Here is a 72,089-nt window from a genome sequence, read left to right on the forward strand (position 1 = left end):
ACTTGAATTTCAGAGCATTTTAATGACTTACACAAGATATAAATTAAATCAGCAGATTGAAAGTGCTGTTTTAATTTGTATGATAAGTCATACTGAAATTACCTGAACTATTGGCCTACTCCTGAATATATTTCCAAACTAAAAAATAAAAAGCCACAATTGAAATAGATTCACATGTGGGTGTTCAGAAGAGACTGAAGAAAATGTCATCAAATCACATTTTACAGTAAATGCTGCTGCAGCAGGAACAAAATTTGAGATTGAAGTTGTTCATCTTCATAGTTCAGACCTTTTGTTGAGGATTGGAGACTTTGAAAGAAGGATCCTTTAAAGTAACCAAAGACCAGCATGTGGAGGAATTCTTTGTGAGAAAGCAGAGATTCAAAGTACACAAAACTAGTTCCATAATCCGTTGTTAGCGGAGGAGAGGAAACATGTTTGAGTAGCCTGGTTAATGGTGATCAGGCTGCCCTACAGATTGGACATCCTGCCCCAGCAATCCTGTGTCCAAGTGAAGAGAAGAAAGCAAACTAAAATCCCAGAATCAGAAAAGTCTGTATGAGGAATTGAGAATACAGGCTAGTCATGGACGCTTAGTGATAGAATATGGTATTTATAATGTGTAACCAATGTAGAGTGGACCGGTGTTTTTCACATTGGAAGAGGCAGCTGTGGAACAAGTTGTTGTTCAGAAGAAAAGAAGAGAAGCCTAAACACACCAGAAGGGCATCAGGAGAGGTCCTTAGAGTCCTGGACTGGAAGTCACAACTGTCTTCACCATCAGGATCGCAAATCGAGAGTCCAGGGCCAATGAAGAGCACGTTCCAAGATGGAGGAGAAATAGTAGATACCTCATGGCAGACAGGATGGCTGCATTTAGGATCACAAATAAAATGGGAGCTTTTTAAAAAACAAATTAGAGGCATTTTCAGGGGATTGAAGTTTCTACAATTCAGTAGGTGAGAGATGAACCAAATTCTATTTATTTATTTATTTTTCTTTATTGATTAAGGTATTACAAATGTGTCCTTATCCCCCTATTGCCCCCAACCCTCACTCATGCCCTTACCCCCCTGGTGTCTGTGTCCATTGGTTATGCTTATATGCATGAATACAAGTCCTTTGGTTGATCTCTCCCCATTATCCCTACCCTCTCCTACCTTCCCTCTGAGGTTTAACGGTCTGATTGATGCTTCTCTGTCTCTGGATCTGTTTTTGTTCATTAGTTTATGTTCATTATATTCCACAAATAAGTGAGATCATGTGATATTTATCTTTCTTTGACTGGCTTATTTCGCTTAGCATAATACTCTCCAGTTCCATCCATGCTGTTGCAAATGGTAAGAATTTCTTCTTTTTTACTGCAGCATAGTATTCCATTGTGTAGATGTACCACAGATTTTTAATCCACTCATCTGCTGATGGGCACTTAGGCTGTTTCCAAATCTTAGCTATGATAAATTGTGGGGCTATGAACATAGGGGTGCATATATCACCCCAAAATCATTTAAATTTTATCACTATAATTCAAATTTTTCCCATAGACTGTGGATACACAAATTATTTTTTATATTAATTTATTGAGCAAAACTGTGCTAGGCACTTTGAATAGAACAGGGAATAAAATAATTATAGTTATTGTTCTCAAGGGCTTATAGATTTGTGGAGGAATGTAAAATACATGAGGGCAAGTACTTTATATATATTATTCACTTTCATACTCTACAATTAAAAAGGAGTGCCTGGGATGGAAGAGACAATTATCAAACACTTATCAAACTAATTTGTAAATGATTTCAGTTAAATAAGAATTTTTAAATGTGATATATATATTGTACTTCTAGAAATATACCCAAGAGAATTGAAAGCATATGTACAAACAAAAACTTGTATTCAAATGTTCATAGCAGCATTATTCATGATAGTATGAAAAGTATGAAAAACCCAAGTGTTCATTAATTGAATGGATAAATAAAATGTAGTATATCTATACAATGGAATATTATTCAACCGTAAAAGGAATGAAGTACTGATTCATGCTACAACATGAATGAACCTTGAAAACATGCTAAGTGAAAGAAGCTGGTCACAAAGGACTGCATATTGTACGATTCCATTTACATGAAACGTCTAGATTTTGCAAATCCACAGAAACAGAATGTGGATTAGTGATTGCCAGGGGCTGGGATGGGGGGAATGGGAAGTGACTACTAATAGGTATGGGGTTTCTTTTGGGGATGATGGAAATGCTCCAAAATTTATTGTGGTAATGGTTGCACAACTCTGTGAATATATCAGAAATCATTGAATTGTGCATTTTTTAACAAATGAATTTCATGCTATGTGAATTATGACATATATAAATGTCATATATAAGAAGAGAGATAAAAGGAATATTCAAAATATATGCAGTTTACTGCAGGCACATGAAATGTACCATCACAAGCCAATGTGAAAGTAAATTACTCATAATTTTAACCTTTATTCATACTTCCACCTAGAGAATGTTTGAAATGCTGCTCTTATAGAGGTTTGCTACAGATGCTAAATGAAAGAAAAACTTTATTCAAAAAACACTGTTTTCTCAAATGTTCCTTCCTCACATCTAAGGTCATGTATCCTCTATCTGTAGATTCAATCCTGTCCCAGGATCTAAAATCAGTCTTGATCTTGATCAGCCACAGATTGATGGAAGGCAAATAACCAAGCATAGGCATCACCACAGTCCAACAATGCTACAGGGCATGGCAAGAAGGACTAAGTGAGGATCAACATCTGGGAAGTCTGTCCAGGACCCAATCACCGTTGTACCTGCTGCCCTCCTCTCAAAGTCCTTAGTCCCACAGCAGAGGTTCCAGATCATCCTAGTGACACCACTCCTGGTACAACTAACTTCTTTTAAATCTAGATATATTATCAGAATAAAGTTGGTTTGACAAAAATTTATACTTTTTTCTTTTTAATATACAGGCAGTCCTCGTGTTATGTCAGACTCAGTGTACTTCGTTTCATGGTTACGTCACCATCTCCCATTTATTTACATATAGAAAAAAAGTTCTGTCATTTTGACGTATGTACATATGTGCTTTATGTTTTTTATTGTTTGTTTACCACAAGTAAAGGTCAGGAATTGTTATCTTTCTTTTAATTTTTTTTTTTTTTTACTGTTTCACTTCATTACTGCTGTGTGTGTGCTCCATGTGAGTGGTGTAGGTGCTTATGTAGGTGGGTTCCGACTCACGGCGAAAATCGCGGTACGTTGCGCCGTAGGAACAGATCTCCGACGTAACCCGAGGACCTACTGTATTTTTATTGATTTCAGAAAGGAGGAGAGAGGGAGAGAAAGATAAGAACATCAGTGATAAGAAAGAATCATTGATCAGCTGTCCCCCATATACCCCCCCCCAATGGAGATCAAGCCCGCAACTGGGAATTGAACTAGAAGCTCCTGATTCCTAGGTCGATGCTCAACCACTACACCAGCCAGGAAAAAATGTATGCTTTTTTATTCAATTTCTCCTTTCTTAGAGATTCAACAGCTATACATGTATTAAGTCAACATTGAGGGCTTACTATATGAGAAGCATTGTCATAGGTGCTAGGTATACAAAGCTAAAAAGTAACGCTCCTACTTGAAATGATAATGGTAATAGTAGTAATAACTAATATATTTGAATGTTCACTAAGTGCAGTTGCCAGCCTAAGTGATAGAGTGTCATTAACTTATTTATTTTTTCACAACAACTTTACATTGTAGATTTCTAATATCTGCATTTTAAAGATGATAAAAATGAGACCCAGTGTTCAGGATTCAAATATTATACTATCTAATCCTTCATACCAGCTCTTAATCAGCATATTGTACTGTTCAGAGGACCTAGATTCTAATAAGAATCCCAAATACTGTCATCAGATATCACAAAGCATTTAAGACAGAATTCCGTCTTAAAATGTCTGTTGAAAGAACTATGAACAAGGTTCCGAATCCCATTTTTAAAGTGATTCATTGTGGATCAGGACTAGAGTTTCACAAGATACTGGCAGAGACCAGAGGTCAAGTTTAAGGTGTTATTAAGGCAGGGAAGGACAGGTGTGTCCTAGATATCTAAAGAGGCTCACAGGTGCCCACTGAGTTTAGGTTCAAAAATATAAATGAGGACTCCAGAGGCTAAATTATTCCAGAGGCCAGTCTAATCTACAGTCTTTATCTCTCCCAGACAGACCTGGAGAGCCCAGGCTAAAAATGAGCATGATGGCGATCCAGTAGCTCTGCAATGTGAAGAACCCTTCAGAACTATTTCCCAGACTGAATTCTGATCACAGTGAAGAAAGCCACAGGTACAGACAAGCAAGCCACCTGATTGGAGTGGGGAAGTGAAAGGAGCAATTATTTCTAGCAAACTGTGTATATGCTACAATTTAATAACACCGCCTCACATGGAGACACTTATATCCGAAACCAGCAAATTGGATTGCACTGTGATCCTTTTAGACTTAACCAATAAAAGGAAGAAAAATAAACATCCAAAGGACTAGAAAAATCATCAACATGAGCTAAAACAACATTAGGAATATCATAGAATATTCAAGAACAGAAATAGTAGGCAGTCTTGAAATTCATGCTGAGCAGTGTTTCACCATTTTCGGCACATTGTCTTTTCCAAAAGATGGCTACAACAATGTTTTCATACGTGTTCTTCTGGAGCCTTGCTGCTCCTTTATCATGAGTTGGGGTCGAAGTTCCCTCCCTTGAGCGTGAGTGAGCTTGTTACTTCCTTTAGCCAGTAGATTGTGTCAGAAGTCATGTGTGATTCAGGAGGTTAGGTTACAAAGGGCAAGGTGGATTTTATCTTGTTAGCTAGAACACTCACTTTTTAGAGTCTCGAGAGGTAAGAATGCAACTGTCATGAGACTGCCATTCTGGAGAACTACATGTAGACATTCTGGTCAACAGTCCAGCTAAGCTCTAGACAGGAGTCTGTTTTAACTGCCAGCCCAGTGAGTGCACCACCTGGGACAACCAGGCCAGGTCAGCCATAACCAACACTTAAATTCCATTTCATGAGAGACCCTAAGTAAGAGCTTACAAATTCCTGGCTCACAAAATTGTAAGCAAAATCATAGTCATTTTAAGTTGCTAAATTTGGGGGTGAATTGTTATGTAGCAACAATAATGAGAACAACTCAGAAGAGAGACAATCACTGAATTTCCAAGATCCATTCCAAGATCCATCTGTGTCATTACAACCCCAAGGATGACGGCGGAAACATGGCTGAAGGACACCAGTGCGGGGAGTTAGAGCCTGGGTCTCCCAGGAGGTTAGTTCAGCATCAACAGTAAGATAATCTGTCTGTAAAAGTTTCATTATCTATTCATGCCATGATTAAACTTTGTGAGAACGCCACAATGATTGATTAAAATGTTTTTTCTGAAGCTCAATTTTTTAATCTAAACAAATATTTACTCCCTGACTTCAGTTTCAGAAGGTAAATAAACCTCCAAGATAGTAGCATGGAATTTGCCATAGTGATATGATCAGTGAGTCAGGTGGAATATATGTATTTGTGTATTCATTCTCAACTCCATAGCCACATGTCAGTGGAGACTGCAGAAATGAATGGTAAAAAGAAACCCTCTATTCTTTCTGCTGTGGTTTTAAGTCTACTAGTTATAAAAATACATGTTTAAAGTAATTGTTTTAAAATATAGGTAGTTATTCAGCAAGCTATAAATCAAGATCGTTAATTCTATTACCCCTTACCTTTTACCTATCCTCATTATTAAATTTTTTGCAAATGATGCACCTTGTTTCTGCCTCAATTTCTCTTCCAACTGCTGATATTTATTTTTCACAACAACCTTACATTGTAACATAACATGTTACCTACAAAATTCTCAGGAGTAAAAAAGGTGATTTTTTTCCCTGGAATGTTTAAAAACTACGTTAAACTGTGCTTTTAGCCTTTCCTAGGACTCTTCGGTCTCATAGAAAACTGTGAGGAAAAGTACTGAGAGGGAAAAAAAAAGGGGACATCTGTAATACATGTCACCTACAAAATTCTCAGGAGTAAAAAAGGTGATTTCAGCCATTACCTCCTCACCTACTTAGCACACCCTCAGCCAGCAACCTTATTCTACTTCTGGCATTTGGAGGGTTCTGGTGTATCCCTTGCCCTCAAAAATGCTATCAACATGATAAAAGTTGAGATGAAAATTAATCATTTAGGGAGCTTCCTCCTGCACCTATTTTGAAACTTTCTAGGGGGGTGGAAATCTGTGGAACCTTGAAAATCTGTATAGGGATTCACATTGGCTGTACTGCACTGGGAAATCTGAGAAAATCCATGACTAGTTACTGGAGAGAAATGAGATGACATCATTCCCCAGCATTTGAGATCAAAAACCTCAAATTGAAACAGATATTCTGTCTCTAATTTACCATATCGTTCTGCACATACCACTATCTTCCTACTTACCACCATATGTTTATAGTCTCTAGTTGGGCATTTCCCCCTACTTCTTATATGTCTTTGTATCCTTAGTGCCTAGACCTGGCTCAGGATATAATAAGAACTTAACAGGCCTTTGATAAATTAACACCATTGCAACTTAGTTTTAAAAAGTCATGAATCTAATGATGCTTGAGAAGCATCTACCTTGGGCAGGGGGAGAGGGATGTCCACAGAGAGGCCCAGTGATTTTACAACAAGGTTTGGCTTCTTGACCTTGCAATCGATGTGGACATGTCATCAAATCTTCTCACAAATAAGAGACGGGATAATAATAATGGTACCTGATATTTTTATAGCACTTTTGTGTTTATCATATTGATTTTTATGGCAATCTTTTAAGACACTATTTGGCAAACCCAATTATTGTCATTTTAAAGATTAAAAAACTGAAATTTAAGAAGGTAAAATTATTTGCCTAGTACACAGACATAAAATGACAGGAACAGGAGAAAAATCTAAAGAATCTAGGCCTGCTGTCCTAACCCAGTGCTCTTGCCACTACAGCCCACTGTAAAATTCTGGAAAGAGTGGAAATCATTGTTTACACTAAAAAAAAAAGTCATTTTGGATACTGATCAAACTTTGATGTTGTGGGTTTCTGAAATCCACCTTAGCTGAGAGGGAGTCATTTTTTATTTGGGGGCCAGCACTTTAGTAGTTGAAAGCAGTCTGTGCATTAATTTGGAATGAAGGATGAGAAGTTCCCTGAAAAGGTTTGAAGTCTTAATTCAATTGATATTGGCACAATAAACTCTAGGATGCATCCAAATCCATTACTGAGACTTCTCATGCCAGTAGGTTTGCAAAACTAGATGTGGAATTGCATCAAGTTTTTTTTTCCTCTATATGTTTTTAAAGTAAAATGATACAAATCTCATTTTTTTTTCACATGAAAACCAGAGTGTTTATTCAATGATGGTCTCCCTCTCTGAATGATACCATAGGAAAGGCAAAAATAAAATATCAACTCTTGCTTACTGTACATAACAAAGCTTCCTAATTCTCTGTGCTAGAATGGGCTATACACATATGGGTCTGGCAGTGAGCAATGGGGACTGGAAGATTCCATCAGTCCATATTCCCATGGTCCTTCCACATTCTCATGGCCTTTGACTAGGAATTATAAACATCAGGAGAAAAAAATGGAAATTTTATTGCTTTCTAAAGCCAGCCTTTTGGAATTTATGGCAACCTTTTAAACTAAATATTTTGATCACAACTCCTTTTGCTACACTTATGCAAATATAACCTAATTCTGACTCTGTTATTACTTTTTAAAAGCTGTATCTTTATTGTTGAAAGTATTACAGATGTCCCCTTTTTTTTTCCCTCTCAGTACTTTTTCTCACAGTTTTCTATGAGACCGAAGAGTCTTAGGAAAGGCTAAAAGCACAGTTTAAAGTAGTTTTTAAACATTCCAGAAAAAAATGTGGAATAATTTTTTTATCAGGATGATTATAGCTTCATGTAACAGAAACCTTGATTCAACTTTTACTTAAACAACAAGAATATTAATTACCGCCTATAGTAGGAAGTCCAGAGATTAGGCGTGGTACAGTCTGGGCCCAGCAATGAACTCTTGTGTGCCTTGAATTCTCCCGTGGCTGGCTCTTATCAGGATTCACAATTGTACTAGGTCTAGGTGACGTATCCAGAAATAAAAATGACCAGGAGCAGATAAATGGGAGTACCTTTTCCAGGTACTGCTTTCAGAAGGAAAAAACATTCCCCAGCAGATGTTTGACTCATTTGCCAGACATATGTCACATAGCCATGCTAAAGTAATCATTGGCAAAAGCACCGGAATCATCATGTTTGCCTCAGATCAATTGGGACCCACCCCTTGAGACTGGATTGAAGTCAGTTTCCTTCAAGTGTACAACTACAAAGAAAGGTAGATATCTGAAGGAAGAAAGAAGTTGGTGTAGTGGAAATTGGAGAAATGAACTGAATAGTGTTTTGGGAAAAGGTTTCTACAGCATATTGATATTTTCTTATTCTTACAAATTCCAGCTTTAATTATTGAGTGTTTAGTATGAATTGTACTAGGACCTGAGGATATTAAGATTTTAAAAGGTAATATCTATGCCCTAGAAGAAAACATAGTTTTTTCCATACATCCTAGAAAAGGAGATTTTGTTTAAATAGGAAACTGAAAATGTCTACCTTCCAAAATGAAAAAAAAAAAAAAAAATGTAAGGACCTGCTGTTCCATAAATTAACAAAGGTAAATTGCAACGCTTCTATACAAAATAATAAGGAAACAAGAGACTAAAAGTTTTATATTTTCATAAGCAAATCATTTAGTATAAAGGCAAATGGATAGGGCGAGGAAAAGTTAACAATAACATTCCACTGGCCCCATATGAGGCCTATGGTATTATAGAACTAAAGAGAGCTGAGCTTTTTAATTGAAAACAAGATAATTCTTATTCTAAGATGATAATAATTAGAGTGGATCCCCACTCCTGGGTCAATACTCCCAACTTACAACCTGATAGAACTCCCCAGCTTAATGTTAACAGAATAAATAGAACAATATGTATATTCCCAAGTCTGTGGGAAAGGCAAGAAGACAATGGGGGATCTTACTTCTATAATTGCTGCCTTCGGAGGATGGCAACTACAGGTAATTTTAATAAGAGATCCCACTATTGGAACCTATAACCCCTTGAGTATCTTTAAGAAAGAAGAAAAGGCCGAAACTGGTTTGGCTCAGTGGATAGAGCGTCGGCCTGCGGACTCAAGGGTCCCAGGTTCGATTCCGGTCAAGGGCATGTACATTGGTTGCAGGCACATCCCCTGTAGGGGGTGTGCAGGAGGCAGCTGGTCGATGCTTCTCTCTCATCGATGTTTCTAGCTCTCTATCCCTCTCCCTTCCTCTCTGTAAAAAATCAATTAAATAAATAAAAAAAAAAAACAAAATATTAAAAAAAAAAAAGAAAGAAGAAAAGGCCTCATTAGTGGCTCCTTCAATTCCCATATATTGAAATTTGCAGATTCAAAATGATGACAATAATTCTCTATGCAAGTAATCTGGAAGAAACACAATATTTAAAACAGAAATCCCAAACGCTAAAATATGAAAACAACTACTGAGAATACAGAACAACACAAAGGACCAAGATAAAAGATAAATAAAAGAAGTTGATCATCAAAATGCTCATCAAAGTCATAAAGTTAAGAGTATGTTATCTGAAAGATTAGTCAGGATTTTGTATTTTCATTGTTGATAAAGAGCAATGTTTAAAGGAAAGAGCTCAGTCTTTCTACAGGGAAGTATTGTGTTTGCATTCATGGATTGAGATGGTTACACTATCTAGCATAAAGCATTGATAATAACTTGATCCTTTATCATACCCACATACCATGAGAAACTGAACACTCATTTTGAGGAAGATCATAAGCAGGAGGCAAATTTAATTTTAAGAGCCAGAATGGATATGTAATTATAACAGTTAAACTTTAAGTCTCATAGGACAATGGGGAAGGAAGATTTTAAATGTCATGTAATTTAATTCGCAAATCCTTAGGCAGTGAAGACAGTGAGAAATTTTACAATGGCATGTCACCTAGTTTATAGTGACTTGTTCTCTATTTGTAAATCTCCCTGTGAAAGCTACTGCAAGATTCTAAGTGACAAAAGAAAGAAGAAATAAAATAATAAATTGCCTCTGATGACACAATTTGGTATCATTTAATTTTGCCTTGGTTTGGATTAACACAGAGTTAGCAGGGATGGTTGAGCCTTTAAACCTCATGCAAAGAAATTTTGAAGCATCCACTGAATCAAATATATATATTTTTCTCTCTTTAAAAAATAAGTGCTTTAACATCAGGATCAGGAAGCTTATTGAATCTTGTTAAAAGCACCAATTCTAATTCCATTTTTATTACCCTTCCAATTTTATATAAAAGGTATACTTTCCTTAGAGGAATTAGGCACCTAATTCTTTTGGAAAGATGCAGCTGTCACTGAGTAACATGATCTTTTCCTGCCCTCCTCACCCAGGCTGGCAGTGACTAGACTCCAGTTCAGAGTGGCTTTCATTTGCAGGGATGCTTCGGGCTGCAGTTACAGCTGACAGGAGAACAGCTAAGGTGTCAAGCCATCCCTTCCCCAATTCCATTAGCTTTGGGAATGTGCTAACTTGAAATTCCATAAGGGTCATTTAAGAACAAGTATTAGTAGATAGTATAGGTTTCTATTCCTCTACCTAGTCCACTTAAGGGGGAATTTTTTAAAAAAAATTTAAGACCATTAAATGATCTATACTAATAATAGCCGAGGTGGCGTCACACCCTCATATCATCAAAAGAAGACTGTCACAAGATGGCTGTCACAAGATGGCTATCACAAGATAGCCATGTGCACAGCGGAGGCAAGGTCTGGCGGCCGCTCCACACAATGAAACCTGGGCGTCCCACAGCTGTGTGCGGCACAGAGGAGGCCAGTCCTGGTGTCTCTGCCACCTCGCGCAGAGGAGGCGGGTCCTGGCAGAGGAGGTAGGTCACGTCAGGGGAGGGCAGTTGTGGGCGACTAGGCCAGCAGGAGATGGCAGTTGTGGGCAATCAGGCCGGTAGGAGAGCAGTTAGGGGGCAATCAGGGAGGCAGGCAGGCAAGTGGTTAGAAGCTAGTGGTTCCGGATTGTGAAAGGGATGTCTCAGATTAGAGAGGGTGCAGGTCGGGCTGAGGGACACCCACACCCTGTGCACGAATTTCATGCACCAGGCCTCTAGTTTTATTATAATTGAGACAAAATAGCTTGGGAAAATATTCCAGTGCATATATGATCTTGATGTTCAAGCAACCAAGAGAGCTAAGTCAATTTACAAATGTTTTCAACCCTATACCTAAGTGACAATATATAATTTTTTTACAGTAAAAGATCACAAAATATTAGTTTGCTGTCAGAATAACACAAAATAGATTCAATTTCCAGTATAGGTAGGATGCTGTTTTCTATGGTACCCTCAACAATAACAACAAAATATTTACTGACTAACATTTCCTTTAGATCTTATCTGATAATATGCATAGGAAGGGTTGGGTAAAACCCACAAATCAACAATATGCAAAGCACAATTGAAATTGGGTAATCACTGTGGGGAATCTTTCAAAGATCCTCCTAATTTATTGGAAAGATAATTATATGTAAGTGTCATGTCATGAAATATTACCCCAATAGATAATAAGTTTTACCCAAATAAAATGATAATCTTGATATTTCAGAGACACAGTATGACTTATTAGAATGAGTGCTTGCCTTTGGAGTCAAATGTCTCTGTCTACACACTGACATTTGTTAGCCATTTATTTCTCTATATTCACTTTCTTATGTATAAGATTGAACTGCATTATTTCCAAGTTCAAATATTCCCCAATTTATGATATCTTAAGAATATGTGCTTTACAATGAAGCTAACAGGTAAAATTAGTAAATTATTAAAAATATTACCCAAAGATTCCAAAATAGTAGTGGAGTAAGTGGAAGCTACATTGACACTCTCCCAGGACCAAACTGAAAATACAGCTAAAATACAGAAAAAACATCTTAAAAAATCAACTGAAGACTAGATGGAGAGAACCCTGATAACCAAGGATGAAAAGTAGAGACCACATAGAGACTGATAGGAAGTGCAGAGATGTGAAAGGGATGGCCAGGCTCCCAAAGACAGCAGTTAAAAGTTTGGAGGAATACCCACTGAAAACTCAGGGGTCTAAACCCCAAGCTGGACTCCCCAACCAAAATCACCAGAACTGAGAAAGGTTCCCACAAAACACCTAGCTGTGAAAAGCAGCAGGGTTGCTGTCTGTCAGCAAGAGATGGCTGGAAATGCAGGCACCCTATTAAAGGGCCAATGGATAAAATTTTGTGTGCATCCACTCACTTTGGGCTCGAGGGCAGCGTGGCCTGGAGCAGTGTGAGGAGAGTGCAGGGTTGGGAGCTCTGGGGTTGGAGCTCAGAGGGCAGCCACCCTGGTTTCCTGTGCTGAGTCATTCCATCACCCTGCAGAGGACTTCTTTCTGACAGACCTGTGTTATACAGGTGGTTTTGGCCTGGGGGAAAGGCAGTTGCCACACCCTATTGGAAAAACCCCAGTCTCTACTCTGAGGTCAATAGCCTAAGGCTAATCAAGACTGATAACAATCAGACTACAGGCAGAGGTGGACCTCTGGAGGCTTTCAGTTTCTGCCTGATCTCCTTCTAGGCCCATGGCTAAGAAAAGCAGACATTGGGCACATCTTGGTCCTTTCCAAAGGTACCCAGTCCCAGCAGAGAGTGTCAAAAGCCGTGAGTTGCTGATAACCCCAAATAGGTGCTCAGGGTCAGTCAGAAACAGCATCTGATATTGTCCTGCACTAGAGATTAGGAGTCACAGCAGACTTACCTAATACATAGACACAAACAGGCAGCCAAAGGGGGAGACCAAAAATAAATAAATAAATAAATAAATAAATAAATAAATAAATAAATAATCCCCAAATGGAAGAACAAGAGAATTCTCCATTAGAAGAGATAAATGAAATGGAGATAAGAAATTTATCAGAAATAAAGATCAGAATAATGATGGCAAAGATAGTTAAAAGCATGAGAACAGACATAGTAACTATGAAAAAAGACCAGTCAGAAATAATGACATAGCAATACTAAGGAACATATTGAGAGGAATACTAAGCAGATTAGGGAAAGTGAGTATCAGGGTAGAAAAATCACTCAATGAGAGAACCAAAAAGAAAAAAAAAATTAAAAACAGCAGGACAGTTTAAGGGAGATGCAGGACAACAAGAACTGTAGCAGTATTCACAAAATTGGGGTGCCAGAGGGAGAAGGAAGTGAGGAAGGGATAGAGAATGTGTTTGAAGAAATAATGGCAGAAAACTTTCCTAACTTGCTGAAAGAAAAGGTCACACAAGTGCAGGAGGCACAGAGAGTCCCAAGCAAAAAGGACCCAAACAGGCCCACGCCCAGACACATCATAATTAAAATACCAAAACTTAAAGACAAAGGGAGAATCTTAAAGGCAGCAAGAGAAAAGCAAATTGTTAACTACAAAGGAGTCCCCATAAGTTTGTCCACTGATATTTCATCAGAAACTCTAAAGGCCAGAAGGGAATGGCATGAAGTATTCAAGGCAATGAAAAGCCAGGCTCTGACACCAATATGACTATATCCAGGAAGGCTATCATTCAAAATAGGTGAAATAAAGAGCTTCCCAGACAAGAAAAGGCTAAAGGAGTTTATCACCAACAAATCAGCATGGTGAAAAATGCTAAAGGGACTACTGTAATGAGAACAAGAAACAGAGAGAGAAACACAGGCATACAAAATTAAAATGGCAACAAATACGTATCTATCAATAATAGCCTTAAATGTAAATGGCTTAAGTGGTCCAATAAAAAGAAAAAGTGTAATTGAATAAATATAAACATACTAGAGACCCGGTGCACGAAATTTGTGCATGGGGGGGGGGTGTCCCTCAGCCCAGTCTGCACCCTCTCCAATCTGGGGCCCCTCAAGGGATATCTGACTACTAATTTAGGCCCCATCCCGGTGGATAGGCCTAAACGGGCAGTCAGACATCCCTCTCACAATCCAGGACTGCTGGCTCCCAACCACTTACCTGCCTGCCTTCCTGATTGCCCCTAACTGATTCTGTCTGCCAGCATGATCACCCCCTAACCACTCCCCTGCCAGCATGATTGACGCCTAACTGCTCCCCTGCAGGCCTGGTCGCCCCCAACTGCCCTCCTCTGCTAGCCTAGTCATCCCTAACTGCCGTCCTTTGCCAGCCTGGTCACCCCCAACTGCCCTCTCCTGCAGGCCTGGTCGCACCCAACTGCCCTCCTCTGCTGGCCCGGTCACCCCTAACTGCCCTCCCATGCTGGCCCGATTGCCCCTAACTGCCCTCCCCTGCCAGCCTGATCACCCTCAACTGCCCTCCCCTGCAGGCCTGGTTTTCCCAACTGCTCTCCCCTGCAGGCCTGCTGGCCCCCAATTGCCCTCCCCTGCAGGCCTTGTTCCCCCCAACTGCTCTCCCCTGCAGGCCTGGTCGCCCCAACTGCCCTCCCCTGCTGGCCCAGTCACCCCTAACTGCCCTCCCATGCTGGCTGAATTGCCCCCAACTGTCCTCCCCTGCAGGCCTGGTTTCCCCAACTGCCTTCCCCTGCCAGCCTGGTCCCTCCCAACTGCCCTCTCTTGCTGGCCTGATGGCCCACAACTGCCCTCCCCTGTTGGTCATCTTGTGGAGGCCATCTTGTGTCCACATGGGGGCAGCCATCTTTGATCACATGAGGGTGGCCATCTTGTGTGTTGGAGTGATGGTCAATTTGCATATCACCTCTTTATTATATAGGACTAGTGGCCCAATGCATGAATGAAGATTCGTACAAGAACAGGCCTTTGTTCCACTGATTGCCAGCACTGCCTTTGCTCTGGCCAGAGCTGCCTTTTCCTTCCAGTCCGGAGCCGCCTTTCTGCCTTCCCACGCTGCCCAGAGGCTCGGAGCTGCTGGGGTGGTGCAGAACGCCTGCGTCGTTGCCATGGTGATGACACAAGCGTCTCATCCTGTCCCCAGCTGCTCAGTGCCTGCGTATGCAAATTAACCCACCATCTTTGTTGGCTTAATTTGCATACTCACTCCTGATTTGCTGGTGGGCATCGCGAAGGTATGGTCAGCTAGCATGTTACTCTTTTATTAGGTAGATAACTCAATTATATGCTGTCTCCAGGAAACCCACCTCAGAAAAAAAGACTTGCACAAATGAGAGTGAAGGGATGGAAAAAATTTACTATGCAAATGGAAATGAAAAATATCTGGCATAGCAATACTCATGTCTGACAAAATAGACTTCAAAATGAAGGCCATCACAAGAGACAATAAAGGTCACTACATAATACTAAAGGGATCAATCCAACAAGAGGATATAACCCTGGTAAACATATATGCAACCAATATGAAAGTACCTAAATATGTAAAAAATCTTCTAGAGGACATTAAGGGAGACATTAACATCAATACAGCCATAGTGGGGGACTTTAACACCCTGCTGACTTCACTGGATAGATCTTCTAGACAAAAAATTAACAAGGAACAGAGATTCTAAATGACATACTGGATCACATGGATTTAATTGACATTTATAGAACAATTCACCCCAAAGCTGCAGAATATACATTCTTCTCAAGTACACATGGATCATTCACAAAGATAGTACACATATTAGGACACAAAACAAGTCTCTACAAGTTCAAGAAGATTGAAATCATATCAAGCAAGTTCTCAGATCACAGTGGAATGAAATTAGAAATCAACTACAGTAAAAACACCCCAAAACATTCAAACACATGGAGGCTATACAAAGGATTGTTAGAAAATACTATGAACAACCATTTGCAAACAAGCTGGACAATGTGGATGAAATGGACAAATTCCTAGAAAAATACAATTTGCCAAAAATGAATCATGAAGAATCAGAAAACTTGAGTGAGTCGATAACAACAAATGAAATAGAGCAGTAATAAAAAAAACTTCCAGCAAACAAAAGCTCTGGTCCAGATGGCTTCACAGGGGAGTTTTATCAAACATTCAAGAAAGAACTAACACTTATCCTCCTCAAACTATTTCAAAAAAACCAAGAGGAAGGAACACTTCCAAGCTCTTTTTATGAGGTGAGCATTATCCTAATTCAAAAAAAAAATATATGAAGAAAGAGAATTACAGGCCAATATCCCTGATGAATATAGATGCTAAAATCCTCAACAAAATATTAGCAAATCAGATCCAGCAATGCATTAAAAACATCATACACCATGATCAAGTGGGATTTACTACAGGGATGGAAGGCTGGTACAATATTCACTAATCAATAAATGTGATACATCACATAAACAAATTGAAAGACAAAAATCACATAATCATATCAATAGACACAGAAAAAGCAGTTGACAAAATCCACCACCCATTTTTGATAAAACTTTCAGCAAAGTGGGAATAGAGGGATCATATCTCGACATGATAAAGGCCATATATGACAAACGTACAGCCAACATCATACCCAATGGGCAAAAACTAAAACCATTTTCCCTAAGAACAGGAATGAGACAGGGATGTCTGCTTTCACCACTTTTATTCAACATAGAACTGGAAGTCCTAATCACAGCGATCAGACAAAAAGAAAAAATAAAAGGCATCCAAGTAGGAAAGGAGGAAGTAAAACTCTCATTATTCATAGATGACATGATATTGTACATGGAAAAGCCTAAAGACTTCATAAAAAATTGCTAGATTTAATAAATGAATTTGGCAATGGAGCAGGATACAAATTTAACACCCAGAAATTGATGGTATTTTTATACACCAATAATGAATTCTCAGAAAGATAAACTAATTCTCAGAAAGAAACCAATTTCAGAGGGAAGGCAGGGGAGGGTGGGTGGGTGGGAAGTGATCAACCAAAAACCTTGTATGCATACATGCATAACTCATGGACATAGACAATAGGGTGGTGAAGGCCTGGTGCTGGGGGTAGAGGTGGGTTAGAAGAGGTCAGTGGGGGAAAAGAAGGGGCAATAAAGATTTCTATTTAAATAACATAAAGAAACATCCACCTATGTGTGACCCAGCTGGCATGGCTCAATGTCCACCTCTGATCTGAGAGGTTAAGGTTTGATACTTGGTCAGGGCACCTGCCCATGTTGCGGGCTCCATCCCCAGTGTGAGGTGTGCAGGAGGCAGCAGATCACTGATTTTCTCTCACTATTGATATTTCTCTCCCCCCTCGATACTTCTCTCTCTCTCCCTCTCTGAAATCAATAAAAATATATTTAAAAAAAACACAAAAAAATAAAACATAAGCAAAAAAGTAAATATTAGCCAGGATTTGAATGAATTTTGGTTAACAGGTGTTTCATATTCTAAAAAATGTTTTAACAATGATTTGAAATATAGAATACCTTTACTATGTGTTTTCTCATTGATGCAATTAGGACATTTATAAATGAGCATATTTTTATTATGTTTTTAAAAATCAAACTAAATTTCTTCTATATGGTGTCACTATTTATATGTGAAGGTGTTTACTTCTATGGTTTATCCTATTGTTTTCTGCCATCCCTTAAATGGTTTTAACTGAAGGCAAGTTTATCACATGTGAAGGTGTTTGCTTTTTTTGGTTTATTCTAGTTTTTTTCTGCCAATATCCCAAATGGTTTAACTGAAGTCAGGGTTATCTTACCATCCTTGATTTGGGGCAATCAGCCATCACCAAACAATTCCTGGTAATAAACATTGGAAGGAAAGGCTTGCAAACATCTCCAGAATAATAAATTTAGATATAGCTTTCCAAATAGGAAACAGGAGTGTGGGGAGCGGGATGTAAGCTGACACGGTCCTTGCACCTGTAGGGGCTAGCAAGGCTGGCACCTACCCGCACAGATTTCCCAGGCCTGTTTTGGATGGCAACTAATCAGTATAACGAGAGCATACTGGGTTTGTTTATATGACTGCTATCAGTAGGATAAGAGCTACTTTCATGGCTTACCAAGAAATATGTATCCATCTAGTGAGATTTATTGTAACAAGAAACCTGTCCTTCAACTTATCCCTCCAGTAGTGATTTTAGAGAAACAAAGAATGTTTTCCTTGTGATTGATTCCCTGCTTAGTGTCTTATGTATAAAAAGCACTGTATTTCTAAAAAAAGCCGCCAGAGCTTCTCGAGAGCTGTGGACCTCCCGAATCCCGCGGTCCTGTCTTTCTTTTCTCAAATCCCACCTCCCTACCTCAGCCCGGTTCAATCGTCAGGCTGGACCTGACACAGGAGGAGGTTAATTTAAAATAAACCACTATGAGACTTCTGAGAGAGTTATCATCACCTGCCTTTCAAAATAAGAGTAATTGGTACATGTGCGGGCAGTTGTTCATCAGAAGTTCTTTACTTGGCTGATTGTTCTCCCCAGGTATAATGCATTTCAATAGATCAATCAGCAGTTTTAATCAGTTTTGGAGACTATTTAACGGGATCATTTGGTCAAATGGCACATGTTATATAAATTGCCCTCCCTTTGCTTTCCCCATCATAGACCCACACACTCAAATCCTATGCAGTCCTGTCATCCCATTGTGGCTCTCCCACTGTCTAGAAAGTTGGGAAAATTACTTCAAAATTTTTGAGTCTCATCTATGTAATAATACCTATTCACTAACTTAATCTGAGGGCAAAGTATTAATGTGAGTGACAAACCTAGTATTGTGACCAGAACATCACAGGCACCAAATAAATGGTGGTGCTATTGTGCTAACCTACAAGAAGACTCAGGGCCCTAAGTATGTTGAAAATACAATGATGAACCCTGTTTGCATATCTATGTATGTGTGTGTGTGTTTTTAAGAATAAATCTATATGCCTTTATATATAAAATACATGCATTCCAGAAAAGTGAGAAGCAAATAATATTCCCTCTGCATAAAAATCTATATTTTATTACTTAGTGTTTTATTTTTTTTAAATCTTTATTGTTCAGATTATTACAGATGTTCCTCTTTTTCCCCCCATAGCTCCCCTCCACCTGATTCCCACCCCCCATGCCCTTACCCCCCGCCACTGTCCTCATCTATAGGTGTAAGATTTTTGTCCAATCTCTTCCCGCACCCCTCATACCTCCTTCCCCCTGATAATTGTCAGTCCACTCCCTTTTTATGCCCCTGATTCTATTATATTCACCAGTTTATTCTGTTCATCAGATTTTTTTATTGACTTGATTTTTAGATTCACTTATTGATAGATATGTATTTGTTGTCACTTTGTTGTTCATAATTTTTATCTTTGCCTTTTCCTTCTTCTTCCTCTTCTTAAAGAATACCCTTCAGAATTTCATATAATCCTGGTTTGGTGGTCATGAACTCCTTTAGCTTTTTCTTGTCTGTGAAGCTCTTTATCTGTCCTTCAATTCTGAATGATAGCTTTGCTGGGTAGAGTAATCTTGGTTGTAGGTTCTTGCTGTTCATCACTTTGAATATTTCTTGCCACTCCCTTCTGGCCTGCATAGTTTCTGTTGAGAAATCAGCTGACAGTCGTATGGGTACTCCTGTGTAGGTAACTAACTGTTTTTCTCTTGCTGCTTTCAAGATTCTCTCTTTGTCTTTTGCCCTTGGCATTTTAATTATGATGTGTCTTGGTATGGTCCTCTTTGGATTACTTTTGTTTGGGGTTCTCTGTGCTTCCTGGACTTGTAAGTCTATTTCTTTCACCAGGTAGGGAAAGTTTTCTGTCATTATTTCTTCAAATAGGTTTTCAATATCTTGATCTCTCTCTTCTTCTGGCACCCCCATAATTCTGATGTTGGTACACTTGAAGTTTTCCCAGAGGCTCCTTACACTATCTTCATATTTTTTTATTCTTTTTTCTTTTTCTGGTTGGGTGTTTTTTGCTTCCTCATATTTCAAATCTTTGATTCTTGGGGTCCTCTAGTCTACTGTTGGATTTCTGTATATTATTCTTTATTTCAGACAGTGTATGCTTAATTTCTGACTGGTCCTTTTCCATTTTTTTGGCATTCTCATTAAGATCCTAAAGGTCTCACTAAGTTCCTCAGAGGTCTCACTAAGTTTCTTGGCAGTTTCTAGAAGATTCTTGAGTAACCTTATAACTGTGGTTTTGAACTCTATATCCAGTTGTTTGCTTTCCTCCATTTCTTTCATTCATGACATGTTTCTTTGGCTGCTTCCCTGTGTTGATGGAGTGGCTTTGTGTGGTAGTTGACCTATTGGGCCCAGTGGCTCAGCCTCCCCAATCACTTGAGGTGGACACTCTTGGTGCACACCTTTGTGGGCTGGGTGCACAGTCTTGTTGTAGTTAAGCCTTGATTGCTGTTGGTACACTGGGAGGAATTGACCTCCAGGCCAATTGGCTGTGAGGACCCGCTGTGTCTATAATGGAAGAACTGCTGTGCTGGAGACACCCTTATGGGGCAGGACTTGCTTCAGTGGGGCTTTGGTGCTCACTGAGTCTGCCTCTTGAGTGTGTCGCTTATGGATGTGAAGAGTTGAAATCTGGTGTCATCTCACACTGACCACTAGGTACACTGGCTCCTGGATCTTCAAGGAGGTGCAAGTCAGCTACTGTCTGAGGCCACCCAGCAGGAGCTACAGCAAGATCTGCAGATTTCTCTTCTTTGCTTGGGGTTTGGAAGTTTTGGAGCTGACCCAGCTGCAGTTTGTTAGGTTAAGCTGCAATAGGGCAGGCCATTCATATGCAAAAGCTGCTGCGCACAGTTTGGGTGTGTTTGTAAATTGGGTGGGGTGGGGTCTCAGGGAATCACTAGGGCATGGCAAACAGCGATGGCTGCCAGTCAGCCCTCTCTGCATCTCTGCGTTTCCATGTCCCCAAGTCCCCTGCCCCAGAGCAGTAAACAATGATTCCTGTGCGCACCTCTGCGAAAAAGCCACCCTCACTTTCCAACCCGATGCCAGACAGTCCAGTTTCTCCCCATAAGAGTCTGGGTCCCCAGAGTCTCGCCGGAAACTGGAGTTCAGAGCAGTCGGGAGCTTGTGTCTCCCTCCCACTTGAAAAAGACAACTGCGTCCTCAGTTTCCAGCCCTTTCTGCGTGCGCGCCTCTGTACCTCTGCTTTTCTGCGGCTCTGCACCTCCTACACAGTCTCAATGTGCTTTTTTCTTTCCTTCTAGTTATAGAACTTCCACTCAGCCAGCTTTCCCGTGGTTCTGGGTGATAGTTGTTTTGTCTTTTAGTTGTAGTTTTGGTGTGGTTGTGAGAGGCAGCACGTACAGGTGTATACCTTATGCCGCCATGTTGGTTTCCCCATTACTTAGTGTTTTAGTAAGCTCAGGCAACTATAACAAAAATATCATAGGCTGGATGGCTTATAAACAACAGAAATTTATTTCTTACAGTTCTGAAGGCTGGAAAGTCCAACATCAAGGTGCCAGCAGATTTGGTGTCTGGTCAGAGCACACCTTCTGGTTTATAAATGGCTGTCTTTTCAGGGTCCTCACATGGCAGAAGGAGCCAGTGAGCTACCAGTGTCTCCTTTAGAAGGGTCCTAATCTCATTCATGAGGGATCTACTCTTCTGACCTAATCAGCTCCCACAACCCCCCTAATACAACTTCCTATTACAATCACATTAGGGGTTAGGATTTCAACATATGAATGGGGGGGGGGCATAAACATTCAGTCTAATACAGTTAGTTATATTATAAAATGGGAAAAGTATTTTGCTTGGGTGAGGAGGGAATCAGCTCTAACTTTGACTCATTACCACCCTGGTAGCTCACTCCTGTGACATTTGGTTGAGTTATTTGTTGATCTCATTGGATAAAATAAAGAAAAAAGATGGACTGGTGGGAGTTGTAGCAGAGAAGAAACAGGAGAGAGCAAACAAGTAACAGGAACTGGATTCTTTTGGAGGCCAGCAAATAAAGTTCACTAGGGCTAGTGTAGACAAGGCATAAAACCTGGAACATGGTTGCTCAAGAGACGAAAAATGGAAAAAAAAAAACAAAAAACAGGAGGATATCATGAGTTATTTTACATAGGCAGAGTTGAGACATTTTAGACAGGGTGCCCAGTTGTCTGATTTTTCCAGGATGGTGGAATTTTCCAGGATATGTGACATTTAGTTAAAAAACTGGGGCAGGTCCAGGAATCTAGCTCAGGCCCATCTATATATATAAAAGCCTATGACATGCACTGACCACCAGGGGGCAGACACTCAATGCAGGAGCTGCCCCCTGGTGGTCAGTGCGCTCCCACAGTGGAAGCACTGCTCAGCTGACCAATGGGTACCAATGGGCTCACGATTGGTGAACGCCCTGCAGCAGCCTCTCCCAGGATCACTCCCATTGCCCGCATGTCCCCCATCCTGACCGGGACAGGGATCAGGACTGACTGGTGCGAGCCCATGGCAGGCCAGGTGCAGTGAGGCCAGGATGAGTGGGAGCAGCACCAGGCCCAGGCTCAGGCTCCTCCCTGGCTGCCTGCTGCGGCCCGATCCCTGCAGGTCACACCGAGGGACCCCACCAGTGCATGAATCCATGCACTGTGCCTCTAGTTGATAATAAAGAGCAAAGGAGATAGTGGTTCTGGCACTGTATGATAAAGCAAGTAAAAAATTCACAACTGCTGAATTGCTTGCAATATAATACCAAACTGAAATTTATTTTCAAGATATCGAGATTAGATATTATATACATATTTAAAAAATTTTAAATGTATTCTATCTATAGCATTTGTTAGCTGACTTTATTTATTTATTTTAAATCTAGATCATGAGGAAGACAATGGAAATCCTATATAATAAAGAGGTAATATGCAAATTGACCATCACTCCAACACACAAGATGGACGCCCCCATGTGGACACAAGATGGCCACCACAAGATGGACAGCAGGGGAGGGCAGTTGTGGGCAATCAGGCCTGTAGGGGAGCACAGTTAGGAGTGACCAGGCCGGCAGAAGAGGGCAGTTGGGGGCAACCAGGCCTGACGGGGAGGGCAGTTGTGGGGGACAAGGCCTGCAAGGGAGGGCAGTTAGGGGTGACCAGGCCAGCAAGGGAGGGCAGTTAGGGGCAATCAGGCCAGCAGGGGAGCAGTTAGGCATCAATCAGGCTGGCAGGGGAGTGGTTAGGGGATGATCAGCCTGGCAGGCAGAAGCAGTTAGGAGCAATTAGGCAGGCAGGCAGGCAAAGGTTGGGAGCCAGCAGTCCTAGATTGTGAAAGGGATGTCTGACTGCCCATTTAGGCCCGATCCCGGTGGTGGGATCAGGCCTAAATGGGCAGTCGGATATTCCTCGAGGGATCCCAGATTGAAGAGGGTGCAGGCTGGACTGAGAGACACACCGCCCCGTGCACAAATTTTGTGCACTGGGCCTCTAGTATTGTTAATAACAAGTAACAAAAATATTGATAAATAACAATAAAACTGGTTTCCACCTAATACCTTAATGTCATCACTTAAAATAAAATGGTTTTTGAATGCTCATAACTTATATGTGTGTTAGCATCTCTCAAATTTCACACATTTTTTGCTTTTATCTTTTAAAATGAAAAATGTCTGACTTTTTTAATGAACAAAATATTGACTTTAATTTTCAGAAGAGAAAATATATTTCACTATATAAAATATACTCAACTATATAAAAATATTCAAACTATATTTAATTTTATAAAAATATTCAACATTAATTACAAATTTATTTACACTTTTAAAAAACCAGTATTTATTCTGGAATGTGTATGCTATCAAGTCTCTGTTGAACAAAACAATGAAACAGCTAATTAATAATGAGTTTTTAGCATGGTAAGTATTTATGTCAAATTTTAAATTGTGGAATTTTATTAGACATTACTCTGCATTTTATTGTTAGAGAAAATAGCATCATATATGTTGGGGCTGACCAGCAAACCCTGAATGACAGATGAATGATTACTCTGACACAACGTTTGCTGTGAAAGACAGGGCTAAGGGACTGCTTGGCTAAAGGAACCAGACAGCCTCAATCGCCTGCCTCTTTAGGCTTTTATTGTAACAGCAGTTTGAGATAAAGTTTATCTTTTAGATACAATCAGTAGGGTAAGTAATCTTGGGAGGATACATGTGCCTGCAGTGTCCTTTAAGCAAGACACCTAAAGATTAAGCATAAAGATTCTGGTAAGCACCCTAGGGTCTTCATGTACACAGACTTGTTTGCAAAGGTCAAGGAACAATTAGGGGCAGCCACCTTCTGCCCGAATCCCCTAAGTTGGAATTCTGATAAACAGGGCAGGCCGCCTTCAGTCCAATCCTTTTTCAGAATTTCCTCCTTACAGACTTTCCAACCAAGTCTCCTGTGCTTCCCTACACACATATACATGTTTTTTCAAGATGTGAAAGACACACAGATGCTTTAAAAAGAAATACTTGGCCCTGGACTGTGTGGCTCAGTTGGTTGAGCATCATCCCAGACAGGCTCAATCCCCGGTAGGGGGTGTGCAGGAAGTAGCTGATAGATGTTTTTTTTTCACAGCAATGATTTTCTCTCCCTTCCCTTCCTCCCTCTCTAAAGTCAATAAAAACATATTTAGAAAAAATAAATTTGGACAATAAGTTATTAAGGTGAAAAGAAAAACACCCCAAAATCTGGCATTGCCAAATATCCCATTCAATGGAACTAACATCAGTCTGTGGTGAGTCCTGAGTAGTATCAGAAAGATGCAGAATAAGTCAGAGAATAAATACTCAGCACTTAGCCAGCCTGCAGAGTAAACTCAATAAATATTAGTAGCATTGATAATTTAACAACTCTTCTCAATGGATCTTTTAGCAAATGAATTAGAAATGTAAAGAGTAGAAGGGAGAGAAGGAAAAACTAAAAATCTGTAAATTTTATTAATTACTAGAGGCTTGGTGGATGAAATCTGTACACCAGTGGGGTCCGTAGGGCAGGCTGGCGATCAGGGCCTATTGGGGCCATCTCGCCCAGTCCCATTGGGGCCAGGCCGGCCAGGTCCTGCCAGCTGCTGGCCGGGGCCTGGAGGCCTGTCGGCTGCCAGCCACAGCCTGCCAGCACCTGCCGGCCGGGGCCTGCCGGCTCTGCAGGATGCGGGGAGGGAGGAGAAGGTTGGCTGGCTGTGGGATGTTGGCTGTGGGAGTGCACTGACCACCAGGGGGCAGCTCCTGCATTAAGCATATGCCCCCTGGTGGTCAGTGTGCATCATAGCGAATGGTCAACAGGTTGTTCTGGTCATTCTGGTCATTCGGGCCTAATGGTCACTTAGGCTTTTATATATATAGATTGGAAATTTGTAAAGGTAGAGAAGAACTAGGGTGACCCGAGTGCTTAAAATAATAACTAAAATGACTTTTTAAATGAACAAAACATTGATTTCCAGAGGAAAAAATATATTTCACTACATAAAATATACTCAATTGTATAAAAATATTCAAAATATATTTAATTACATAAAAATATTCAACATTAATTACACATGTATTTGTACTTTTTTTTAAAAAAAGCTTTTTCATATGAACTTCTCAATGCCCTTCTTTATTCCTTTAGAACTTTTTAATTAAGAACTGACTTCAGTGACATTTTTTTATGTTAAGAAATGTTGAGAAAAGTAAAAGGTGTATGTGGTTTTCTGCTTCACTTGGCTGTCAAGAGACTTGCACTAAAATAATCATTTAAAATTGAGAAATGGAACAGTAGTCCCTACTCTGAAGAACATAGTACTTTCAATGTTTCATAAATGTTATGAGTCACAGGAACAGCTACCCAAGGGGCTTCTATCTTGAAGACTGAAAAATTATGGGTAATAGGAAATCCTATAAAATAAAAGGCTAATATGCAAATTGTCCCCATGGGCGGGAGTTCAACTGACCAGAAGTTAGATGTGCGCTAACCACCAGGGGGCAGCGCAGAACATGGTGGGTGTCGGCGATGCGGCGCTGGCAGCGGGCAGCAGTGGAGATGCTGCCGGCCCCAATGGGCCCTGACGAGAGTGGGACTGTGGCAGGATGGTGGAGCAGGTGAGCAGGCAGTGCCAGGCCAAGGCAGGTGCAAAGGGATGCCCCAGCCGGCAGCCAGCAGCCACTAGGGACCCTATCCATGAATTTTGTGCACTGGGCCTCTAGTAGAAAATAAAAGGGCTAGGGTCTTCTATCTCTGATAATGGCCAGCCTTTAGACTCCCTTAAACAGCCTTGTTCTAACATTCTAAGTCAGTGCTTCTCAAACTTTAATGTGCATATAAATGGAGATCATGTTAAATGAACCTGTTGATTCTGTAAACCTGGATTGTAGCCTGAGAGTCTGCATTTTTAACAAGCTTGTAAGTAATGCTGCTAGTCCAAGGACTACACTTGGAGTAGCAGGCTTCAATATTACTTCCATTTTAATGTTCCTTATGCCTATGGTGACTGTACATTTGTACTTTTCAGGACAGCCTCAGTTTTATTGACAGTTCATTATTTTCAGAAAAGTCAATTAGCTAAATTAATTTAACTTTTATACTTTGAGTAAGTTGTTCATAGAAAAGATTTGTCTTATTAGAAAATATCATGTCACAGTGTGGTGATTGCAGGGGTGTGTGGGGGAGGAGGGAGTTGGAAGAGGGCATAGAGAGGATAAATAGTGATGGAAAAAATAAAATAACTAAAGCCCTGACTGGTTTGGCTCAGTGGATAGAGCATAGGCCCTCAGACTGAAGGGTAGCAGGTTCAATTATGGTCAAGGGCACATATTTCGGTTGCAGGTTCAATCCCTGGCCAGTTGGGGCACCTGTGGGAGGCAACCAATAGATGTGTCTCTTTCACATCAATGTTTCTCTCACCCTCCCGTTCAATTTTTCTAAAAATCAAATGATGATAACTCCTTAAAATTGCAATAATATGTTTCTATTTAGAATGAAATCTTAGGCCAAATGCTTCTTTTGGAACTTAACTTAGTACTTTTGACCTCAAAGTTTATCTCAACAATGAGAATGATGACTAAATTCTCCTTTTTCAAATTCTAAGTCACTGAGATAGGAATATAAAAATAAAATAATATTCACCACCTCATTAAAAGAGGGGAATAGTGCCTGGCCAGCATGGCTCAGTGGTTGAGTGTCAACCTATGAACCAGGAGGTCATGGTTCGATTTCTGGTCAGGGCATATGCCCAGGTTGTGGGCTTGATCCCCAGTGTGGGGCATGCAGGAGGCAGCCGATCAATGATTCTCATCATTGATGTTTTTTTCTCTCTCTCCTGTCCTCTCTGAAATAAATAAAAATATATTAAAATTAAAAAAATAAAAGAGGGGAATAGAAATTACATGGGCATATATGTTAGTTTGGTAACTTAACTGCTAAATGAATGAATGGATGAAATCATGGACAAGTTCTATAAAGCTTATAACAGAATTAAAAGAGAGCCTTTGTATCAAAGAAACAGAATTTGTCTCCAGCATTTGAATACATTTGAATTTATAGATATATTTTTAAGTGACAGTATACCTAAGTTTTAGAAAAATTCAAATTCTGGGCAGGAGCACAATACATTATTATGAAAAAGGTAAAAATTAAAAATTTACAAACTATCTGTAGAAAGCATTTTCATAAAAGTTTACTTAAAGTGTATGTTGAAGAGAAGAAATATTGATCTGAAACACCCAGTGAACAACAAAAATACCTTAACTCTATTATAATTCTCAAATAACACCACTCAGGTAGACAATCACAGTTCTACACAAATGTAGCATTGTCCCTTCTTGTTCCCTAGCAAATTCATGGATTCAGGCTGATGATTTCAGGGCCTAATCATTTAAAAATAAGTGTACTAATATAAGGACCATTGTTGTGGGTCTCCCAGAGCACGATGGATCTCTGTGTGTTTGATTTTAGGTCAATGATTTCATTCCAGGTAGCAATTAAAAGCTGTTTTAATTTTGAAGTTTTTAAATGCAAAGAAATGAAACTTGCTTGATCATCCTGTTACCTTTGCTAACACTGGTTTCCAGAGGAGAATTGTTAAAATGTGTTGCTTTCAAAAGTCCTACTTAGAGAACTATGCTTAATGGCTGCCTCTACAAACATCAAGCAATATCTGATAAGGAATTAAGGAAGATATGTAAGCTTTGAAATTGGTGTCTTTATGTGGAAAGATCTTTCAATCAAGTAACCCTGCCTTTATTCTATATTTGAAAAGAAGTTTCCCAACCAAAATCTCATGGCTTGTGCTCAATGGACTGTCTACTAATTTTTCACTCTGTCATGTATCAACTATGCTCTTTCACCCACAAGCTCACTTCCTAGTTAAGAAAGATAATATTCTATGTTAAAAGAATATGGAGATATTTGTCTTGGGTAGAATTTTTTGTAGACTATTCAAGGGAGAATAAATGGATTCTACCAATATTAACTTTAGCTTTAATTTTTTTAGTCATTTAGTTTTCTAAATCATGGTGTGCAGCAATCTTTTTCATACAATGTCACACATTTAATAAAACAACATTATTATATAGAAGGAATCCATGAAGATAATTTAATTATCCTTTTACTGTCCATGAATTATTGATAGAAACATTATTTTCCTCATTGCATTTCTAATGAGTGGAGACTCACAATCTTTTCTGACCACCAATTCTAATAACTCAGAATCATGATGAAACAAGAATTTTAAATATTTCCTATGCTTAAGAACTGCTCTTTCAAAAAGACTGCCACATTGAAGAAGTTCAAGTTGATTGTAAATGCTCCTGTGGACCCTTTAAGAAAAAAAAATCTAAGAAATATAATAAATCACCTGAAATTTTTGTTTGTTTTACCATGCATTATTTTCTTGCTATGGCAAACTTTCTGCTACTCAGTATTCTGTTGTTAAACTTTTTGTTAACCAAAACTTATCTTATCCACTCATCTTCACACAATGTTCATAATGTTATCATACAATATTCAATAACAGCCCTAAAATAAAAATAAGGACTTAAAAATTCCAAATAACTTTCTGAAATATCAAGAGATTAACTGATAGATTATCTGCCTTACTTAGATTAATTATCAGTTGGCTATAATATTTGAGAAAACATAATTTAAATTTTAATCATTCTAATAAAATTTACTCTGCATATAGCTGATACCTAAAAATATGAGGAAAATTCACAGAATTATAGAAAAGACACCTAAAATCAAGTGATAAGATAATAAAAATATTAGTGGGTCTCTCAGGCCTATAAACAGTATTTATTAATTTTGATAACTATAGATTGCTTAATGTTTGAGAGTTAGGAGACTTAAAAGCTAAAGCCTACATATAGAAGGAATTTAGAGAATGAGTCAGATACCCTCATTTTTCAGATGTGAAAACCAAAGGCCCTCCTCTACTAGCCTGGGACCAATCTCTAACTTTGATTTCTCAATGTATTTTTCATAAGAGAACATAAAAAATATACTAAATGTAGGTTAAGGGTTGGGGAGGAGAAAGTACATATAAGGATAGGCTCAGGTGGAGGCTACTAGCAGTTAAAGAACACCTTACTAAGTGCCAAACATTGTTTGAGACATTTTTATGTGTTTATTGCATTAGCTCTCATAGCACCCTTATGAGGAGGGCGCTGTGCTTGGAGTAGAGATTAAAAACCTGAAGCCCAGAGAGATCAATCATCCTGACCCAAAGTTCTATGCATGTCCACTCTGGTTGCCCAGAAACAGAATGATCCTATTTCCCTGGCCATTGGTGGACTTCTAACAGGTTGATTAGTGCACATGCCCATTCAACAAATGTATAAAACCCCTCCTGGGAGTTGAGTTTGCAATGATGAACAAAAGAGGCTTGAGCCCTGCCCTCAGAAAGCTCAGCTCCACTGTTTCCTAACCCAACAATGTCTCTTTCACGCATACTGGTAGCTAGGGCTGATAATCCCTACTTCACCACTTTTTGGAAACTGATAATGATCAGATCCTCATTAATATCACATGAAAGCTCAATATTAGCCTTTCATATTCCATTTCTCCTCTGAAAGGTTATTAATAATCTCTAGGCAATCACATTTTGGTTTTCCACAGTATGAAAACAACAAATTTCAAAATTGCTTCAGGGTTAGCTATGTTCTGGTAACTTTACATTTTCATAAGATCCATTATTCAAATATACTGGAATTTAAATATAGGGCAATATTTTTTATTTTTTATAAATCTTTATTGTTGAAAGTATTACATATGTCCCCTTTTATCCCCAATTGACTCCCTTCTGACCACCCCACACCCAACCCAGGCCTTCACCTCCCCATTGCCTGTGTCTATGTGTTAAGCATAGTATATCCATAAAAGGTCTTTGGTTGATTACCTCCCACCGACCCACCCTCCCTCAACTTCCCTCCAAGATTCTTCACTCTGTTCCATGATTCTATGTCTCTGGATCCATTCCATTCATCAGTTTATTTTGTTAATTATATTCCAAACCAGAGGCCCGGTGCACAAAATTCGTGCATGGGGTGGGGGTCCCTCAGCCCGACCTGCATCCTCTCCAATCCGGGAGCCCTCAGGGGATGCCCAACTGCCAGTTGGACACCCCTCTTGCAATCTGGGACCTCTGGCTCCTAACCACTCACCTGCCTGCCTGATCACCCCTAACCACTTGCCTGCTTGCCTGATAAGCCCTAATCACGTGCTTGTCTGCCTGATCAGCCCTAACCACTCGCCTGCCTGCCTGATCAGGCCTAATCGCTTGCCTGCCTGCCTGATTGCCCCTAAGTGCTCACCTTGCCTGCCTGATCACCTCTAACTGCTTGCTTGCCTGCCTGATCACCCTTAAGCACTCACCTGCCTGCCTGATTAGCCCTAAATGCTCACCTGCCTGCCTGATCGCCCCTAACCGCCTCTGCCTGCCTGCCTGATTGGCTGTAACCATGTACCTGCCTGCCTGATCACCCCTAACCACTCCCCTGCCTGCCTGATCACCTCTAACTGCTTGCCTGCCTGCCTGATTGCACCTAACCACTCTGCCTTGGCCCCCGCTGCTGCAGCTTCATCCAGAAGGAATTCTGGAAGGTCGTTCAGCTGTCTGGTCTAATTAGCATATTATTATTATAGATAAGTACATGTTTGTAGCCATTTTTATTCTTTATGCCTGTGTTCCTTCTTCCCTTTCTATTTCTTCTTTTTACAGCACGCCCTTTAGCATTTCTTGCATTGCTGACTTGGTGGTGATAAACTTCCTTAGCCTTTTTTTGTCTGCGAAGCTCCTAATTTCAGCATCAATTTTGAATTATAGCTTTGCTGAATAGATTATTCCTAGATTGAGTCCCTTGCTTTGTATCATTTTGTATACTTCATTCCATTCCCTTCTGGCCTGATGTGTTTCTGGGGATAAATCATTTGATAGTCTAATGAGAAATCCCTTGTAGGTAACTTTCTGTCTTTCTTGCAGCCCTTAAGCTTTGTTCTTTGTCATTAACATGTATCATTGTAATTATGACCTGTCTTGGTGTGGTTCTTTTTGGGTTCATCATGTATGGGACTCTCTGTGATTGTGTGACTTTTTTCTTCCCCAAGTCAGGAAAATTTTGTCATTATTTCTTCAAATAAGTTTTCTATTCCTTGTTCCTCTTCTTGTCCTTCTGGCACCCCTATTCTGTGGATGTTGCTTCATTTCATGTTGTCCCAAAGGTCCCTATACTCTCCTCCTGCTTTTTAATTTTTATTTCTAATTGCTGTTCAGCTTGGGTGTTTTCTACCCTGTCTTCTTACTTGCTGATTTGGTACTCTGATTCTTCTAGTCTAGTATTGAAACTTTCCATTATGTTATTTATTGCTGCTATATCATTCATCATTTACTCTTGATTCTAACATATGTTGGTGAAGTTCTGATCCATACGTTTGAACATCTTTTTAACCATTACTCTGAATTCTTTCTCTCTTATATTACTTACCTCCATTTTGTTTACTTCCTTTTCTGGTGATTCCTCCTTTTCTTTCCTTTGGGGATTGGTTTTTTGTCTCCAGATTTTTGCTGTTTCTTTCTGGCCCTGGGCACCCTTTTTGGGGTTTGAGTGGTTGAAGCCCCTATGGTCCAGTGGTCCAGGACTCATTACCTAGGATGCTGAGTCTGCCTTGAGTCTCATGCCTTTATTGACTCTACTCTGAGTTTGTAACCTACTCTCCCACAGATCTGGCCCCTCTTTTGTCTGTTTCAGATGTTCAGTGTCAGTGGGGATGCATACACAGTTCCTCTTGTGTGCAACTCCTTGTGAGGCCCCAGTGCTCTCTGGCCTTCAATTCGCTTTGTGGCCCTGGTACCCATGGTAGGGGGGTGCTCTTGGGCCCTCTGGCAGTGTTCTTGAGGCATGGTCCTGTGACCATTGGCTGGGTGTACCAGGTTGCACTGGCAGCATGGTCCTTGGACCTGGGACTGGTCATGCACCAGGTTGCTCCGGGTCACAACAGCAGGACTGACCTAGGGCCAGGGTAGGGGTGGTCACCAGGCGGCTCCCAGTTACTATGGCAGCATTGTCTTGGGGCCAGTTGCCAGGAACTTTCCAGTTGCTACGGTAACACTGACCTGGGGCTGGGGTGGGCCAGTCCATGGGGAATCTGAATTGCTAAGACAGCACTGACCTTGGCCCGGAGTTGGGGCAGGTGGCCGTGTGGCTCCGCAGCATGAGGGAATGAGTCAGCACAGGAAACTGGGCTTTCGTGCCTTCTGCGCTCTAACCCCAAAGCCCCCAACCCTGGCTTCTGCTCTCACAGCTCCAGTTCACTCTGCCCTCCCTCTGCCAGAGTGGCTGTACAGGGAATTTTGTACATTTTCCCTTTAAGAGGGTGCCTGCATTTCCAGCTGTCTCTTCCTGGCAGAGTAACTCTGTTTCTTTTCACAGCCAGATGTTATGTGGGTACCCTTCTCAGTTCTGGTGCTCTCTGCTAGGCAGCCCAGCTTGGGGATTAGTCCCCAGTGTTCTCAGTGGCAACCTCCCTCAGCTGAGATATCTCTTCGGAACTTCAGTTGCTTTCTGGTGGCACTCGGCCAGCGCTTTTGTGCCTCCATCTCTCCTACCAGTCTCACTGTGGTCTCCACGTTCCAACCCTGGTTATCAGGATTCTCTTTAGCGAGTCTTCAGTTGATTATTTAAGAAATTTTTGTGTATTTTAGTTGTAATTGCAGTTTGGTCTTGGGAGCATCTTGTGCAACATCTAATTACTCTGCCACCATTTTTAATCCTGTCAGGACAATATTTTTTTAAGTTGGGTTATTTTTTGGACTCTATTAAACTGAGATCAATTAAGAAAAAAAGTGATTGTAAAGCACAGACCATAGGAATCATGTTACATCAAAGTAATAGTATAATGCCTGAAACACCAATTCTGAAAATGGAAACAATTTCTACATTGTATGTAGTATACATTCTGTGAATAAAATAAGAGTGTGCTCAAAGAAATGATTTTGTCTGGGCATTTTTACATATTCACTGTCAAACTCACATACATAATTTGGTTTTGTGACTAAAACAGTGCTAATCATTCTATCACCAATCAGACATGTATATGTGCAGCTCAGATAAGAATGATGCATGTCAGAAAGGCCTGTCTACACTTCCTCGATGAGATTTGCCCTTGATTTGCAGCCACAGCTGCTAATGGCCAAGCACAGAGCTATTTTCAACCACTCCACTTAGATTCACATTCTTCTCTGCTCTGGTGCTTTAAAAAGCACCAGGATGCTTGCCTGCCTCCACTGTGTCCTGGCAGGCCATCATTCTACAGATTGATTTTAATTTGAGCTTAGGCATGTCATCACAAGTTTGTGGGAGAGTCATCTAAAATCTTCAGAGACATGATGACTTGTTCTTGAAGCACACATGTGGGGTGTCATGTGAAAGATTACAGATCACTTTGAAGAATTAGCACTGTGTTCCCAAGTGCAAGAGGATGTATACCTCCACATAACAACAGCTCTTCATGGTATTACAGAAATAAAACGTGCCTCCCATCAGCACTTTGTCCCATGATGTGCTGATAAGGAAGCACATTGATATCTCAATTCACAAATCCTCAGGGGAAAAAATATGCTTTGGGGAAAGCTGGCCTGGGTTAGGGAAAGTTTCTCACTTTTCAGTGTTTTCATGGTAGTTGAGCCAGCTCAAGCATTTCTTCTATAAAGCCTTCCTTGATACCCTGAGAAGAGGTGATCTCTTCCTCCTGGTATCTTTACAAGCCCTTAGACATGCCCCTATTATCACACAAATTTATGTTCTGCTGTACTAGACTCTTAATTGTTTGAAGGTGGGAATCTGTTTCTTTGAATTGCTAGCACATTGTATAGTTCCTGGAATACAGTTTTTGTTGATTGAACATGGATGGGTTGGCAGATGGCTGGGTGGATGGCTGGGGAGAAGGAAATAAGACTCACACTGAAGTGCAGTCTTGGCTGGACCTGGGCCTGCTGAACTAGAGACAACTTACCCACTGCTCCTATAGTTGAGTCAACTTGGAGAGTAAAAAGGAGGGAAGTAATGTCTGAGCGACAGTCATATGACATCTAGGCCACTTGATGGGAGGATCTACCACGAGGAGAAGAAGCGTCCTCTTTATTAGCCAAGACTTGTGAGGATCAACTCCTCCTGTGGTATAAGGAGAAAGAGGAGATTATTACTGTCAAAATTCAATGAGGTAGCTAAACAGGAAAATTCTAGAAAAGAATAAGAACTTTGAAATTTGATGCACTTGGGGACAACCAGAATTTAGTCAATCATTAATTAGTTGGATAATTTTAGACAAGTTGTTTGCTCTCACTGAATCTCTGACTCTTTACCTATAAATTAAAAATCAAAATATCAACCTTTCAGGATGGTTGCAAAGGTTCAAAAGACAATATATAGAGTGCCTGCCACATAGAGGAACTCAATAAATATTTTTACTTATAATCATTATGCTCATGAGTATATTTTTGGTTGTATAATAAAGTCTTTGATTTTAATGTTATTGGAAAGTATTCTCTTGGTTAATTGAGATTTACCTGTAGGAAAAAAATTCTGTTTAAGTAAGATAGTTATCTATTTAGCATCTACTGTCAGGAACAGTACTGTGTGAAGAGTATAAAACTTTATGCTCTTTACATAAAAACGTAATTATCTTTGGAAATTGTAGGTAGAGTTAGATGGCCACAAAAAGGCCAATACTGGAGGATGAAGCCATGCAAGCTCCAAATAAGAAAGCTATACTGAAAAGTAGGGGACTAGGCATTTAATGAATACATATATACATATATACATACTAGTACATATGAAGGAACTCATGTTTGCTGTGGGTTTAAGAATAATATTTTACGTGGTCATAAAAATGATGGAAATCTTACCTTTTGTGACATCATGGATGGACCTGGAGATTATTATGCTAAGTGAAATAAGCCAGTCAGAGAAAATCAAATACCATAAGATCTCACTTATATGTGAAATCTAATGAACAAAATCAACTGACAAACAAAATAGAAACAGAGGCATGGCTACATGGAACAGGCTGACAGATGTTAGAGGGGAGGGTATAGTGGGGGGAGCTGGATGAAAGAAGGTATTTTGATTAAATGAATTCTCTACAATCATAAAAGACCAAATATAGACTTAGAATGTCTCTGAATTGGTTACCACCTTGTAAGTGCTAGCATGAGGTCCATACAATGTTAATCTTTTCTTTATTCAGAACTAGTAAAATTGTCCTCAAGAATAAACAAATGCTCTAAGAGAAGCATGCTGATGAGTCACTCTGAATGTTGCTGAATAATTCACAGGCTATTACAATTACCAGGACCCCATGTCCCAAACTCAACCATTTGACTTGGACACTCTCCCTCCTTCCTGCCTTGCCTTCAGATGGCCCTCATACTAGATGATGACAGTTGCAGCAGAGAGACCCCTAAGTGTTATATCATAGAAGTACCAGGATGCTTGCATTCCCCCAAAGTGGCCTGTTTTCTACAATCACCTTATTATCTCCATGTTCTGTTTTCATAACTTTTCCAGAACCTCATTCTCAGCCAGGCATTAGAATATTTGATGATTAAAAATAAGATAAATTTATATGATTTCAGGCAGTCTATTTATTTATGTAAAAGCTTAATTGTCTAAATAAGACCTAAGCATTTTTGTCTCAGGGTCTTTCCCAATGCACCATTTCCTGGCATGGAAGAAGAACAAGGGCCACCAGCTTGTCTGCCTATTACAGACCTGCATTAAGATGAGTTTAGAAACAAGTGAACTTGTTGGATGCCAGGAAGAAACGGTATAAGAGAATAAAATCTAATGAAGTTAAGGTTTTTGCTAGTGAGAAAATTATCTTTGAAAAGACTATACAAAGCTCAATTCTTAATTAATTGATTTGTCATTCTTAAGTGAGAATAATTAAGCTAAATTATGAAATTAGTTGTCTCAAATAGTTTTTTGATCAGAGTATTTAAATAACATAAGATGATAGAGTATACAGCATGCAGTTTGATAAGCATTGGTTAGGGTGGATTGTACAGTCCCTCCCACACGTGGTTTTGCACTGAAATCTGATGGTAAAAAGAAATTGTCTTTGAAGGAATCCTCAAAAGAAATGGCAACTTGTTTCTACAAAAGGACTATACCTGTGGTTCCAAAGAAGAGTGCTTTGGGTGATTTCTGGTAATTTTTGGAAGAAAACGAAACAGGGAATATAATCTTAAAACCAATGGGCTAGAACAGAGGATTGAAGTAAAGGGTAGAAAAGTATACCTTTCAAAAATAATTATTTAAAAATCCACAAGCTATAAATAAATAAATAAATAAATAAATAAATAAATAAATAAATAAATAAAATGAAATCCACAAGCTAAGGGGAGACACTTTTGAGAATATTTGAAATACAAAGAACAGAATATAAATGCTATAATTACAGGAGCATATCATGGCCAACTGGGCACATTAAGGATACAGAAGTTATTTTGACAACCATCTCAGAGATTAAGTAGAGAAGGGAGAGATTTGAACTTTTCATATAGATGCTGAAAGTCTCACCATCTGAGAATAGCAACAAAAAGTTCTATTGACTTTCAAGCTGAGTCTATTTATTCAGTGAATGTCTACTTCATGCATACTATGCCTCGGGAGCTGGAAATGTAAAAATAAATCTTTGAAAAGCTTCTGAAATAAAAATTAACACAAAATATTGTTGTAAGTGAACACATAGAGTATGCAACAAATGGCATAAGAGAGCTCTGCAAGGTGGAGTCTATGAAAGAGGCCACAGGAATGACATCACAGAAGAAGGGACAGATAGGTTGGGACCTGAAAGACAGCTCAAAGGTGAAAGTGTGAAGGAAGCCCTAGCTGGTTTGGCTCAGTGAATTGAGCATTGACCTGCGGACTAAAGGGTTCAAGGTTCAATTCCGGTCAAGGGTACATGCCCAGGTTGCGGGCTTGATCCAAGTGGGGAGCATGAAGGAGGCAGCTAATCAGTTATTCTATCTCATAATTGATATTTCTATCTCTCTTTCCCTAGTCTTTCCTCTCTGAAATTAATAATATACATATATATATATAGATATATATAGAGATATAGATATATATATAATACTAGAGGCTCGGTGCACAAAATTCATGCATGGGGGTTGTGTCCCTCAGCTCAGCCTGTACCCTCTCCAATCTGGAACCCCTCAAGGGATCTCCGATCCCCTACTGGGATCAGGCCTAAACGGGCAGTTGGACATCCCTCTCACAATCCAGGACTGCTGGCTCCCAACTGCTTGCCTGCCTGCCTTCCTGATTGCCCCTAACCGCTTCTGCCTGCCAGCCTGATCACCCCCTAAACACTCCCCTGCCAGCCTGATTGCCCCTAACTGCCCTCTCCTACAGGCCTGGTCACCCTTAACTGCCCTCCATGCAGGCCTAGTCACCCCTAACTGTCCTCCCCTGCAGGCCTGGTCCCCCCCAACTGCCCTCCCCTGCTGGTCATCTTGTGTCCACATGGGGGCAGCCATCTTGTGTGTTAGAGTGATGGACAGTTTGCATATTGCTCTTTTATTAGATAGGATAGAGGCCTGGTGCATGGGTGGGGGCCAGCTGGTTTGCACTGAAGGGTGTCCTGGATCAGGGTGGGGCTTCCCTTGGGGCATGGGGTTGCCTGGGCGAGGGGCCTGTGGTGGTTTGCAGGCTGGCCACTCCCCCCGGAGTGACCCAAGCGGAGGCTCTGTTATCTGGGATTTATTTATCTTCTATAATTGAAACTTTGTAGCCTTGAGCGGAGGCCAGGGCTGGCCAGGGCAGGTGGAAAGCTTGGCTTCCTCCATCACCGGGGAAGCCCAAGCCTCCTGCTCTCTCCAGCTCTGTGGTTGCCGCCATTTTTGTTGGTATTTATTTATCTTCTATAAATGAAACTTTGTAGCCTTGAGCGGAGGCCAGGGCAGGCGGAAAGCTTGGCTTCCTCCATCGCCAGGGGAAACCCAAGCCTCCTGCTCTCTCCAGCTTTGTGGCTGCTGCCGTGTTTGTTGGGATTTATTTATCTTCTATAATTGAAACTTTTTAGCCTTGAGTGGAGTCCAGGGCCGGCCAGGGTGTGTGGGAAGCTTGGCTTCCTCCATTGCCAGGGAAACCCAAGCCTCCTGTTCGCACTGTGGCAGCAGCCATCTTGGTTGGGTTAATTTGCATACTAGCTCCTGATTGGCTGGTGGGCGTGGCTTGTGAGTGTAGCGGAGGTATGGTCAATTTGTATATCACTCTTTTATTAGATAGGCTATATACATACTAGAGGCCCGGTGCATGAAATTCGTGCATGGGGTGTGTGTCCCTCAGCCCAGCCTGCACCCTTTCTAATCTGGGACCCCTCGAGGATGTCCGACTGCCCGTTTAGGCCCCATCCCGGTGGATCGGGCCTAAACGGGCAGTTGGACATCCTTCTCATAATCCAGGACTGCTGGCTCCCAACTGCTTGCCTGCCTGCCTTCCTGATTGCCCCTAACTGCTTCTGCCTGCCAGCCTGATCACCCCCTTGCCACTCCCCTGCCAGCCTGATTGATGCCTAACTGCTCCCCTGCCAGACTGATTGCCCCTAACTGCCCTCCCCTGCAGGCCTGGTCACCCCCAACTGCCCTCCCTTGCTGGCCTGATCACCCACAACTGCCCTCCTTTGCAGGCCTGGTCCTCCCAGCTGCCCTCCCCTGCTGGCCATCTTGTGGCGGTCATCTTGTGTCCACATGGAGGCAGCCACCTTGTGTGTTGGAGTGACAGTCAATTTGCATATTACTCTTTTATTAGATAGAATAGAGGCCTGGTGCAAGAATGGGGGCCAGGTGGTTTCCCCTGAAGGGTGTCCTGGATCAGGGTGGGGGTTCCCTTGGGGCGTGGAGTGGCCTGGGTGAGGGGCCAATGGAGTGTTGCAGGCTGGCTATGCCCCCCGGCGACCCAAGTGGAGGCCCTGGTATCTGGGATTTATTTATCTTCTACAATTGAAACTTCGTAGCCTTGAGCAGAGGCCAGGGCAGGCCAGGGCTGTGGGAAGCTTGGCTTCCTCCATCACCGGGGGCAACTCAAGCCTCCTGCTCTCTCCAGCTCCATGGCTGCCACCATTTTTGTTGGTATTCATTTATCTTCTATAATTGAAACTTGTAGACTTGAGCGAAGGCCAGGGCAGGAAGCTTGGCTTCCTCCATTGCTGGGGGAACCCAAGCTTCCTGCTTGCTCTGTGGCTGCAGCCATCTTGGTTGGGTTAATTTGCATACTTGCTCATGATTGGCTGGTGGGTGTGGCTTGTGGGTGTAGCAGAGGTATGGTCAATTTGCATATTTCTCTTTTATTAGTGTAGATATATATAAAAGAAAGTGTGAAGGAAAAGTGTCCTGTCCAAGAGGAAGAACATGCCTGGGAAACAAGTTTGGTGTAGCTGGGACCTATTAAAGATAAGATCTGGTAAGAGGGTTGGCTGAAGAGGTGAGAATATTGAATTTGGAAAATGAGAAGCTAAATGTAACATAAACAGATTTTAATTTTAAGAGGTTTACACTGACAGTAGTGTGAAAAATATATTGGAGAAGAACAGAACTGGGGGTGGTTAGTCATACTGACTTTATTTTCTTTTTGGCAAGGTTGCAAAATTGCTAGAAATTCAGTAGACAAAATGTTTTTAGACTTCATCATGGCACTTGATGAACTTCCTTGTCAACACATTCTATAAATATATACTGTAAGATAGCACAATTAAATGGATTAATCAGTAGGCCTCAATTTACCTTTCCAGTCTTTTCTTTCCTTGCTCCCTTGCACCTCCCTATGTTCCAGTCATTAAATTCCTTTGTGTGTTCCAACCTCATTGCCTTTTTTCACCATGTTCCCTCCACCTGGAGTGACACTCTTTTATCTCCTAACTATTAAAACCCTGTCCATTATTCAGAGGGCCACTTCTCTCTTATTATTTTTGTACTTGTCTTATGATCCTTGACTTACTCTATCTTGCATTATAGTCATCTCAGGGATTATCTAATACTTCTTGCCACTATCACATTTTAGTGTACTTGAGGTAGGAACTTTTTCATATTTCTTGGCATATTGATAAGGATGCTTCAAAAAATACCAACAATGTCTTTAGTGCTTTTCTGCCATAGAGCCCTTTGCACACTTGTCTTTTTTCCTTTTTTTTTTTAATATATTTTATTGATTTTTCACAGAGAGGAAGGGAGAGGGATAGAGAGCCAGAAACATTGATGAGAGAGAGACATTGACCAGCTGCCTCCTGCACACCCCCCACCGGGGGATGTGCCCGCAACCAAGGTACATGCCCTTGACCGGAATCGAACCTGGGACCTTCCAGTCCGCAGACCGACGCTCTATCCACTGAGCCAAACCGGTTTTGGCTCTTTTTTACTTTTAAATGGAAGTTTAGTAAACTAGTTAAAAGCAAAAATACAGCAGTTACCTACATCCAAGTTAGTTCCTGGCTATAATACTTATTGTCTGTGTGACTTGGGACAAGTTACTTAATCTTTCTGAGCTTAAATATTCTCATCTGTAAATTCTTAAGGTTGTTTGGATGAGTGAAATAGATTATTGTTTAAAAGGCACTTAGCATAGTACATACCACATAGCAAGTGCAAAGAACCACAATCTCTATGTAATAATCACTGCTAAACCCATTACACAGATACTAGAAGGCACAAAAATACAGCTAGACACCTATTAGGGAGTTCACAATTTAGCCAGGACCAAAATCTGCCAGTGCCATTTAATTTTGATAAATACGCTAAATCTAGAAAAATGTGAAAATAGCAAGTAAACACTATAAACATTTCACATTCATATTGATGTTATATAAAATACTACATAATGGTTAAATAATTTTTCTTACATGGCACACTTAGATAATCTCCACATTCATTTTTATAGAAAGTATTTTAATTGCCCATAAAACTTTTTTTAAATAATAGGGGTGGGGTGGTGTTGGGAGAGGCAGGGCAGAAAGAATCACCCTGGGAATAAACCAAGGAAAAAGATACTGATACTTTTTTAAAAGCTTTTTGATGTAATTTTCAACTATACTTTTTAAGCTGTTAACTTCTCCTGTTCAAAGAAGACATATAGAGTTACAGAATCTTGAAGCTTGAAAAGGCCTCTAGCCCAGAGAGGGAACAAAGGCCCAGGACCCTGATATCTCATTTGTGGCAGGACCAGATGTACTGAGTTCTTTTCTTTGCCCTGCAGCTCCTCTCCATCCTTTATCATAAGGCTTTTGCCCTGGGAGGGTGACTTGTGTGAATTGTGTCCACAAGCTCTCTCTCTTTCTCAGGCTTCTGTTTGGGTTCTGCCAAAGGGAACCACCATCAGGAGCAACCAGTTTCAGAGGGAGTGAGTGGAAGTATTTATTTCCCCAACTCCTGCTCTGCTAAACTGCGGGCTATCTAAACCTCAATAGGAGCCTGCTGCTGCCATCAGAACCCGGTGCCCCTCCTGCTCACTTTCTTTCACCCTTTTATTCCTAGGGGCGGTAAAACTAGCCCCTTCAGTATTTCACTGCCTCTTGTTGATTTAGTTTAACTTGTCTGCACTTTTGTTTCTTGCTCCTTTTAAATTCTCTTCGATTACTCTGCCTGCACAGGCCTCCTGGTGTCCTGCCTGCCTCCCTCCGTTTCTAGTTCAGAACACTTCCCCCACCCCCCACTATACTGGGTGGAAGTATGGAGATGAAAAGAGGGTTACTTTCATAGGAATGGGTTTTGCTCCTTCATTCAAAAATTATATTTTCTTGGAAATATTTTGATAGGTAAGAATTGACTGCAATTTAAGTGTCTTTTGTATGACATTGCAATCTCTTTGCAGGACAGTTTAGAGAAAGGTTGGAATTTTTTCTAGGTGAATTGCTGATAGAACCATATTCCTTTCCTAGCTCTTGTCCTTTCTCTGATGAAAATGAAAAGAGATTATTCTATGCAATATTAGGACCTCAAAATGACATAAATTCACAAATAAAATCCATCCTCAGAACAAACCAAAAGTCCAGGAGTGCAATATTTCAACTATGACATAACATGAAGAGAGGTCAGCCTGAAAGAAAAAAAAAATTAGCCCATGGAGATGATTTTTATTTTTTTTTTACATATCTTGTAATAGTTTTTCTTTTATAAAAGTAATTAAAAGTTTGATTGGGGAGACAAGAATAGGTGGGAAGATAAGATATGCATGCCTAGTTTTGAAGAAAAGACTATTTTTACCTAGTCAATTGTAGAAATTGAGAACAATTGAACCATGTAAAAATATGACCCTGTAATACCACCAAGGTCAATCAGACCCATAGTTATTGACTTAGAAAGAGCTGACCTTAAAGGATATCATTGATCAAAAGTAGCTAGAGTGTATACTCCCAATCATTAGCATTTGGAAGATATTTTTGAATCCTGAGAATGTAATTATACAGAAACTCTAATATAACATGCATACCTTTGTTTTTTCTTGGTGAATAGACTTTAAAGAGATCCCATAAAAATCTAAAGTAGCTAGTCACTATTATAGCACTTTGTTTTCATTAGTTGAATAGTAGTTATTGCTATCCAATATTTTTTTTTTGTTTATAGATTTACTTGGTTTGTCTTTATTTCTCTAATAGGATTTATTTATTTATTTATTTATTTATTTATTTATTTATTTATTTAATTGTCTAAAGTTTTACATATGTCTCCTTTTTCCCCAATTGACACCCCCCTCCCCAGCCATTCCCACCCTGGGCAAGCCCCCAGGGCCCCAGTGTCTGTGTCCATTGGTTATGCTAATATGCACTAATATGCATGTATACAAGTCCTTTGGTTGCTCTCTAACCGCCCTCCCCCCACCACCACACTCCCCTGCCATTTGTCTCTGGATCTATTCTTGTTCATCAAATTATGTTGATCATTATATCCCACATATGAGTGAGATCAAATGATACTTATCTTTCTCCAACTGGCTTATTTCACTTAGCATAATGCTCTCCAGTTCCATTCATGCTGTTGCAAATGGTAAAAGTTCCTTCTTTTTTACAGCGGCATAGTATTCCATTGTGTAGATGTACCACTGTTTTTTAATCCACTCACCTGTTGATGGGCACTTAGGCTGATTCCAAATCTTAGCTATTGTAAATTGTGCTGCTATGAACACAGGGGTGCATATATCCTTTCTGATTGGTATTTCTGGTTTCTTGGGATATATAGTCCTAGAAGTGGGATTACTGGATCAAATGGGAGTTCCATTTTTAACTTTTTTAGGAAATCCTATACTGTTCTCCACAGTGGTTGCACCAGTCTGCATTCCCACCAGCAGTGCAGGAGGGTTCCTTTTTCTCAGCATCCTCACCAGCACTTGTCGTTTGTTGATTTGTTGATGATAGCCATTCTGACAGGTGTGAGATGGTACCTCATTGTTGTTTTGATTTGCATCTCTCAGATGATTAGTGACTTTGAGCATGTTTTTATATGTCTCTCGGCCTTCTGTATGTCCACTTTCGAAAAGTGTCTATTTCTAATAGGATTCAATCCCCATAAGAACAAATATCATGCTTTTTTGTGTGCATTGTTTGTTGGATAAATTAATTAAATATTTACTCCTTTATAAATAATCTCTAGGGTTACCCATTAAACTTTAAGTCTATATACCTCAAAAATGACCAATCATGGTGTCCATGCTAGAATAAGAACAAATATATTGAAGACTATGTTTATCCCCTTCATGCAAAATAATATAAAAGCATTAAAAAAACACCTTTATATGTATGTATTATATGTTGAAAACATACATGTATATACAAAAGATTTTGTGTCTGACCCATGTAGCTCACTGGTTGAACCATTGACCCATGAACCAGGAGGTCACAGTTTGATTCCCGGTCAGGGCACATGCCCGGGTTGCTGGCTCAGTCCCCAGTAGGGTACATGCAGGAGGTAGCCAATCGATGATTGTCTCTCACCATTGATATTTCTGTCTCTCCTTCTCCCTTCCTCTCTGAAACCAATAGAATATATTAAAATTTTATAAGTCTAAGAATGTTATTTTTAATTACCAAGTTGCAATCATTTTTCCTTCCAGAAAATCAGGTTTGGTAGGTCTGATATCTTTTAGATTTATGTATTATTTGATTTTTTTTTTACAAGGAATAGGCCTTACTTTTGTAATTTATAAAAGAAAAAAATTAAAGTATGAGATAAGATCTTGTAATGTAGTGATTTTTGGAGACAACTATTGGACCAAGTTAGAATCTGAATTTATAGTGAGTAATGATTTTGGTTTCTCTCTCTTTTTTTCTTTGTGTTTCTGTTACCAGAGTAACAGAATCCTTTCCAGATTTCAGTTCTTATCCCCAACCCACCCCAATAATACATTTTGCAATCACCTTTCTACCCATGACCATCCACCCTATTAAGATTTGTCTGCTCAATAATATTTCTAGGCTGAGTCAACTTTCAGGTTGACTAAAATCGGAGACAGTAAAGGGGGGAAAGCACAGTCCTGAGGACAGGATAGAAAAAGATTGAAGATGTGTAAGGGAGGTAGGCTGTAAAATAATTTCTCCTCCTTCCGTTCCCCCCTAGAAGCACTTAAATGTCTCTTTATACACAGATTCGGGCAATATTTTTTTTTGAGCTAGAATACTGGAGTATCAAGTATCCCCAAGTCTGAGCTGGCATTTTGCCTACTAGTCCATGAACTCTCTCATTGGGTACATCCTGAAGCCTTCTTGGAGATTGCAGGTCATAAATGTGCGTGATTAATTGCCTATGTTGAAACCAAAAGTAATGTTGTTTCCAGAACATTCAGACTAGAGGGTAAAGTAAGATCCCAGCGGGCGACAGGAAAAATCTCTATTAGGGAGCCTGGCAGTGATGGCTGAAGAAAGATTGAGCTCAGTGGAGTAGCCTAATAAACATTTCTAGTAGGTAGAATAACAAAGGGATAAGACTAGACAATAAGAATTTGTTACAGATTGTGAAAGGCACATAATAAATTTAAAATGACACAGGCTTTGGGTCAGTGACTTAGGTAAAAGAGAAGAGGAATATGTAAAGCAATTGTAAAGAGAAGTTTACAATTAGTTTCTAAGTAGAATTAACCCAATGAGATGGGAATGTGGCAGCAGTACTATGTCTTCCCTCTATATAGATACATATAGGTAACTACTGCCTATGGGTAATAACAAATAATTTGTTACTTCCCTTTTCTGGTTTATAAACTATAATTGCCTCCCTTGGGATTGTAACTGTGTATATACAAAAACTTGCTCTAAATACATTGTAGAAGTTCTGACCAGAACCCAGTAAAGAGATCCGGCATTGGTCTCAATTGAGGTCATGCACTCTTCAAGACATTACAGTTGGCAGATCAAATATCAGAGAATATGGTTAAAGACTTTTTTTGAATACCCCAATCGTTCTTTATCAGATGAAATTATATTTTCTTCCTTCCTTCCTTCCTTCCTTCCTTCCTTCCTTCCTTCCTTCCTTCCTTCCTTTCCTCCTTTCTCCTACCTTTTATAATTTATAATAAATATATCTTTTTATGTAATCACAGCTAAGATGTCTCTAACCAAGTGACTTTCAACCAGTGTGCTGCCACAGAAATTTTTAAAACATGCACTTCCTGGCTGTTTAATCAGGGGCATTGACCTCTTTTCCCTTAGATTGTCAAATAAAAAAATTACAGCAGCCAACATAATAGCCATCCAGTGTGAATGAATAAAACACACCGATTAGCAAAAAGCATATTTTTTGGTGTGCCACAGGATTTTACTAATTAGTTATGTGTGCCATGAATTGAAAAACGTTGAAAATCTCTGCTTTAACCAGTAAGAACTGCTCCACAGATCTTTGTACAGTCATTCACTTTTTCTTCGTTTTCCAATTAATTGCTACAGGACCCACATTACTTCTTAACTGGAGGTCTAGTGCTTTTCTCTTGAGGTTTCTATGCCTTTCACCTACCCACTAGTTCTCTGTACAGTGGAAAGAAGGGCAATCCCTGCTACCATCAGGTAGAGAGAGAAATGGAAGCAGATCACTGCTCTGCTGCTTCTGCTGCTGCCTCTCACTGTTGAAAACCACCCTGTACATTTGGAACAGTGATTGCTAGTCCAGAAAGGGGCAGCCATTTTATTTCTTCATTCCTAAAGTTGGCCAAAGGTGGTTCATGTTTGGAGCCCCTGCAGTTCCAGTTTCTAAGTGCAAGCGAGTTCCAAGGCTCTGAGCAGATCTAGTCTTGCTGTGTACTGACTTCAAGTGATTCTTCATGCTCCTCTAAGTTATGAAGTATTTGGCTCTTCTCTCCCTAAAGAAACGAAACATACACACACACACACACACATGTTATTTCTGACTGGTTACTTCTGGGTAGGGCACCTCTGTACATATGTAGCTTCTGCTTTCAAAATTATAAATAGTTGTGGCAAGGTACAAACCACTATCTTTAGTTGTTTTAAAACCTCAGGGCTTCATGGTTCTCTGAAAATCGGAACTTTGTACTCAGGACTCTTTTGGATGAAAGTGACAGAAATATAACAGCATCTAGCAAAAGCAGAAAAGTGAATTTATTAGTTCACCTGAAAATTCCAAGTGAGCCCAACTGGTGTAGTTGGGACCTCTCTCTTTCTACATCTCAGATCTGCAGGAGTGTTTTTTCTTTAAGTGTTGATTTAAGGTTCTTATCATGTGGTAGAAAAAGCTGTTAAGCCTATGTCCTTACAGAATATGGATATGATCCAAAAGAGAAAATAGTTTTACTCCCAATTCCCATATTGAATTGCATGAGTGCTCTTTTGGTCCTACTTGGGTCACTCATGTACCCTATAAGTCATTGCGAATAGGGGAATGGGGCTCCATGACTGGCCAAGTCTCATTTCTATTCCCTTTTGGGTGACGGGACGTCATGATGGGCAGTGGGAGACAACCACAGAAACACATGAAAAGAGGAAAAATATTTTCCCAATGGCAAAAGAAAAGCTGCATTTAAACACCGAATGGAAAGAAGGTTTTGCATTGGGTATCCTCAAACCTGTTTGTTAGTGGCCAACGTTACCAAGCCACAGTTCATGCAGTTCTGTATGTGGCTTTGTTAGGCATGCAGGTTAGCACAAAAGGCTCAATACAAACCTTTGACCTCATGTCCACATATCTGAACTGGGTCTTTGGGGCTCACCTGCAGACTCCTTTGTTAAATGTGTTGTCACAGATGTAAATTGGAAGGCCAGTAATAGCTTTATTTATTTATTTTTTCAAGTACCTATTTTTTTTAAAATTTGTTTATTGATTATGGTATCACATAATTGTCCTCATCCCCCTATTCCCATCCCGAACCCCTCCCCACGTATGCCCCCACCCCCCTGTTGTCCATGACCACTGGTTAGGCTCATATGCATGCATACAAGTCCTTTGGTTGCTCTCTCCCCTTTTCCCCCACCCTCCCCTGCCTTCCCTCTGAGGTTTGACAGTCTGATCAATGCTTCCCTGTCTCCGGGTCTGTTTTTGTTCATCAGTCTATGTTGTTCATTATTTCCCTTAGATGCGTGAGATCATGTGATACAAGAAATGCACTTGTAAGAACCAAAAATGAGACAAGCCATAATGGTTATTTGCTGGCAGGCAAATGAATCAGTCTGTAGTGAGTTTCTTTCAGGGCCAACAGTTCTTTTGAGTCCCAATTTCAATGTCGAACATTTCCTTATGTGTATATGTCAGCAATGATATTTCAGTTCTGGGTGGTGGACAAATGGTAGTGATGCAGGTCTGACCGTCTCTGGTTTGGTCCTGGGCATCCTTCAGTGGCACACAGCTGCTGTCTGCTAGTATGGCAAGGTGTTGTCAGAGTCTTCCATCTCTGGACTGTTTCTCTTCTGTCTTCATGGCTGGAGCAGTCATGTCAATTCCTCTCTATTGCAGGAATCCACATGGTCTTGGAGTTATTTTCTGAAAATATACAAACATATTCTCGACCAAAAGTTAGTAAAGGAATATTTTCTATAAATTTGATTTGGGTCCTTTTTCTTTTTCTTTTCCAGTTTTTTTTTTTTTTGCCCAAATGCTTTTCCTCTGGCTTGTTTTGACACCATGTGTGTTTTTCATGGGTTTCTTGCTGTTAGCATTACAGATTAAACTTAATTTTCTAAAGTAAAAAAAGACTAATTTTTTACTAGATGTAAAAAAATTTTTCTAGATGTAATTTACTTACAGGATATTTTTCCTTACATGATATTCTTCTACTATCCCCCCTTTTTTTTAATTTAAATATTAGAAGGCTTTTGGGAACTTTATAATGTAGTCTTGATAGCTTACATTTTAATTTTTTGCACTAAAATATGACTGCTTTAGGTTCCTTACATGTTATGCAATTTTACCATGAGATGAATTGCCAATCAAAATTTTTGTTAACACTTTAAGAACAGCTTTTGGTACAGTACCTTCAGTTTTTCTAGAATATTCGCTTGTTTCAATTAGTCAATTTAAATTACTCTGAAAACTTGACTACTATTCTACTGTCAAACTCAACACTCTAACAACAATCTTATTTTACCCTGTGTATATTAGTGGAAAGGATTATTTGCCTTCTTGAGTAGCCCCTGAGCATTCCAGTAATAGCTTTATTGACTTTAGTGCCAGAGCTTAGGATCTGGAAAGTCACTTACTCTGTAGTCTTTTAGAAGGACAGGACCAGGCAATATGATCTTCTTCCACTGTGATATTATTGGAAAGAGGACTGAACTTTGGTTCTAGTTCCATTGTCTGTTAATATGTAGTTATTGCTGAGGACGATTTATTTCACCTCTTTCAAAGTTGGTTTTCTAATGTGTTAAATGAGGTGGTTATGCCTATTGATATCCAACATTTTTTTATCTTTCAACCTTGAATTTCTAAGATTTAACTTTTTTCATAAGTTCTCATCTGAAATGTGGTCTGGATATGATGAGACCATGGTAAGAGGTGGGCAAAACTCATTGTACTAGATTATTTGGAAAGGATACGTAAAAGATAATTAATTAAAAGACAGATGGTTATCTTTTATTTGTTTTAATTTATATTAAAAAAGGTATCAACTCCAAATGTCATTCCTTGCTTTTAATTTTTTTTAATCACTTCTTTATTTTAAGGAATATTTTAAAAATACTTTATAGAAGAAGTCCAATGAAGCAACTTCAAAAGTAAATTAGACTTTGTTTAGACTCTGGCTTGAACAAAACAACTAAAAAGTATTTATTTTATACAGGTGAAGGAAATTGGAATATGGTTTCACTATTAGATAATATTAAGGAATTATAATTTTCTTAATTGTGATAATATCACTATTGCAAATAGTGGGGGAGAATGGCAAATTATCCTTATTTTTCAGTGATATATCTAAATATTTAGGGTTATATGTCATGATATCTGATTTGCTTGCAGATAAACAAAAGGACAAGTATATACATCAGATGTGACAAAATATTAGCAATGATAAGTCTCAATACAAATTCTATAGCTATTTTCTCAGCTTTTCTGTAAGCTTGAAAAGTAAAAACAAAAAACTAGAGACAATTGATTTTCCTTAAAGTATTAAGCATGGCCTACCTTACAATTTTATTTCAAATACAGTTCAAGTTTTTGTTTTTTATTTCCAGGTGAAACAGCACTTTAATGTCTTTAAGTCAGCTAAAATATAGCCCCTAGATGAGAAGAGCTAAATCAAAGAACTTATATACTTATACTAGGGGCCCAGTGCATGAATTTATGCACCTTGAAAGGAACTGTGGGCTGAGAGGCTGCAGTGAGCACAGGGGCGGGTCTCGGCCCATCCTCCACACCCTGCCCAGCCCCTCCTGCAGTGGCCCCCAGTCCCCTGTCTGCCATCGGTCCCACTCCCGCCACCACCACTTCCATGTGCTGATGGCGCCGGCCCTGCTCACACCCGCTGATGGTGCGGAGAGTTTGGAGCTGGCGCCAGCAGCAGGTGTGAGCGGGGCTGGTAGCATCAGTGTGTGCAAGTGGTGGCTGCTGCTCCGATTGCCCCTCAGGAGCAGGGGGAGGTGGAGAAGCCCTCAGGAGCAATTAGGGCCGGCAGCCGCCACTCACACCCACTGATGGCGCCAAGTGATCGGGACTGGTACCAGGAACCAGCAGCAAGTGCAAGTGGCAGCTCCGGTGCTGGCTGCGGATGCAAGCAGGGCTGGCACTGGCAGCAGGTGTGAGCACCAGGTGGGACCCCAGTGTGCAGGAGCAAAGAATTTTCAGTAACCACCAGAGGCTTGCCCCGATGACAGCAACCAGCACCCAGCCTTGGTTTGGTGTCCCCACTTACCTGCTCCACCATCCTTCCATGGCCAACGCCTGCCATGTTCCTCATACGCCCCCTGGTGGTCAGCACACGTCATAGCGACCAGTTGTTCAGTTGTTCCGGTTGTTCTGCCGTTCGGTCTAGTTGCATATTAGCCTTTTATTATATAGGATGCATAGCTTGTGGACACAGGCAATAGGGTAGTGAAGACCTAGGGGTTGGGGAGGGTCTGGGAGGAGAGGGAAAAGGGGGGGGGGAGATAGGAGATATCTGTAATACTGTCAACAATAAAAAATGTATTAAAAATAAACAAACAAACAAACAAATAAATAAATAAATAAAATATGGTCCCTAGCCTGGCTGATGTGGCATTGGTTGAGTATTGATCTATGAACCACAAGGTTATGGTTTGCCTGGGTTGTGGGCTGGTCAATCTTCAGTAGGAGGTGTGCAGGAGGCAACTGATCAAGGATTCTCTCATTATTGATGTTTCTCGCTCTCTCTGCCTCTCCATTCCTCTCTGAAATCAATACAAATACAAATAACAAATAAAGATAATAAAATATGGCCCCTAGATTTTTAGCTTTAGGAATGTGGGATATAAGGTGGCAAATCGGCAGCCTATTTCCTCTGAAATAAAGGCCTTCAGTAGAATCCATAATATTAAACACTCTCCCACATACACACAGACACCTGAATATTTGTAGCCTTTGCTAACTGTGCTGATGAGACAGAATGATGTCATGGTTATGCCCTTAGCCTCTGCAGCCATTTGCCTGAGCTGGAAACCCACCTCCTCGCATGCCACCTATCACCTACCCTATGGGACTTGGAGCAGGTTACTTAGCACTCTGTGTACCAGTCTTCTGCGCTATAAAAAGGAAGCAAGTGTTATCATTCATATTGAAATTAAGAATTTAGGGAAAGGGGGTCCATGGGAGAGGAATGCAAATGTGACGGGCAGAGACAGCGCCAAGATGCCAGAATGCTTATCTTACTTTCACAGAGGACAGATGAATGTTATAAGATAAGGGGAAGAAGAACAGGGGGTCACCAGGTGAGCTTTGAACTTTGAAACTGATAACCTGCAGGAAAGTAGCCAATTCGGAGAGCACGGGGGACATAAATTAAGGAAGGGTCCAATTAGAAAGTATCATGTTCAGACAAGGAAGCTACCAGCATATATAAATCAGAGGCACAGAGACTCAGAGAACTAGATTTTTTCCTATTAGAGAGAGAGAGCAGACTTTTCCCATTTGAGAACCCCTCCCCCAGGGAAGTTTGTATACGCTTATAATAAACTTTCATACTATTGCTTAAAATCTTTTAGTCCACAAATTTTATTCTTCAAACTTCACAGGACAAGAACCCACAAGGAGGGTCTGCTCGCCCCTAATTCCACATACCAATACCAATATGGTAGCATCCTTTTGGGGATTAGGAATATAATGCACTTAATTCCTGGCACTTAGGTAAGTGTTATTATTTTTATATTTTGCTATAGAAAAGACAGAAGAGGTCAATATTAATATTTAAAGAAAAAATACTTCTTCATTTCAGGTGATGAAATTTGTTCAAGGGATGCATCCCGCCCTCGTGTAAGTAGCACTGAGATAGAATTTTAAAAACAGAAAGGGCAGTGTTGCACTAGAATCTCTTCTGTCTTAGTGATTTCCAATACCAAGTCGCTTAGTTAAGGTCTTCTCAAAATGCTAGAAAAATAGCATCTGAGAAATTAAATTTCTCAAGAATCTCTAAAAATAACTCTATTTTCTCAATAACTTCAAGCTGGAAATATATTTGATAGATGCTTCATGGTACTTGGCAGACATATTAAAATGATGGTGTGGTTGTTATTACAAAACATCTTGCAATCATTTAAAACTAAGTAAGACTAGTTCATTAGCTTATGTATCTATTATAAGTGCTTATTGGAAACCAAGGACTTGATCTCTTTTTAATATGTGAGTTTCTCATTACTTATGACCTTGTAAAAATAAATGTTGCCCAAGAATATGAAAAACATAATTTTTTTCAAAGAGATACACAAATATAATTTTTCTTACTGGACCTTATAAAGATTTAATGCTATTCAAATTTATCCAATAAAACTTTAGAGACACTGCCAAAGACTTGGGTTTCTTTTTTGAGGTCAGTCTTTATTCTTTTCTTTTCTTTTCTTTTCTTTTCTTTTCTTTTCTTTTCTTTTCTTTTCTTTTCTTTTCTTTCTCTTCTTTTTTTCCCCTCTTAATTATTACTATTTTTATCCTCACCCGAGGATATTTTTCCATTGATTTTTTAGATGGAGTGTAAGAGAGAGGGAAAGACAGAGAAAAACATTGATGTGAGAGAAACATATTGATTGGTTGCCTTCTGCATGCCCCCAACCAGGGCCCAGGCTGGGGAGAAGCCTGCAACCGAGGTATGTGCCCTTGACCAGAATCAAACCTGGGTCCCTTCGGTCCTCAGGCTGACACTCTATCCACTGAGCAAAACCGGCTAGGGTGAGGTCAGTCTTTATTTAATAATGACACCTGCATTTTACCCAAAGTAAAACTTTTTCTTCTTAGAAAGGAAAGTAGTGGATAACTTCTCCAGTGAAGACTCTCTCAGAGGCCTTTGAGTCCTCTGCCATGCCAAACACAATTCTTGGCACATTTCAAGAAGCCATTTAAAATAATTTGTATAGTTAAAGCTGTTGTATTGCCTGAATCCAGATAAATAAATTATGTAGGGCCTTGGATCAACTGCAAGAAGCTAATATCTAAATCAGTCCTTCAAATCCTTTTGTCAAGGACAAACCAGGTAAGAGACTAAATGACTTGGACTTGAATCTGTTATCCTTCTAAATTTAACTTAAATGGGGGAAATTTGTTCCTCTTAGGGAGCTGTTGGTATCCCTTTGGAAACAAGATCATTTCAGTTCAGGTCCTAGCACTCTGTTTGCAAACAAGTTGCACTGCCCCGTGGCACAAAATAGAAGCTGCTTAGCCAGGCTGAGTCAGGGAAGAAATGGAGTCTAGGCTCCCTTTGGTCACAGGGGCTCTATATCTCATTTGGATCAAGGTGATGACCTTTTAACTCTGTGTCCCACATCTTCAAAATTGTCAACTTGAGTATTTTTTAAACAAATAGTACCAGGTTAAGTAAACATGCATACTGGAGCTTTCTAGTAAGTGAAAGTCATTTTGATAATATGATTAATGTCTTATTTATAACTTTCAACTACCACTATCATTCTTTTCTACTCATTTTTAAGTTTAATTTTCTTCCCAAGTTGTAGTACCCAGAAGAGAAACCAAATCTTGAAAGTGTAGAGTAGGAGAACACAGGTATGCCCCCAAACTATTGGGTATTTCAACCTCTCTTTTCAGCTTCTTGTGATATCATCATGTTGAACCATCACTACATATGATATCTTCATACTTTAAAGAAATTACAACACTTACAAACATATATGCTTAAAAACAAATTTTAGTAGTATTATTGTATGAATTTGTGCCATTTATTCAATTTCTTTAGGCTCATTTGTTCTTAATAAATGTGTTTCTATATTGTCTTTGACCATCTTCCTCAATTCTGCCCCCACTGGGCTACTGAACAAATTTGCAAACTTAATGAAAATATGAAGCAGCCCTGGTATAGACCAGCTCTCACGTGTGGCTGTCTGTCCCTGTAAGTTTGTATTGTCCCAAGCATTTACTCAGCAGTGTGGAAGCCCTAACAGGAGTATGACTGCTTACTATACTCGCCAGTGATGAAGCAGGCAAATTTGGACACAGCAGCTGTCTGCTCCTGAAGACAGCTGGAAATAACCATGTCTGATAGGATCAGCTATCAGAGGCAGGGCAGCACTGTTGTGTGTAAACAGCATGCTATCTCTGAGATTTTTGAGACAGTAGCACAAGCAGCCCCAGGCTCAACCTGCCTTCAAAATAGCAGTGAAGATGCATCACATCTAGTCGTTCCCAAGTATGATGAGAATCATAGGCTTTTAAGACTGAGAACCCCCTTGGAGATCATGTCACAACCTCTTGTTCTGTAGATTAAAAACAGCAACAGAAAAAAAAAAAAAAAAAAAAGCAGAGACCAGAAAGAAATGGAGAAGTGTGTTTTATAATTGTCACAAATGAATGCATGGATATATAACTAAACTCTTCAGGGATCCATGTAGAGCTACATATCATTCTAATGTGCTTAAGCTAGTACATTTGTTTCTTTTCAAAGAGCTAATTCTGCACATAGACAAAATTTCATAAGATTTAGCCTTAAATATGGAAGTAAATATTTGGATCTACCCTTAATCCAAATGTACCCTCAGGATGAATGACGTCACCAATTATGTGCTTACTTTCTTCCAGTCTTTGTCTGGGTCCAGGCACTGAAGCTAGAAGGACAAAAAGGCACCTTGATCTAAAGGTGTTCACAATCTTGTGTCAGAAACAGATATATGAGCAAATAATTAAGAGACATTACAACAAGTATTATATGGGAGATTTATATGAAGTGCAATATTAGCATGTGAAAAAGTAGCCACATAGGAGATGAGTAGAAAGTCAAGTAAGGCAGTACAGAAAAACTAATATTTAAACATTCCACTTGAATCCTGGAGAAGGAAATGAGAAAGATAAAGTGAGAGAAAGGAAGGAGGTGGTACAGAGAAAAACTTCAGACAAGAAGGAAGAGTTTTATTTCATGTGAGTCAGCATCTAGGAGTCGCTATTTTCTCTGATTCCTTTAGTCTATTATCTGACAGTAGAGGCAGGTGCACGAATTCGTGCACTGGTGGAGTCCCTCGGGGTGGCTTGCGGAGATTGGGCCCCAGCTTGCACCCCCAGCCTCGCAGCCCTGCAGCCCTGCTTGGCACCCCACTTTGGCCTGGCACTGCCCTCTCACCTGCTCCACCATCCTGCCATGGTCCCGCTCTCATTGGGGCCCATCAGGGGCAGCAGCACCTCCATTGCTGCCCACTGCCAGTGCCATGTCGCTGACACCCAGCATGTTCCGCACCACCCCCTGGTGGTTAGTGCACATCATAGCTAGAGGTTGAACTCCAGGTCGAACTCCCAGTTGAACAACTGCCCGAGGGGACAATTTGCATATTAGGCTTTTATTATATAGGACTAGGGGCCTGGTGCACGAAATTCGTGCACTGGGAGGGGGGTCCCTAAGCCCAGCCTGCCCCCTCTCACAGACTGGGAGCCCTCAGGGGTGTCCTACTGATAGCTTAGGCCCGCTCCCCTTGGGGGGAGCGGGCCTAAGTTGCAGTCTGGCCTCCCTCTGCGGGAGGCGACAGGGCTGATCAGGGGAAGCAGCCAGCCCCATCACCCTGCTGCTGCAGCCACTGCAGCCCCCAAGGTGTTTTCATCAACACAGACTGCAGTCCCTTCACCGTGAAAAAATGACAACTTTCTTTAGGCATTTTCAGATGTGTCTTTCATAGGATATGACATTTCTTTATTTCTTCTTTTTTTATCCTCACCTGAGGATATGTCTCCATTGATTTTTAGAGAGTGTGGGAGAGGGAAAGACAGACAGAAACATTGATGTAAGAGGGACACTTTGATTGGTTGCCTCCTGCATGAGCCCTGACCTGGGCCCTGGCCAGGGAGGAGCCTGCAACCTAGGTACATGCCCTTGATCAGAATCGAACCTGGACCCTGTGATCAGCAGGCCAAGGATCTATCCACTGAGCCAAACTGCTAGGGCAGGGTATGACATTGCTTAGCCCCTCCAGCAGTGGACCTTCGTTTTTTCCTTTAGGAGTGTGGTGGAAAAACCCTAGATCACCTTTTTGAATTCTTATTACCCAAGTTACCAAGAACATTACCAGTGGCATACAGGCAGCTTAGCCAATGAGTGGTCAGAAAAGGTGTTTCCTCTGCAGCTCACATGCAGAGGCAGGACTTCTGGCAAGCCAAGACTGGAACCCTCCCAACCCCCCTGCCTGCTCAAGCCTCCGCCCAGGCTTGGGCAGGGTGCCCCCCCCTCCTCCACTCAAGTCTCTGCTGTGGCTTGGGCAGGGTGCTCGGCTCTGCTCAGGCCCTGCTCAAGCCTCCACCATGGCTTGGGCAGGGCCCCCTGGCTCCAATAAAGCCTGTGCCACAGCTTGGGCAGGGTTCCCCCCTGGCTCCGCTCAGGCCCTGATCAAGCCTCTGCCACCCCACCCCTGACCAATCTGTGCCAAGGCTGGTAGGCTAGGAGTGGCTGGGGGCATTCTGGGACCCCAGCAGCTCAGGGCCTACATGCAGGCCTACAGGCTTGGAGCAGCCTGTGTCTGGAGGATGTTCCCAGGACCCAGGCCGCTGGATGCCTGCATATGCAAATTAACCCACCATCTTTGAGGTTAATTTGCATACTCACTCCTGATTGGCTGGTGGGCATAGCGGAGGTATGGTCAATTTGCATCTTTTTTATTAGTGTAGATAGCTAATCTTTGTAAAAACAAACTGTTATAAAGGTCTCCTTTGGAGCAATATGCATAAACTTCATCATGTCCTTTTCCTTCATTCTTGTATCTTACTAGGGTCCCAGCATGCGAAATTGCACGAGACTCAGGACCTAGAGTCCTGTGGCTCAGCGGGACTCAGAACGAGTCCTGCAGCCACCACTGCCACCACCGCCACGGGAGGTGGGACCCAGAAACCTGCCAGCACGCCTGCACCTCTGGTCAAGTCCTCCAGAGTCAAGTCCCTGCCCACCCGCGTGTGCCTTGCTATGCACGCAGCCCTGCTCGCACACATGTGCCTACCACGCATGCAGCCTCTTTCTGATCAGTCATTATGGTGTGATGGTGTGAAACCACAGGCTTTTTATATAATAGATTTCTTGGTTTGTATCTGTGTTCTGATTGAATGAGGTTGTCAACAATATGACCCTAAGATGGACAAGAGGCATTATAGTTTAGAGATGGCCAAGCAAAGAGTAGCTGATATTAATTCTTAAACTAGGAGGACATTTAGAGATTGGAAAATCGTAGAAATAATTCAGAGAAAAAAGGATTTCACTATGAACTCAGATTAAAAGTAAACAAAGAAATAAGACATTCACAAAATGTAAAATAGGAAGAACTAAAGCATAGATTTACAAAGTTTTTAGAAGTCAAAGACACTCAAACTAAGACAATAAGATATTGTTTGCCTACAAATTAACTAGGCTTTAAAAAACAAGAGGGTAAAAGAAAGTGGGTACTGCCATTTATTTCTGGTGGAAGTAAAAATTGATAAAATTAGTATGAATATCCTAGAAGATAATTCCTTTCTCTCTTTCTGCACACACACACACACACACACACACACCATATGTACATATATATGTATGTATATACCTGCATTATTGTATGCACATATATTTTTAAATAAAATATGCATTATATAAATATATTGCCAAATTACCTTTAAGTTTTATAAGCCCACAGAGCCTTATCCCATAAAGGTAATAGCTATGCATCTAGACTATGACATAAAAATGTTCATGGCAGAGATGTTTATTTAGACAAAAAAAAAAAAAGAGGAATAAATCTGAATATTTAATTATAGGATATACTTAAAATGTCTTATAATGTGTTCATATAATGAAATACTATATAGCCATTAAAATTTTTTTAGAAATCATAAAGATTAAAATATAGACATAAGCCATTGAGAAAGTACCTGGTACTTATTAAATACATATTCAATGTTAACTTGGTTATTATTATAATTATTATCCTATATAATAAAGAGCTAATATGCTAACTAGACCAGATGGTGGAGGGACCTTCTGGAATGACCTTCTGGAACAACCAGTGGGCAGGGGCCAGAGCCACGAGGCCACTGGGGCCACGAGGGCTGAGCACCTTGCATGAATTTCATGCATCGGGTCTCTAGTTAGCATATATTAAGACAAAGAGAGATGATTCTACATGTAAAATAAATTATAAAACAATATGTAAATTATGTTGACAATTAAAATATATATGCATATGTCTATGTACATGTACACTTATATACATACTAGTATGTATTTATTTCTGTATGTGCTTAGCAAAAAGTTGGAGAGTGTATTAGTTTCCTAGAGCTGCCATAACTAAGTGCCACAAACTGGGTGGCTTAAACAGTAGAAGTTAATTGTCTCACAGTACTGGAGGCCAGAGGTCCAAAATCAAGGTGTCAGCAAGATAGGTTCCTCCAGAGGGTGTGAAGGAAGGATTCAGGCCTCTCTCTTGGCTTATAGATAGTTGTCTTCTCACCGTGTCTCTTCACACTGCCTGCCCTGTATGTATGTCCATGTGTCCAAATTTCCTTTTATGACAGCAGTCATGTTGGATTAGGGCCTACCCTAATGACCTCAAATGAACTTGGTTATCTCTATCTCCAAATCTGGAGGTTCTGGGGGTCAGGACATCAACATTTGAATTTGGGGGAGACATAATTTAACCTATAACAGAGTATACGTATGTATACGTATACTCAGTGATTTTAGAATTATAGTGACATTTACTTTACTTTTTTGGCTTATCTGTTATTTTCTATCATAGATTACTACTATTAATGAAGTTTTAAAATGTTATTTTTAAAAAGTCTATGCTGCAGAAAGCCAGATACCCTGTTTAAAATTTAAATGAAAATATTTTTTGTTTCTCTGTACTTCTCTATTTAATATCACCTCCATTTCTACTGTTGAAGACTGAGCAGAGGGCTTCTAAAAAACCATTTAATGTTCCTATACAAAAGAGAAGTTTGAAGACTGAAACTGTGGCTATTTACATTATTTGTGCTATATACAGGGGTGGGCAAAAGTAGGTTTACAGTTGTGAGTATGCAAAAACAGTTTATTCTTGTATTATTATTTGTTAATTATTGTATTATTTTCCATAGAAACAACTGTATACCTATTTTTGCCCACCCTTGTATACTATATATGCTATAGAACTCACTGTTATTATTTTCTTTAGGAGTTTTTGTTTCATTGTGAATTCCTGAACTGCACTTAGGGTAAAACAGAATTATTATATAGCTTCCAAGTACTGTCATTTTGGAGGGATGCCACTCCTTTGCCAGTTTCAGAGCTAGTCAAATCTAAAGCCCATATTGCACATTCTTCCTGGATGGTATATCACTACTCAGTAGGGACCCTGAGTGTTTAGAGGTAAAACATATACAATAGATAGGATTCTGCATAATCATTCTTATAGAAATGAAATTATACCTAAATTCTACACAAAGATAAAAATTTTATAGAAGAAAAGCTCAAAAATCATTTTGAAATCTATGGTTTGAAAGTGCTAGTCATTTGGCTTTAAGCTTCATAGTTCATTTATTGGTGGAGTGTTCATAGTTAATATATATCATAGTTAATATACTGTATATCATCCACATGTTGTATTTGGTGGCTTGTATGGCTAATGTTTTACCAGCCATTATTACAGATCCAATTTCATGAAATAAATCAGTTTAAAAAATCATTTAAAAAATAATGCTCTAGAATTGCAAAAATATGTTACTGAAGAAGGGTTAGTGGCTAATATATTGGAGGGTGAGAAAATTGTTACTTATTATGTTAAGTAATGTCTTATATTAGCATGTAAATAATATCAGTAATTGTTTGGAAGAAAACAATTACAAAGAGAAAATTAATGTATTAGATTTGTTTATTTATTCATCTATTTTAGGGCTGAAAGATTTTTAGACTGATAGTAGGTGTGAAAATGTGTCACTAAAATGTATTAGTGCTCAGAGCTAAGGACATTACCTGTAAATATAGATTTAAATAATTGCATGCTTGGTTATCTCTAAGTTAAATCAGATAGCATATTTACTATATAATTCGCCATTGTGTGTTAAAAGAGATTCTACCCATCTGTTCGTTTCTGTCATTGTAGCTTGGGTGGGAAATTAAAAGTTAATTTCATCTTTGTCCTTTTGTCTTTTTCTTATCAGCAGTGCTTGGGAAGCAAGGTAAAGTAAACTGAAATTGACCTTCAGTTTACTCCTTTGTCCTGACACAAGTAAGCCAAGCTCGACACTTGTAATTTTCTTATAAGCCACAAAAGAGGAACTTTTCTCAGTGGGAAATATACAGCATCCAAAAATATACAGGTATTTTATACATTTGTGTGTGATTGTTTAAATAAGGATGCAGGGGTAGAGAATCAATAGAGGTCAAGGAAAATTATAGCCGAAACTGCCACCATGCAGAGGGTGAAGCAATTTCCCCAAAGTTACTAGCAGAACTTCTCTTTAGGGGCACAATCAAAACTTGCACCCAGAGGTCTTGGCTTCTGGTACAGAATGTCTTCCCTGATCCATCCTGCCTGGGTCTCTGGAAGGCCAATGAGCTTCCCTTCTCAAATGGGGCAAAATAACTGGTGTAGACAGTGAGTATCCACATGTCAGCACGTGTTGTTGTTTCTTTACCTCTGCCCTATTCATATTTTTGTCTCTCTCAAATAAAGTCAGCAGGCACTGCTTGTAAGGACACAAAGTGGCTTCATGTCAACTTTCCCCCTGTAAATTATTTTTATGAGCATACCAACCAAGGCATATCAAAAACACATGATCGCTTTTGGCTTTTGGCATCTAACCAACCCTTCTTTTTCCCTGCCACCTCCATTTTATGAGTTAAAAAAAAAAAGACGACGACTTTTTTTGGTCATTCTTTTTAGGGTCCTTGAAACTTCTGTAATATAGACTGTTAATACATCAACTAGCAAAGAAGAAAAGTAAGTAGCCTGAAGAAAGCAGGCATATGGGAGTGCAGGCTCCTGAACTCTACTGCTGCTTCTTAGATGTGTGGAACATTTGACAAGGCTGTTCCTGCATCACTTTTCACTCCTCAGTAAAAAGCTGATTTTAGAAGAATGTTCTGGTTAAAAGTTGCTACATTAAAAATGTTGGAACTACACATTTCTTGCATCTATGACTGAATAGATAGGCTGGGCTGCTACTGACTTTGCTGCGTGTCCAATAAAAGGTGCTACGCAGAGATCTTAACGGGGATTTACTGAGTAACCACGACGTGTTCAGTAAACACAGTGCAGGACATCTGAATTCAGCAAAGGACACAGTGCTGCAGCCTGTGCCCTTGGGAGCCGTCTCTATAAACATGCCAGAGCAGAGACAGTGACCTCATGCTTCCCAAGGAACATCCTCACTGGGTTGTCCTGAAGTCACCTCAAACTCATCACGTCCAAAATAGAATATACTCCTCACACGTTCGTGGGGTCACATCATTCCTCCATTTGCTAGGACTAGAAATGTCATTTTAATGCCAACGAACAATTAGTTCTGGGTCTGCCCTATCTCTTATATCTATCTATACCTTTCATTTTTCTCCCAACATCACTACGTGGGTGCAGGCTGCCATTAACCTTTGCTCTGACTTTTGTGCTGGCTTTACACTTAATCTCTGCAAATGCACACTTTCCCTTCCCAGCCTACCTTCTGTGTTGTTAAAGGGATAGCTTCCTAAAACATACGTGTGCGATAACCATCTTCCTCAAAACCTTCAGTGGCTCTTTGCTCCCTACAGAATTCCATAAATTTCAAAATTCTCAATTTTTGAGGCAAAGCTCTTCAATAATTTGAGCTCAACTGTGCCTTTTTCAGGCTAATCAGGGACTAGATCACCAATGAAATAAATCAATTTTCTCCAGATATAGTCTATGTTCTTGAGCCTCCAAGTCTCTTCTTATACAGTTGCTCTGAGAGAATTCTCTTCTCAGTTGATCCACCTTTTAAGATCCTATCAAACTTTTGTATCCTTATCAGGGATACAGAGTAAGTGTCAACATTTGGGTTGCCTAGGGCTAACCTCGGATGAAATCTTAGCAGGTACCCCTCAATCACATAAACTATCAAATCATAATACATGTAAAGATGAGAGAATATATGAAAATGCTTGGCTGGATATCAACAGGCAATCCTACCCTGCAATGTCACATATTCTGAAGACATCTATAATAATAAAAGGTTAATATGCTAATTAGACCAGACAAAGCCTCAGTGGACATGGGCTGAGCCCCTTGCACGAATTTTATCGGGCCTCTCATAAACTATAAGCAGGACACATGCTTCAGTTGGATTACAGAGAAAAATCACAAAAATATATATTACTGCAGCCAGGGATGAGAGATAAGGGTATGGGGGTGGGCAGGTGTACATGGAAAATGGAAGTATTCAATGGTGATCCTTGTTTTACAATTAGCCTAGCGGGGTAGGGGTTAGTAATAGCTTTGTTTCCGTACTCAAAACTCAAACCAATGTATAGGAAGATATAACTTACAGCATAAACTAAGCTTTCCATTTTCTTATTCTTTGTGCTGTTTCTTTTAAATATATTTATCAAAGCAAACTTTAAGGGAGGGGTGGGAAATACCAGTTACACAAGAAAATCTATCCTCTGCCCGACTGAAGAAATTGTTCAAACAAAATGCATTCTTTCATAAGCACTGCTTCCTAATGTAGCCAGGGTCAGTGAGGGCTTAGGTTATTAGTTATGTAATCCCCAGTTCCTCAAACTGCAGTTTTGATTTGAACATACGATTTTAATTAGTTACTTCAGTTTTTGCCTTTAGATGTGCTTCATTTTTAGAATCAAAAGAGGCTCAAATCATAACATTTTATTTTATTTTTTTTATTTTTATTTTTTAAATTTCTTTATTGATTAAGGTATCACATATTTGTCCTCGTCCCCCCATTTCCATCCCACCTCCCTCCCCACACATGCCCCCACCCCCCTGTTGTCCTTAACCGCTGGTTGGACTCATATGTCTGCACACAAGTCCTTTGGTTGATCTCCCCCTTTACCCCCACCCTTAACATTTTAGAACCACTACTGATTTTGCAAATAACACATCTATCCCGTGAGAGGTAACTTTACCACAACCACATCTCCAAGCCCAGTGGTTTTTCCAGAAACATGATTTGCAGATATGATTAAGATATAAGTTAAGGTGAGGTCATATTGGAGTAGACAGGCCTTTAATCCAGTATGACTGGGGTCCTAATAAGAAGAGAAGAGGCTGGGAGACAAGCACATAGGGAAAATATCATGTGACCACAGAGACAATCCAAGAAACCCCGATAATTGATGACCCCCCACCAGAAGCTAGGAAGAGGCAAGGATGGACTTTACCCAGAGCTTCAGATGAAGTGTAGCCCTCTTGACCACTTTGATTTTAGACATTTTTGCCTCCAGAACTGTGAGAGAATACATTTCAGTTGTTTAAAACCACCTGGTTTGTGCTACTTGATTAGGGCAGAACCTGGGAACTAATATACAACTTCCTCTCTTTTGATTGCTCATTTTTATTGTTATCATGTTCTTTTGGTAAATCTCAAAATAAAAAGGCTTGGGTAGTGTCTTGGTGAAATCTTTACTCATGGTGAAATCATCAAAGCCCTGCCCCACAGGCTGGTTCTGTGGTTCATCCCTTTTGACCTGTGGGAACATTATCATCCATAATGTCTCACCCAATCTTATGCCCGCCAGGGTGTTTGGTCAAGTCAGCACTTTACAGTTTGATATCTGGATGCTCTACAAGCTGCAGAATGGTATGGCAGTACATAGTGGGCCTGCCTCTCTAGGTTTCTGTGAGTATGACATGAAAATAATTTTTAAAGGATGATATTGCTGCCCTGGCCAGTGAAGCTCAGTTGGTTGAGCATCATCCGGTGCACTGAAAGGTCACAGGTCCAATTCCCAGTCATGGAACATATCATATCCAGATTGCAGGTTCGATCCCAGGTCAGAGCATATTGATGTTTCTCTCTCCCTCTCCCTCCCTCTATTTCTAAAGTCAATAAAAGCACATTTTAAAAGTATGATATTAATGGCCAATGATTTCTTAATACTGATGAGGTGTCCAGGACTATGCAGATACTTTTCATGTGTTATCTTATTCAATTCTAACAAAAAGCCTCTGAAGTAAGTGCTACTCTTATCTATACTCATTTTACAGATTATAGAAACTGGGGGACAAAGAGGTTAAATAATTTGCCCAGGAGTCCTAACCAGTTTGGCTCAGTGGATATAGCATCGGCCTGTGGACTGAAGGGTCCCAGGTTTGATTCTAGTCAAGGGCACATGCCCAGGTTGGGGGCTCAATTCTCAGTACGGGGGCGTGCAGAAGGCAGCTGATCGATGATTCTTATCCTTAATGTTTCTATCTCTCTCTCTCTCCTCCCTTTTTCTCTGAAATCAATAAAAATATATTTTAAAAAATAATTTTCCCAGGATCCTATCGCAAGAAAAGAGTAGAGCTGGTATTTCAAGCAACATCCAACAGACTCTGAAGTCGATGGATTCCACTCAATACCGAAGTGTAGGTAACAATTTTAAACTATGTGTTGACACTGGAAATTCACCTTGGGAACCCCCCACCCAAATTTCTATCCTTTCAGAATTTAGCTGTAACTAGCCTCTTCTCTTGTCATCTCCCCCACCACCCATCTCTCTCTCTCTCTCTCACACACACACACACACACACACACACACACACACACACACACACTCACACACATTAGCCATAGAGGATTTTCACATTCCCTGGAAGACACCAACTCTTTCATCCCTCTCTGTTTTCTACATTCCCCATGCCCTGTGTACCTTGTGACCAACATCTCCCCACCCTCATGACCCAGAGGAAACACCAAATTCTCTGAGTTCCAAATTTCCCATAGGTGGCGGCTTCCTTCCCACAGTACTTACTTAAGCCTACATTTTAAAATATTTTTATTATTTTACAACAGTTATCCTTATTTTAGGTCAACATTCAGACATACAAGATGGAGGTCACTATGGGGAAACCATCATAAGCCTCCAGCCTGGCGGTCAGGTGTGCTCATGAAGTCAGGGCCTGAGGCACCCCAGCTCCGCCAGGTTCCACTCACAGGACAAAACCAGTGCGGACAATGCTTCCCATGCATTGCACTTAAGTTTTAAAAAACAACGTAAATATATTTCAGTGCAAACTGCCTCCCCTCACTTAGCGTGAAACATGAGTCCATTTTCCAGGGAAACAGAAATCTACCTCAGGTGTGCCTGTGGGACCCAGGCCGCCCTTCCCGGAGCAGGGGCAGCACGGCCCTGCTCCTCTCACGACCCCCCGGGCTGATCTGTGGTCCCAACAGAGACTGTTTAGAATGTAGCTTGGTCACTGATTATATCTGATGCTTAGAAAATTGGTTTTAAGTGTTCCAAAGTGGAATGGGCTTCTACCACCTCCCAGATGTCACACAAGGACATTCACCTGTGGTTCAGGTGATCATAATGGGCACCCTAGCCCGGATAAGCTGACACTGCAATGCGCTCAGGTGCCACGCCCAGCCATCCACCCAAACTCTAGGTACATGTTAAGCCTACATTCTGACACTGGGTGAGGACTAGGGTGAGGCCTATGAGTCAACCAGACACAACAATTGGAGACACTTACTCTGGAAGCTGAGGGGCAGAATAATCACTGAGCTATCAATTTGTATTTGTTCCCTGAATGCGTTTTGCCCTATAGAAGAATCAACTGACTCATAGGGGTGGAGGAAATACAGAAGAGATTATCCTCCCAGGCAAGGATGAAAGTGAAGTTGGGTGGCTCCTGCGGTCAACAGGACCCATGCAAGTTTTAATTCTTTGAGGAGCCCTGCAAGGTAGCAGGACCACAGTAGGGAGGGGGTGACTACCTACGTGTTTAGAAAGCTGGTTTTAGGCATCTAGTTCCCAAGTCATCCAGGAAACAGCAGCCCATGTGAGTCATGGAAGTAGTGGGGCTTCCAGATCTCAAGTAACCATCCACACATGGGTCAAGGGCATCCAGGAATAGTCTGTGTGGACCCAAGACTACAAGAGGTTCTCCTTATGTGCACTGGGCCTTTTCATGACATAGGGACAAAGCAATAACAGACCCTCAGTTATGATTTAGATTGAACTTCTCAGATGCCCTGCAGATGATAGTTTAGAGTAGCATTTAATCTCCTTTAAAGAAAATAAAGACAAATAACATTTATAATGCACCTCCGTTTGTGAGCCATGATTCATACCTAAAACATTTGTTTCCATGTTTGTCTTTGTCACTGGACCGTGAGTTTCTCAAGAGTAAAAACTCTTGCCCTAACTGGTTTGGCTCAGTGGATAGAGCATTGGCCTGTGGACTGAAGGGTCACAGTTTCGATTCCGGTCAGGGGCATGTACTTTGGTTGCGGGCACATCCCCAGTAGGGGGTGTGCAGGAGGCAGCTGATCGATGTTTCTCTCTCACAGATGTTTCTAACTCTCTACCCCTCTCCCTTCCTCTCTGTAAAAAATCAATAAAATATATATATTTTTAAAAGAGTAAGAACTCTTATTATTTTGTCTTTGCATTCTCAGCCTTTGCATGGTGCCTGCTGCAAAGCAGGTCCTAAACAAATGCCTGCTAAATGGATAAATGGACAAATGAATCAACCAAGCAGTTAGTCAGTCTCTAAGGGCTCTTCATGCCCTCAGATTCTGTGAAAGAAATAAAAAAGTACAAGATCCTCCAATTCAATCTTTATTTGGGAATGGGGCTGAAATTTAAGCCTTCTTGCCAAAAACAAAAAGATAGAAAGAGAGAAGAGAAGGAAAGGGAGGTTGCTCATCTATAAAGGCCTCCTCCTTTCTTAGCCTTTGATTTAAGAAGATGAATGAACAAGTGAATATTCTTCCTCTTCTATTTGTTGTAGCACTAGCCTTTTCCAGGCAATTTGAGAAATAAAAGAATTGGGCTGGGTACCTACATTAGAGAAATTAATTAAGGACTATTGTAAGCCCCCAGAAAGAGACCCTCAGGGGAGACTGTAAGGAAACAGTGCTGTCCCTCCCTTTTCTTCATGCCTACTGAACATCAGTGCTTCACTAACCAGTTATTCCAGGTGTGTCCATTCTGGAAGGCCATGTCTAGGAGAATTTGGTTGAAGGAGCTTCTGCTCAGGATTGTGTAGTTACCTACTGTGTTGCTTCCAAGCACCGAGTATACCAGGACACAAAATAATATTCTATGATAGACCATATTAACAATGTGTCATGTGATTTCTTTTATGTGCAATTGTTGGCATCTTTCTTTAGGAGAAAATATAATGATTTAAGAGTCAATATATTCAATATATCTGAATATATTCTAGGGGACGATCAAGAAAAAAAATTCTCTCTTGTGAATTGGTAAACCAGCAGACTATTCTCCTCTCTCATCCAACCCCTTGAGAGAGTGGCCACTACAATGAGGTAGGTTGGCAATTTGATAGAAGCCAGATTGTATCAGAGGCAGTCCTGGCTTCCTCAAATCGCTTACAAACAGTAGGATTTAATTATTCTAGCCATTCCTGGGACTCCTAAGAGAGCCCATTTTCTCTCCTATTCAGACTGGTTTGGTTCCTAATTAAATTCTTTTGTCTTAGACAAACCAATAGACTGGTTATTAGATTCCATTTCCAAAGATCCTATTATCTTATTAGCCATCTATAAGAGCTGAAGTATCTTGACTTTCCTAAGAAGTAAGACATGGAGGTCAGGAACCTCCATCACCCTAGGGCTATTTGGCCATCTTCCCTCTTCTTCCTTCCACAGCAGTTTTTTAGGTAAGAGTCATCCCATTCCTGCTCTTTTTAGGTTCCACTGGAGTCAGAAGGATTAGGCAATGGGCATAACTGCAATGCTCCAGCCCCACCCATGGGTCAGGGCTCATGGCCAGGTTACTCACAAGAGGTCACTGTGGCTGTCTGCTGCCACTCAGCCCAGGATGAAGCGGCTGTCCATAAATCTGACACACCAGGGCAAGGACCCAGGGGTCTGGCTCTATTGGCTGTAAGGCCAGTTTGGCATGGTGACCAGGTGAATGTTCCAATGACTAAGCAGTCCTTCTAACTTACTCCTGGGTTCAAGTTGGAAGCACAGATTTTGAAACCAAGAGAAATAGACCTTAGAAATCAAGAGAGAATTAGAGAGAAAAATATTATAAAATTTACAGACTAGAAAAAGCCAATTTTGCCTTTACAAGAATATGTTTTTAATTCCTGATAAAAATATATATATTCATTACATTTATGAGCCAAATATTGACCTGACCACAGCTTTTAATTATGGTGTTAGGATAAACCTGTAATTTTTTTTCATCAGGGAATAAAGTTAAATGAAATTAGATATAAATGAAGAAGCTTCTAACTTTAAAATCTTCCTGGATGCCTAGAGTTCACTTCCAAAGTTCAGTAGCTGACTTGCTTGTCCACCTTCCTGATCTCCTCTAAAACAAACCTGCTTTCCCTCAAGTGCTGGCAATCATTACATGTTAACTTTTTTTTTCTACTTTATTTCTAGACTTCTCAGTTTTATTTAATTGATCATGTGTGTTTTTTTAATCTGCAAATTGACTGTAGATCTATCTTACATGATTCATGACATACCTCGTGTACTTAAACACATTGAAAATATAAGGTTTCATTTACAACATTGTAAGTTTGTGCAAATTCACCACTGTGTTCAGGTTGAAAATGGCATAATCAATTGATTATCTCACTTCCATCACTACCACATTGACTTGAGAGTCTTTGATTCAAAACATGTGGGGTGAGTCATGAAGATATTTGTGCTGAAAGCATCTTTAATTTTTTTTGTAAAATATTCTTTGGTGCTGATGCACTTCCTTCATATTATCTCTAGTAAGCTGTGCACCAATACCCTGATATAGACGTTCTTCCAGGCAACCTGGAACCTGCTGTTTTATTCTATTTTATTCTTCAGTTGCTCCTAGAACTCATTTCAAATCAAAGAATGAAAGTAACATTAAAAATAGGTTAGGTAAGGGAAAAGGAAGACAGAAATGCTTACAAGTTGCAAACAGGAGAAAGAAATGAGGACAATAGGGCTTCGGAAAGACTGTAAACACGTTCGTAAACAAACAGAGAGGCTGCCCTGGGGCAACCCCCATGCTTGTCTTTGCTCTGGTTGTGCAATGTGGTCTCATAGCACAATGGTCTGACCAGCTGGAAACTCCGGGCTGGCCCTTTGTTTGCCTCAGACTCGCTGTTCTATACTGAATGGCCATGGTTCCTTCCTTCCTCCCTTCCTTCCTCCCTTCCTCCCTCCCTCCCTCCCTCCCTCCCTCCCTCCCTCCCTCCCTCCTTCCCTTCCTTCCTTCCTTCCTTCCTTCCTTCCTTCCTTCCTTCCTTCCTTCCTTCCTTCCTTTCTTTTTAACAGGTAAAATAATTTTATTTTATTTTTTATTGTGGCCCTGGTTTCTTGATCTGAGCAATAGGCAGATTTCCCACTGAGAGGTTCGATGTTTGTAAGTTGCAAAGGTTATGAAGGGCATTATTACAATGACAGCAAGGCTGTGTATGTGAACAGTCAATGCAAGTGTTGTTTTTATTTGCATACTAGAGGCCTGGTGCCCGAAATACTTCACGGGGGAGGGGGGGTCCCCCTCAGCCTGGCCTGCACCCTCTCACAATCCAGGATCTTTCGGGGGATGTCTGACTGCCCCTTTTGCAATACTGGACCACTGCCTGCCTGGTTGCCCCTAACTGCTCCCTGGCGGACAGTGCCAGCCTGGGCGAGGGGCCGTGATGTTCTGCACTTTCCAACCAGGAATGTTTTAATAGGCAGTCTCCAAAAACTTGAACTGGAAAACCTAAAAGTAGAGTACTCAGATTTCAGGCATCAGGTGCTATTAGCAGGATTTTTATCACAATTAAACTCTAGTTCTGAGCTCTCAACAGTCTGGACAAACTGCCCTTCACTATCTCCAAAGTTTCTTATTCGTCACTATCCCATTTTCCTCTGCTTCAAACCAAGGTAACAAACTAAACCTTTAATTCTGATCTTCCTCACCATAAGGGAACAGCAAACCTCTATCGAAATAATTCCCCACCAGAAGTCACGTCCAAATACTGCGAGACTGAGGACTATAGGGCTGACTATATACATGCACAATAACAGGCTCACATTCTAGTGGTAGGCGCCCAGGCGTCCTCCACAATCCCACAATCCTCTGGTCGCATTCTTCCGGTTTTTCTAGCTCCTCCTTAAGTGGTGTTTCCTTCAGTCGTGTTGCAACGTCCAGGGCCTCTAGTTGGAGATGATTTTTCTGTTCTTTGATGTTGATAGCTGTTTACTACTTGGAATCAGTGCAGTTTCGGGAGTACTGCCGCTGCCATGAACATGTTGGTCCCAAGTGCACTCATTAAATAACCGCCCATTCAATCCACGGCTGGCACCGTCCCTGTTCACAATGAGAAAGGTACTGTGCTTAGCTGTTTTCCAATCGGATCTTCCTCTTCCTTCCCCAGCACACTCCAAACCTACTCCAGGCCGACCACCCCAACCCCACAGACCCTTAAGACCTTCCCCCTATTTCTTCAACTTTCCCCCATCAAACTTGCACCCTATTGCGTTGCCTAGGGGTGCCCCTAACCGCTCCCTGGGGGGTGGGGCCAGCCTGGGCGAGGGGCCGTGGTGTTCTGGTTTCTGGTCATTCTGGTCATTTCACCATTTTGGTTGCTGGGCTTTTATTATATAGGATTTAGAGTCAAATACCAATCCTCCTGTCTTGTACAGAGTGTTTGCCTATTAACTTTGTTGAGGTCCCTGGTAATCTAGGCCATTTGGAAAGAGGTGAGACTATGTGTGAAGAGCAAAAGGAACCATCTATTGACAGTCTGTGGTGGTTTCCTGTGTTTTCCTCTCTCCCCATCCCAGCTCTGATCTCTCTCTCTCTCTCTCTCTCTCTCTCTCTCTCTCTCTCTCTCTCACCTTAGGGATTTATATTGCAGTGTTAAATTTTATGATTAACATAACTAGTTATTTTTCTCAAAATGATATATCGTGTTTACATATTATAAAGAAAGACATTCAAACATATCTTAAGTTCTCATTAAACACAACCATGTTTAAAGAAAACCCCACTTCTATTAAAATCCCATGGTACTTGAAGCTGGAAGCTGTTCAGTTTAGCTGAGCTTGCTGATCAGTGAAATCCATAAATAGTCAAGAGACGCCAGCCTGTGGTAAAGAGGAAGTTAAACAGACTTATTTCATGACCCAAAAACACATCAAAAATTGCAAAATAATTAACTTTTTACTTGGTATTTAAACAAAATATTATGGAGTGAGAATTTTGTTATTTCTGAAATAGATTTTTATCTCAATGTTGGACTCAAATAAACTTGGAAATATTTATGCTTTCTTTGATTTCAAAGTGCAGGCTGTAATAAGAAAATTATTGATTTTGCTTTTTTAAATCATGTAATCACTCAAGAAGAATTATATCAAAATTATTGCTATTAACTTTTATAAACAAGTTAAAATATAAAAATATTACTTCTTTAAAAGATATATTCCATGTTTAGTAATTTTAAAAAAAATAAT

This window comes from Eptesicus fuscus, chromosome 3, assembly GCF_027574615.1.
Source record: "Eptesicus fuscus isolate TK198812 chromosome 3, DD_ASM_mEF_20220401, whole genome shotgun sequence".
NCBI lineage: Eukaryota > Metazoa > Chordata > Mammalia > Chiroptera > Vespertilionidae > Eptesicus > Eptesicus fuscus.